The 71,328-nt window shown below is 50.8% G+C and overlaps 1 protein-coding gene across 3 annotated transcripts; it reads left to right on the top strand.

Annotated features, from left to right (window-relative positions):
* The first annotated feature begins 13,287 nt into the window (after positions 1–13,287).
* LOC138303502 (uncharacterized) lies at positions 13,288–70,526 on the top strand. 3 transcript variants are annotated; one of them, XM_069242684.1, is made up of 7 exons: positions 13,288–13,757; positions 16,664–16,774; positions 22,278–22,382; positions 33,405–33,515; positions 34,666–34,776; positions 41,447–41,554; positions 69,171–70,526. In XM_069242684.1, the coding sequence occupies exons 1-7, from the start codon at positions 13,709–13,711 to the stop codon at positions 69,791–69,793; spliced, it is 1,218 nt and encodes a 405-aa protein (XP_069098785.1). In that variant the 5' UTR covers positions 13,288–13,708; the 3' UTR covers positions 69,794–70,526. The 3 variants fall into 3 exon arrangements, with proteins under 3 accessions (XP_069098785.1, XP_069098784.1, XP_069098786.1); XM_069242683.1 differs by having other exon boundaries at positions 41,444–41,554; XM_069242685.1 differs by lacking the exon at positions 16,664–16,774 and having other exon boundaries at positions 41,444–41,554.
* The last annotated feature ends 802 nt before the right edge of the window (positions 70,527–71,328 follow it).

Genomic DNA, 71,328 nt, shown 5'->3' with positions numbered 1-71,328 from the left:
CTATCTGTGTAAACTGTAGGATGTATGCGCTATAGCCTGCTGCCAAGAGCTATAACGGTTGTTAAAGGCCCTTTGCCTGAGTTACAGGCTTGAGCCTCTCCACTGTCTCCTCCTGAGCTCCGAATGATCCATTGTTCTAATATTAATTAAGCACGTTATGGAATTTAGAACAAAGTCATACAAAAAATGTTGTCAGGCAAGTGTTCCCATAGAGACCTACGAAGCAAACTGTGTAAAAATGATTGTCTGCGACCCTGGAATCTCAGGAGCCAGGCACACCTGCGAGCTCACTGGAATGTCAGGAGAAGTGTCTTGGCCTTTGCTTTCAGATGTAGCAAGTGGGCGAGTTGGAGGGCAGTCTAGGCCTGGTGTCACATATGTATACAATAGGGCTGTAATTCAATGTGTAGAAAGCTGAAGCATTGTGTTAAGCTAACGAAAAAGATACAACTTCTATTCACTGCATGATCCAGTCAACAAGGGAAGCTCTCGCTCTGCCAGTTTACAGGGAAGCTCTCGCTCTGCCTGTTTATGGGAAAACTCTCGATCTGCCACTTTACATAGAAGCTCTTGCTCTGCCAGTTTACAGGGACGCTCTCGTTCTCAGTTTACACACAAATGCTCACTCTGCCAGTTTATATAGAAGCTCTTATTCTGCCAGTTTCCATAGAAGTTCTTGCTCTGCCAGTTTACAGGGAAGCTCTCGCTCTGCCAGTTTACAAGGATGCTCTCGCTCTACCAGTTCCAGAGGAAGCTCTCACTCTGCCAGTTTCCATGGAAGCTGTCACTCTGCCAGTTTATGGGGAAGCTCTCAATGCAAGTTTACGGGGACGCTCTGCCATTTTACAGGGAAGCTCTTGCTCTGCCAGTTTCCATAGAAGTTCTTGCTCTGCCAGTTTACAGGGAAGCTCTCGCTCTGCCAGTTTACAAGGATGCTCTCGCTCTACCAGTTCCAGAGGAAGCTCTCACTCTGCCAGTTTCCATGGAAGCTGTCACTCTGCCAGTTTATGGGGAAGCTCTCAATGCAAGTTTACGGGGACGCTCTGCCATTTTACAGGGAAGCTCTTGCTCTGCCAGTTTCCATAGAAGTTCTTGCTCTGCCAGTTTACAGGGAAGCTCTCGCTCTGCCAGTTTACAAGGACGCTCTCACTCTGCCAGTTTACAGGGAAGCTCTCGCTGAACCAGTTCCGGAGGAAGCTCTCGCTTTGCCAGTTTCCATGGAAGCGGTCGCTCTGCCAGTTTATGGGGAAGCTCTCAATGCCAGTTTATGGGGACGCTCTGCCAGTTTACGGGGAAGCTCTCGATCTGCCAGTTTACATAGAAGCTCTTGCTCTGCCAGTTTACATAGAAGCTCTTGCTCTGCCAGTTTACAGGGACGCTCTCGTTCTCAGTTTACATACAAACGCTCACTCTGCCAGTTTATATAGAAGCTCTTATTTTGCCAGTTTCCATAGAAGTTCTTGCTCTGCCAGTTTACAGGGAAGCTTTCGCTCTGCCAGTTTACAAGGACGCTCTCGCTCTACCAGTTCCAGAGGAAGCTCTCGCTCTGCCAGTTTCCATAGAAGCTGTCGCTCTGACAGTTTATGGGGAAGCTCTCAGTGCCAGTTCACGGGGACACTGCCAGTTTACGGGGAAGCTCTTGCTCTGCCAGTTTCCATAGAAGTTCTTGCTCTGCCAGTTTCCATAGAAGTTCTTGCTCTGCCAGTTTACAGGGACGCTCTCGCTCTGCCAGTTTACAAGGACGCTCTCGCTCTGCCAGTTTACAGGGAAGCTCTCGCTCTGCCAGTTTTGAGGGAAGCTCTTGCTCAACCAGTTCCGGAGGAAGCTCTCGCTCTGCCAGTTTCCATGGAAGCTGTTGCTCTGCCAGTTTATGGGGAAGCTCTCAATGCCAGTTTACGGGGACGCTCTGCCAGCTTACGGGGAAGCTCTCGCTTAACCAGTTCCGGAGGAAGCTGTTGCTCTGCCAGTTTATGGGGAAGCTCTCAGTGCCAGTTTACGGGAACGCTCTGCCAGTTTACGGGGAAGCTCTTGCTCTGCCAGTTTCCATAGAAGTTCTTGCTCTGCCAGTTTACAGGGAAGCTCTCGCTCTACCAGTTTCCATGGAAGCTGTCGCTCTGCCAGTTTACGAGGATGCTCTCGCTCTGCCAGTTTACAGGGAAGCTCTCGCTCTGCCAGTTTACAGGGAAGCTCTCGCTCTGCCAGTTTACATAGGAGCTCTTGCTCTGCCAGTTTACATAGGAGCTCTTGCTCTGTCGGTTTACGGGAAAGCTCTTGCTCTGTCAGTTTACAGGAAAGCTCTTGCTCTGTCAGTTTACGGGGAAGCTCTCACTCTGCCAGTTTACTGGAACATTCTTGCGCTGTCAGTTTGCAAAGAAACTTTCAATCAACCAACCTCTGTGCGAGGCATTTAGATCACGCCTAGAAGGAAAATTCAGGATAGTGTTGCAACTTGAACAGTAACAGGGTAGAAAACTGAAGAGCAGGTAAACATGATCAAGATCTTGTGTTCTGCATTCAGCACACACAGGTTACATGCATTCATGGACACAGGCATTGTAAAGTTAATACCTAGATAGAATAAGAATATTTTGCAACTAACCTTACTGACGAAAAGACTGTTCAAAAAGTTCATGCAGGTTTTCTTCTGGAGGGTAAATGACAGAGCCCATCACCAGAGACATTGTGGCAGGACTGGCACATATGTGCACACAAATAGTCCTAACCCTGCTCTGTCTGCACTCCACAAGACATCAGGGCAGAAGTGACGTTAGCACCACAGGCAGTAAGCTCGTACTCTTCTTTGGAATTGAGACTTAAACATCCTCGCAGCCTTCAGGCGGTCCTTCATTTCTTGTTAGACGATGGAGCAGTCCATGGCTTGTAATGACTGGTGTAAGTATCCCTGCCTCCTCTCCAGTATCAGTGGATGACATGTGGCACAGTCCAGGGAGCTCTGCTGACAACCCCAAGCGGTCTTGTGTAAAGCATTTGCAGAACACACTCACACCAGTGACACAATAAATAAACCACAAAACAGACTCCATACAGGTTATATATAAAATATAGTGTATAACATAAACCAAAATGACAATATTCATAAGTGCTGTGCACCCTATGCAAATCCTGGGTCAGTACTAATTAACATGGTTAGGCATGAATAAAAACGTTAGACATCACACCAGGCCGTGAGACGCAGCAGGTAGGTAATTGTAACATTCCCCTGGACAGCATGTAGCAGTAGACGTCACAATTAGGGTGCAAGTATCAGCTCGACAGGTGTAAGTACTGCACACAAAAATGCAATTACTGTAATAAGGCTCAGGTTGTAACAAGGCATGAATTACATAATCAGTATAACGGAGGCAAACTCATTTAGAGAAACACCTGAATCATAATACACTGAAATAGGGTCCAGTCTCCTGAACATGCAAGAGTGGAACACAACATATATCCCATCATGAAATGCAGTAGTTCGGTTAGAATGAGTAAACACCTGAGTCATCATAAAATGCTGCGTAGACAGTATGATGCATTAGGGGAACCCATGTTTAATGCCAGGACAACAACATCATACCCCTCCAATTGTCAGTACCACTTGGGCCTTGAAGAGCACCTAGCTATGTGGTCTAAGAGTACGAAAAGTAGCCCATCAATATGGGTAAGATACTCTGGTGCGACAGCACCCAGTTCGCCATATTCAATCGGGGGTGCTGAGAACCTCACACGCCTGTTAGATTACATACGGTAGCTTCCTACAGAAAGACTACCTCCTGAGTACATGCAGTGGTCACTATCCTGCAGAAGAATGCGGTTACAGCCACTCAGCGGCAAGGCGAGGGGCCCCTCACCCGGCTCTAGGTAAGGAGAGGGGGATTGCACCTGCTGAGTGCGGGGACACCCTCCTTTGTTTAATCTGCCTGCAGTTCCTCAGAAAAGAGCTGCTACCCGTGAGCACAAGGCGGGTCAAGTATCGTTCTACCAAGCGGCCGCACGGGATCCAGGCAGTTCTACATCGCTTTCTTCGACGAGCGGGCTGGACGGCTCTGTAGTACGCTCCCCACAGGAGAGAAGGTGGAGACCAGGGACCTCCTTGATGCGCCTCCAAAACACTGCATCTGACACAGGGGTTGGGGTGCTGTTTTGGGGGCGGGGAGAAGTAAACACCAGCAGGGTGCTAGAAGTCGGGTACCATTACTTCTCCAAGCCTGTAGATACAGGAGAGCTTGCAAAAATAATCAAACAAATTGCTCTCCACATGCTCGGCTGAATTGAGGTCAGCGCTCGGCATGCACCACCACAGAGAAAAAGCGCTCACAATGTGTCATGAACTACAAAGGGAATTGCTCTTCACGTGCTAATTCCAGAGTGAAGTGGTGGTAGCAGGTGCCCACCATGCGCTTAGGATTGCAGGGCCAAGGGCTACAGCCAAGGCTCCCCACACACTGGGCCCCTGGGAGAACATTTGGGTGAGGCAGACAACAGCAGGGGGCATGCTAACCAGACATCCCTCCTGGCGGTCTCACTGTGTCTTACAGAACAGAGTCAGGGAGCAGCTGGCAATAAGCGGAAAAGCACTCCAGTGAGTCCCCGCTGCCACCCAGCAAGTAGCAGGGCAACAGCAGTCTCCACCAAAGAGAACATGGTGTAAGTGTGATCTTGCTCTCCGGCCAAGCCTCCCAGGTAGTGGAACAGATTCCTATAGCTTCTGCTGCCTGCTGAAGCCACCAAGACACAGGTAGGCAAGATGTGAAGCCCTCTAGAAAGGTAGCCACCTGAGCCCTGTAGAAGCCCTCAGAAAGGCCCTCGGATGAGAGAATGAAATAGCAAACCTCCTCCCTGTCGCCCCTCCCACTCCCCGCAACACAGAAAACTGTGGAGGAGGTGGGACAGAGCCTCTTTTGGGACCTTGAACCTTATTCTAGAAAGGTGGGCCACCCCACCCTTCCAAGAAGACAGATGTCAATTGGTAGTCCACAGAAAGTCCTCAGGTTGTGTCGTAAACACTGTTGAGGAATCAGTGGACACCCAATTAGATACCACAGATTAATTGCAGTCTTGAATGAGACGACATGAAGAACAATATATAATTACGCAAAGATAGTATTTGGGTCTGGAAAACTGTTCTTATCATAATAACGTATGCATAGGAAGTGTTCCAAAAGAGGTGGGGAATTACTTCAGCTATATGTTCTCAACCATTTTTACATCATGCTAAGGAAACCACAGAAGAAAAGGAGATACTGATGTCCAATACACAACAATGGAGAACACATCTCATTTAAGGGACCACAACTTCAAGTTTTTCAAGACCTGTCTGCAATTACCCTGGCGAAACTGAGTTAAAACCAATCTGCATAACTTGTATCTCAGGAGGAAAGCAACCTAGACTTAGGCTGACTCAATCCACAACACTTGAAACGGCGTGGGGCTGGGACTCCACATTTGCTACACCGCTAACAAGGCTCACAACTTTGGTTTTTAATTGAATGATATCGCGCAGTAACATATAAGTTACGTTGTTTTATTGCTCAAAACCTTTATCCCGGCCTCCTGGGGAAATCTCTTGGGCTCCCAAGACTCAGATAGGTCAAGGGTTGTATGCATCCTCGGGGGCATATTTACAAGAAAGTGGCGCATCGGTCCCGATGCACCACTTTTTGTGCGTTTCCCCTTCCCCACCTGATGACACCATGGTTGCGCCGTATTTACAATACCGCGCACCATGGCTGTCGTTAGGACAATAGGATCAAAATTTTTGATGCTGCTGTGGTGCTTTGCTGCACTGGTGTCAAACATTTTGACGCTAGTGCAGCAAAGCACAGGGAAACCCATTCATTAAAAAGGGTGTGTCACTTTAATGCTTACTCTGAGCAGGTGTTAAAAATGACAGAAAAAATGGAGCACTGCTCTGGACCTCCCTGGTTAACCTCAAAACTATGTCTTTTTAAATCCCTTCCGACGCTGTCAAATTTTCCTGCCAAGTACAATGGGAAAATGATTTGGTGTAGAGTTAGATGAAAACCAGTGGTCCAGCAGCTTCTTAATGGCAACTAATTTCGCCTGACATGCCCAGGGAAGAGAAGGTATACTTACAATCTTCTGTAGATGGCATTCAACCTCAGCTAGGCTGGCTATACGGGTGAGAGCAGAGTAAATCCAGGAACTTTTGGAAAGTATGGGAAACTAGGGCTTTGACACACTTTCTGTGTAGCTTCCCGTAGTTGGAGGGCTTCCAGGAGGAAATTCTGGGGGTGGTGTGGCTGGCAGGGGCATACCAGTAGAGTGCTCTCCTGAGATGGTGATTTTGGGATCATCTACCCAGGGCATTTAACCAATGTATGTGCCTGGATGTAAGACCATTTCACACCTTCTGTTGGAAGGTGAACAGGTTCTTCTGGTTTTATGGACAAGTATTGACCCCCACCATTAGAACTATGGTTCCAGAGACACTGGTCATTTTAAGAGAACGGAAAGCTTGCATATGGGTCTGCCAGCACTCGCTTAGTGGCCTGAAAGAAATGCTTGTCACCCCATTGCCAAGGTTACAACGCCTTTATGAGCTCCTGGAGCTGCCCGGTGAGTTGGATGAAGTTCAACATGAAACAGACGCAGCAGGTGCCTATGCCTAAAAAACATCTTACACCAGTGATGGTAGTCGGTGCTTGTGCCACCTGGATGTCTTGGAACTTGGCTGGGTGAATTTCGACATGAAACGTACGCTGCAGGTGACTATGCCTTAAAAACGTCTTACACCAGTGACGGTATTCAGCGCTGATGCCAACTGGATGTCATGAAACTTGGCTCGGTCAGGGGTGATCTCTTTGGTGCAGAAGTGGTAGCCAAAGAAGCCTTTCTCCCTTTTGAAAAAGTCACATTTCGCTTTGTGTGGAGCGAGCCTGCAGTCCTGGAGGTGTTTGAAAACAGCTCTCAGTCTGTGAAGGTGTTCTTCAGGAGTGGACATCTGGTCCAAGATGTCATCACTGACATTTAGGACTCCCTGAAGTCCATCCAACACCCCATGATGATGTCCTGGAACACTTCCAAGGCACTACAGATGCCGAAGTTGAGGCGCTTGTATCGCCTCAGTCTGAGGTGGGTGGAGAATATTGTCATGACGAGCTTGGGTGCCAGGAAAATCTGGCGATAGCAGGACCTCAGGTCCATTTTCGAGAGCCAACAGAGAGCCTGAGAGTTCTCCTACAATGTAGTAAACTGTTGGGGTTATGTGTCATTTGATAGCAGTGTTTGATAGCCTCGTATGGACACCTATCCTCAGTTCACAAGGCTGTTTTGGCTTTGTGGCTACCACAATGGGTGAAACTCAGGGTATCGGCCCCTCCACTTTTTCAATAATGTCAGCCTCCTCGACCTTTTGTTGTTCGGTCGCCATCCTTGATCTGAGGTAAAAAGCTATTCTTTGGTGGCGCAGGGAGGCAGGTTTCTCAGACTGAGTGATGTGTAGGTGAACAACTTGGTCTTTCACTCAGCCGATCCCTTTGTATCCCTCAAAGAGGGAATTCACTGTGTTAGCATGGATTCCAAATGCAACCTGGACTAACCAAAGGCATTCCGCCATATGGCAACTGATGAGCATGTCTGACCCACCTCAAGTGGCGTACACTTTCGCACTTGTGGAATGGCCTTGCTGCCCAGTTGTGGTTGTGAAAACAACAGTGAGCGTGAGACACATGGTAATGCTAAACGCATACACTCTAGTAGTAGTGGGGCAAAGGGCAGATGCCTCGCTAGAGAAGAATGTTGATTGATGCTCTGTGTCATTGAGTGGCTGCCCTTCCACTGTGACCTGATGGGGGTGGTGGGCTTGTTTCTTGGTTGGTTCAACTGCATGAATGACATGTTCTGTTCCTTCTGAGGCATCGTCGTCATCTGCTAGCATTGATTCCATTTTCACACAGTTTGCTGCTTTCTTCATAGTATCTTTCAGCCAGGGTGCAGAATGACAGACCTTGGCATAAGGGTTCATCTTCCCACATGCCGAGCATTTGTTCCCTTTTGTTGGGCAGTCTCTGGTGTGTGGGGTGGCGCTGCCCATTGAATTGTGATGTTCTCGGGGGTTCTTTCTTGCTATTAGAAGATGTGGCACTGGCAACTTGGTTCACAGGCCCAGTCTTTATGACACACTAAAAGGTTACTTCTATGTGCGCTGCCCGTGACTTTGAAAGTTCTTTCAATCGGCTGCGCATGGGGGTGTACACCATAGTCATCCAGGGGGTCTGAAGTATTTGCTGCTGTAGCTTGGCAGAGAAACAGTCCCACATGAATTGTGCACAAATCTCATCTTGTTTTTTCAGCAAGGTGCAGGTGCTTACGAGGTCCCTGAGCTCAGCGTGGAACTCATCAACTGACTCCTCTGGTGTCTCTCCGGACTGACGAAGTAGGAAACGCTCATAATCCGAGTTGGCCAGGGGCTCGAAATGTGCTGTCAGGGCAGCTTTGATAGTTGAGTAGGTGTAGGATGGGCCAGCTTCACCCACTGTCTAGGAACGTTTGTGAATGGTTGCGCCACCCAGTGGTGGGAGCACTGGCTTGTGTGTCTCACCTCCAGCTCTACTGCTGCAAAGTATGTTTTGGGTCTGTTGACCTAAGTTGCATATTTGTGGCTTGTGATCAGGGGGTGCTGGAGACGATTAAGGGTTCTACAGTTGGACTTGCACCATGTTGCAGCCTGTAGGTGCGTGTGGAGGATGTCAGGCGAGGGCAGCCAATGGCGTGGTCACAACTGGTACAGGCTGTGGAGGTGGGGGAGTGCTGTAGGTAGTGTCCTCTGTGCAAGTGTTCACCTGGAAGCAGGGAGGTGAACCAGCCAGAGCCGCCTGGCACGTCTTTCTGACAATTTCTCGTTCACGTGTGGTCGTGGTAGTGTGGGTGACACAGGTGTGCGGGAGGGAGCCGGGTTCTTCTCTCTGGCTTGGAAGAGAGGCTCCTACCCTTTTGGGTGTGGATCCACTGTAGAAAGCTGGGGTCATTGTAGCGAGACCTGGTATGTAGAGGGCGGTACTCCGAGGAAGCAAAGCTGCTGAATGGAGCAGGCGTAGCACCGGGCTGCCAGAGTGGCTTTGAGTAACCGCATACAGCGTGAGCAGGGATGGCGTCAGGGCAGGCGTGGAGCCGAGGAGCGGTGTATGCAGGCAGGTGAAGAGGGTCCGGGGGTTCCAGGGCGCAGACATCTTGGTAGGCCTCGCTGGCATGAGATGCGCAGGGGCGGAGCACTGCAAGAAACAAACACACACATGCTCTTGTTAGTTACTAGGCGCGGAGCTGCTGATAAACGGTCTCGCCCTTTTGTTTCAGACCTCTGGTGAGGTGACCTGAGGTGGACCGCTCCTGTGCTGATGTCGGGGTACAGACGGGAACACCACACGGCCTGCAAACATTACACACCAGGTCATGCAAACCCCAGGAGACCGCTCAGGGCACAGTAGGAACTCGTGTCTGCTCTCAGAAGTGGAAAGTGGGAGATTTAAAGAAAATAGCAAGGAGAGTGTAATCCTCGTTGCTGCTCAGCCACGTGCGTAGGAAAGAGCGGCACAGATCGCTCAGGCTCCAGTGCGCATGCGCATCAGTGCAGAGGAGGCGAGCCCACACAGGACATGCGCAGCAATGAGATCACAAGGAGCATGCGCAGCAGTGCGGTGACAGCACTGGGAGCATGCGCAGATGTAGGAAAGCGCGGGCACGCTGAGCAAGTTCATGACGGGATGGCCGACAAAGGCCCTGCGCATAAACGCTAAGCTGTCACGTCGTATTGAGCATGCGCACAAGCTGTGCTACAGCTGAGAATAGTATCTGATTTGTGCGCATGCGCCCTTGGCTCACGGTGGCGCGCTCAGAGCATAAACACAGAGAGGAAATCAGGAGAAAGCAGTGTTTCTGCATCACGCCGCGCACCGGACTGCGCACGCGCACATCTACTGACATCGTGACTGCACGCATGCTCTGCTTATCGTTAGTAAAAATGCGCATGCTCAGATGGATAGTATCCGATGTCTGCGCATGCGCCAAGACCCCTTGCTGAAGCTGAACAAAGAGATAGCTGAGACCTGGGAGCCTGTTCAGTGCAACGGGCTGTGTGTCTGTGAACTGCACCGGTCTGAGCTGTGTGTCTGTGCAGTGCACTGGGTTGTATGTCTGTGCAGTGCACCAGGCCGTGTGTCTGTGCAGTGCACCGGGCTGTGTGTCTGTGCAGTGCACCGGGCTGTGTGTCTGTGCAGTGCACCTGGTTGTGTGTCTGTGCAGTGCACCTGGTTGTGTGTCTGTGCAGTGCACCTGGTTGTGTGTCTGCAGTGCAACAGATGCACTGGGCTGTGTGTCTGTTCAGTGCAACGGGCTGTGTGTCTGTGAACTGCACCGGTCTGAGCTGTGTGTCTGTGCAGTGCACTGGGTTGTGTGACTGTGCAGTGCACCAGGCCATGTGTCTGTGCAGTGCACCGGGCTGTGTGTCTGTGCAGTGCACCTGTTTGTGTGTCTGTGCAGTGCACCTGGTTGTGTGTCTGTGCAGTGCACCTGTTTGTGTGTCTGTGCAGTGCACCTGGTTGTGTGTCTGTGCAGTGCACCTGTTTGTGTGCCTGTGCAGTGCACTAGGTTGTGTGTCTGTGCACTGCACCAGTCTGAGCTGTGTGTCTGTGCAGTGCACTGGGTTGCGTGTCTGTGCACTGCACCAGTCTGAGCGGTGTGTCTGTGCAGTGCACTAGGTTGCGTGTCTGTGCACTGCACCAGTCTGAGCCGTGTGTCTGTGCAGTGCACTAGGTTGTGTGTCTGTGCAGTGCACCAGATGCACTAGGCTGTGTGTCTGCGGTGCACCTAGTTGTGTGTCTGTGCAGTGCACCAGGCTGTGTGTCTGTGCAGTGCACCAGGCTGTGTCGCTGTGCAGTGCACCGGGCTATATACGGACAGGGAACAAGCATGTCCAGGCAGGGAGCCAGTCAGGTGAGTCGCATGCCCTGAGGAAGCTGCTGTGAGCATGATAACTGTTGATTTATTTGGATCATGAAATAACCACAGCAAAGCACTAGCCAAGTGGTCGACTTCTCCTGAATGTGGATGTTCTTGACAAGCAGGAAACGTAGAAATGCTGGGTGAGGAGGACTTTTTCTCTGATTCTACCATCTACCCTCTATTGCTGTGTGAAAATACAAACTCCATTCGAGGAAACTGAAGCAACTCTGCGCAGAGTGTTAATGCACAGATGTGTCTTGTGCACCACTTCTGAGATGTTCATACCTGCCCTGAGAGTGTAAGGGCACACAGCTGTGTCTGCGGAGTATTAATGCACAGAGGTGTGTCGTGCAATGATTCTGAGATGTTCACACCTGACCTGTGAGTGTAAGAGCACACAGCTCTGCGTGCAGTGTTAATGCACTGAGGTGGGTCGTGCACTGCTTCTGAGGTGTTCACACCTGGCCTGAGAGTGTAAGGGCACACAGCTCTGTGTGCAGTGTGGTAATGTAAAGCTGTGTCTTGTGCACTGCTTCTGAGGTGTTCATACTTGCCCTGAGAGTGTAAGGGCACACATCTGTGTATGCAGAGTATTAATGCACAGAGGTGTGTCGTGCACTGCTCCTGAGGTGTTCATACCTGCTCTGAGAGCGTAAGGGCAAACATCTGTGTATGCAGAGTATTAATGCACAGAGGTGTGTCGTGCACTGCTTCTGACGTGTTCATACCTGGCCTGAGAGTGTAAGAACACAGTTCTGTGTGCAGAGTATTAATGCACAGAGGTGTGTTGTGCACTGCTTCTGAGGTGTTCATAAGTGGCCTGAGAGTGTAAGGGCACGCAGCTCTGTGTGCAGAGTGTTATTGCACAGATGTGCCTTGTGCACTGCTCCTGAGGTGTTCAGACCTGCCCTGAGAGTATAAGGGCACACAGCTCTGTGTGCAGTGTGTTAATGCGCAGAGGTGTGTCGTGCACTGCATCTTAGGTGCTCACACGTGGCCTGAGAGTGTAAGGGCACGCAGCTCTGTGTACAGAGTGTGAGAGTACAGAGGTGTGTTGCACATTGTATTGTGCACCGCTTCTGAGGTGTTCATACCTTGTCTGAGAGTGTAAGGGCACACAGCTCTGTGTGCAGTGTGTTAATGCACAGAGGTGTGTCGTGCACTGCATCTGAAGTGCTCACACGTGGCCTGAGAGTGTAAGGGCATGCAGCTCTGTGTGCAGAGTGTGAGAGCACAGAGGTGTGTTGTGCACTACTTCTGAGATGTTCATTCCTGCCCTGAGAGTGTAAGGGCACACAGCTGTGTATGCAGTGTGGTAATGCACAGATGTGTCTTGTGCACTGCTTCTGAGGTGTTCATGCCTGGCCTGAGAGTGTAAGGGCACACAGCTCTGTGTGCAGTGTGTTAATGCACAGAGGTGTGTCGTGCACTGCATCTTAGGTGCTCACACGTGGCCTGAGAGTGTAAGGGCACACAGCTGTGTATGCAGAGTGTTAATGCACAGAGGTGTGTTGTGCATTGCTCCTGAGGTGTTCATGCCTGGCCTGAGAGTGTAAGGGCACACAGCTCTGTGTGCAGTGTGTTAATGCACAGAGGTGTGTCGTGCACTGCATCTTAGGTGCTCACACGTGGCCTGAGAGTGTAAGGGCATTCAGCTCTGTGTGCAGAGTGTGAGAGCACAGAGGTGTGTTGTGCACTGCTCCTGAGGTGTTCATACCTGCCCTGAGAGTGTAAGGGCACACATCTGTGTATGCAGAGTATTAATGCACAGAGGTGTGTCGTGCACTGCTCCTGAGGTGTTCATACCTTGTCCGAGAGTGTAAGCGCACACAGCTCTGTGTGCAGAGTGTTAATGCACAGAGGTGTGTCGTGCACTGCTTCTTAGGTGTTCATACCTTGTCCGAGAGTGTAAGGGCACACAGCTCTGTGCGGAGAGTGTGAGAGTACAGAGGTGTGTTGTGCACTGCTCCTGAGGTGTTCATGCCTGGCCTGAGAGTGTAAGGGCACACAACTCTGGGTGCAGTGTGTTAATGCACAGAGGTGTGTTGTGCACTGCTCCTGAGGTGCTCACACGTGGCCTGAGAGTGTAAGGGCACACAGCTCCGTGTGCAGAGTGTTAATGCACAGAGGTGTGTTGTGCACTGCTCCTGAGGTGTTCATGCCTGGCCTGAGAGTGTAAGGGCACGCAGCTCTGTGTGCAGACTGTGAGAGCACAGAGGTGTATTGTGCACTGCTCCTGAGGTGTTGACGCCTGGCCTGAGAGTGTAAGGGCACACAGTTCTGTGTGCAGAGTGTGAGAGTACAGAGGTGTGTCATGCACTGCTCCTGAGGTGTTCATACCTTGTCTGAGAGTGTAAGGGCACACAGCTCTGTATACAGAGTGTTACTGCACAGATGTGTGCCGTGCACTGCATCTTAGGTGCTCACACGTGGCCTGAGAGTGTAAGGGCATGCAGCTCTGTGTGCAGAGTGTGGGAGTACAGAGGTGTGTTGCACACTGTATTGTGCACCGCTTGTGAGATGTTCAGAATTGACCCAGCCGTGAGGGCACACTGCTCTATTACCCACAGAACATCAGTTCTGTTTCTGGTGCACGTGAATCTCCTCGCTCTCTGTAGAACCTGTACTTCACTTGTCGCCTTTGATAAATCTGATATTCATCTTGCAGTTGCAGGGTCCGCGCGCATTCAGTGATGTTGCTGCCTGTTTCTCTGACGAAGAGTGGAAGCTTTTGTACCTCTGGCAGGAGGAAATGTACAAGATTGTGATGAAGGGGATCCAAGAGGCCGTCTACTCCCTGGGTGAAGTGTCTCCCTTTGTAATGTTTGAATAGCTGTTGCCGATCCCTGTGCGAAAATCATGAAAAGTGACACCTGGTTTCTGTCATGTGTGAAGTCTGTTGTACCAAGGTGCCTGTCACTCTAGAGTCTGTCAGAGAGAGAGATACTAGATCTTACTGTCATTTTATCGACGTAGGAAGGATGAGAGGCTGCACAGCAGGAGTAGAACTGAGGAAGTTCAGGGTAGGCCTAGATTTCTGCAGCAGATACAGTAATCTCCTCAGTGTTATGAATTACAGAGTTTGTTCTTTTGCTCTGTGTAAGGTTTAAATGAAACACTGAATTTCAGGCCAGAAATGAGAAGAATAACTCCTGTTGCACACCCATGAGAGGCATGACAGGGCAGAGGGCACTGGACAGAACACGAGGGGCGGTGTGTCCCACACTTCCAGCTGCAGACAGTAGCCTTGCCACGCTATCAATAAAAGCTCTCAGTATTCCCCGGTTTAGTGAAGATAGAAGTGACAAGGGCTTTTACCTCTATTTGTAGTGAATGCTGTAAGCAGAGAAATAGTTTATTTTCCAGGACTCCTTATAATTTATCCTAAATTACTCAGTATCTGGGCGAAAATATAAAATATCACCAGTCCATAACTTTGTCTCTGAATTAGCAAACTCTTTGTTTTAGGATGTATGTGTTTTAGTTGTAAACGTGGCCTTTGTACTGCCTGGATTTCTTCAGATAAATGCTTCAGGGGCAGGTTCCCTCCTTTTTTGTTTGTGGTGGCTAAGATATTATTTCGAAGATTAACAACTGTTGTTCTCTCACAAATTCATATGAAAGTGTTGTCTACCATAGTGTGAATATGTGCATTGTGTGTGCAGGCCGGTGAGAAGGACACACATGCAGAGTTTATGCAGAGTTTTCTAAAGTGCACAGTGAGAAGGAACTTTCCTATCTTGCTCAGGAGCCAGAGGCCACAAAATGCTGGAAATTGTATTTGGTGCCAGAGGTGTGGAGTCTTTTCTTGTTGTTCACCTCAGTGTTGTTTTCCTGCTTCTTTAAATGACCCCAGTGCTCTGTGGGTGGTGAGCAGTTGTCCTTTCCCAGGACAGGTCTAGGTTTCAGTTGAATGCTTTTATGTATGTTGTATTTCTATAGCGCTTCCCTCGCAAGAGGCAGCACGAGCACTGTACGTGGTCAGAGACGGGTATAAAGAGAGGTTGTGGTGCACCAGCCTGAGCAAGACCTCGGAGCTGGGGAACCAGGTTCGGCTGAACATCCTGTGACTCTGGGCAAATCACTTACTATCCCCGTGACTACAATTCAGCGCCTTGAGACCCTCACAGGTGATTTGCAGTGCTTTACAAATCTTGGATTTGTTTGAAGTCATTGATTACTAGAAGAGGAGAATGGGCTGTAGACTGTTAATGCAGTGTGACGTAGTGTTCTTTAAAGCAGGGAGTTTTCAACTCTTTCGTAAAGTGGAGCAGCTTAAGAGCAGTCCGGATGGACATGGGGGTGTTGTTCCAGATTCTGAGTGTATAAATGGAAAATGCCTGCTTCCGGTTTTTTCTTAATGCCCTCGTTAGTCTGCAGTCTAGTGTTGTCCCGGCTGGGGGTGTGCCAGGAGCCACCAGTGATAGTGGCCTGCAGGATCGGTGGGTGCTGGCCGCGGTGTCTTTGTACATGATGCAGCTGGCCTCGTAAGAGGATGTGCACTGGGAAGGGCAGCCAGTGGAGTTCCCTCAGGATCGGGAGTAATGTGATCATATTCCTTCCGGCCCTGGATGAGGCGTCTCCAGCGCGTTGGGGGCCCTTGGGGGGCGCCAGAGTGAAGGTCGGGGGTAGGGCATTGTCCACATCCAGATGCAAGAGCACAAGGGCCCGAACAGTGGTTCTGAACTGAACTCACTTTCTGGAGAAACTGTTCCACTTTCTCCAGAAGGGAGAGTTGGCATCAGGCCGTCTTTGTTTTTTGGCATTGTGTTCCCTGAGGGAGAGGTTGGTGGCCGGGGTGAATCCAAGTAACTTGGCATTCAGTGAAAGCTGTGATTCAAAGCCATCAAGGTTCTTCTCATTCAGCCATGTTTGTACTATTTCTTGTTTGCTGTTCTTGGCAAATAATAGGAATTCTGCCTTGTTTGTGCCGAGCTTCAGGTAGTCGCGGGATATCCAGGTCTGGGTGATGTGGAGGCAGTGCTTGAGGCTTTGGATGTCTGAGGCAGAGGAGACTTTCATGCAAAGTCGTGTGACATCGGCATATTGGTGAATCTTGGTGCACTTATCTGTGACTAAAGCAGCGAACGGCTCAATGTATCTGCTGAACATAACAGGACAGAGTTTGGAGCCCTGGAGTACTCTACAGACGATAGGGACCTTTTGTGACCTCGATGTGCCCAAGTGTACAAACTGTGTTGGTCGGAAAGGGAGGAGGTGAACCAGTGAAGGACATTCGAGACTCCAGGGTGTGTGTACGCTTAGGATGGCGGACTGTATCGAAGGCAGCTGAGCAGTATCAGGAGCCAGAGAGCATCTTCATCTGTGGTCAGGAGGTCATCATCTACGATGTGTAAGGTAGTCGTCTCTAGGAAGTGTTATGACCTACAGCGTGGCTGGCAGTCATGCAGGAGAGGTTAGCATTGATCTGATCTTGGAATTGAACATGAACTGCTTTTTCAGTGCTCTTGCCATTGAATGGTCGATGTGTGATGGGCCGGTGGTCGACAAGAACATCAGAGTCTAGTGTAGAATTCTTTAAGGGCGAATAAATATGACGTCACTGCGCAGCTAACGAAGATTGCCAGTTCCATATCAGTAGCAGGTGTTTCTGAGCCAGAACAGAGTCAGCCGCTGTGGTACCATTTGCTCCATTTTACAACAGTTGCTGGTTTTTCTCCTTTTACAGTGTCTTTTCTCATAACAGGCCCTGTGATTGCCACAGCAATCTTTTCATTGAGACCTAAAGAAGAGGCAGCCCTCTGCTCTGGGGGCTTCCAGGGCTCGGAGGTGGAGGACAGAATGCACACAGCTGCAGGTGAGACCTCCAGGAAGGATCTCTGTGAATGCGACACAGGGAGTTACTGCGACTAGTCTGGGCCCCAGGGCTCTGTGCACAAGAACTGTCCGAAGGTGCAGGTCTGCTGTCATCGTGTATGGGCACAGCTCTCTATGCACGCTTCTTTATGTGTAAATCTTGTGTATTCGACATCGGGCACGTTAAGGCCCCTCCTCAGGGTAAAAGGCTCAGTCCCTGAATGGAAGGACATCTACATCCTTCGGCTCCCTGGGATGTCATTGTCTGACTCTAGGGAACTGAAGAGAGCACCTCCTGTCCATGCTCATGAAGGTGCCAGGTTGCATCGTAAGGGAGATTGAAAGAGCGAGGAACACGTCTGGAAACATGGCATGCCTGCAGTGTCCCCTGATCCCACCCTTCTGGGCTCTCATTCTCCAAGGGGACAATCAAGGCTCACATCCTCCCCAGCAGGCCTGTGCTGAGCAGGCGTTTCATATAAAGACTGATGAGGGTAGCAAGGAGTTCTCCTGGAGCACTCAGTCCCTTCATGCTAGAGCCGCTTCTGGCCTTCTCCCCCAGCCTCACTCATTGCCTTGGAACTCACTCACCTCAAGCTCTCATTCACAGCAGGCTACCTCCCACTGAGAACAGCTAGCGCCTGATCTCTAAATACAGCTCACGCTGGACCTCAGTCTGATGCCGAGCAGCTTCTGGGGGCTGTAGAGGTGTGAGGGAGACATCTCACCATGGGGGAACTCGAATAAAACCGCTTTATTTGATGAGAGCAGCTGGGTACTGTAACGGGGTTTTGGTACTGACGCCACCTGCCTTGTACTGTTACTTCATGTGATGTCATTGAATGTGATAATCAGTTCTCCCAGGTGTTTCAGAGCCTGAGCCCTCTTCCATCCATGCATAGCATAGAGCCCTGCGAGGTCCACCTGGTGTGTGCTGTGGGCTCTGCTGGTTACTTCTTGGTGACTACTAACCCGCCCCGGTGACTGGAACCGCAGAGCGGCTGAAACAAGGGACCCAGAGGCAGCCCGGCTCGCGGGTGGTAGGGTTGGCCAACCCTATATCTCATCACTGGGGGTCTGCTGGAGCCCCCCAGCCCTCTGATTCTTGTTGGCCCGTCTGGACTGCGGAAGGGATTGTGGGGGAGCCCTTCGCAGTCTGGGGGGGCCCCGTGGGAGTCCTCAGAGGTGGGGTGAAGCAGACCCCACCACCAATCCATCACTCAGAGAAGCAGGACTTGCGGCGGGTACAGGTCAGCAGGGGATTTCAGCTCCTTCTCCCAGAGGCGAGAAGAAGTCAGAGATGCAGGACAGATGCTTACATCTCCATCTGGAATGCTTCCTCCGTCAGAGGGTGAACCTGAACCAGGAGAGCTCCTAGTGTGGACTGATACTTGCAGTGCAGCTCACTGCAGCTCCTGGAATGAACTCTCTGCTAGTTGTAATCATTGAACTATTCACACTTACCAAGTCACTGCAGAAACAGATGTCTAGAGGTCCCAGGGGTGCCCCCTCTGTCCTGCAGACCTCTGCAGTGGTGATGGTTCCACAGCCAGAGGGCATCGGGGGCACAGGGTCTCCAGGCTCTCTTGTGTGTACCCCTGTGGTATCTGGGTCCCCGGGGGTGCAGTTCCCAGGGGTACAGACACTTCTCCCTGGTGTGTTGTCCAACCTTCCTCACCAGAGCCTGATTCCGCTGCTTCCGGACGACCTTACAGTGAGATCTCCTTCTCCTTTAGCTGAGCTCCTCCTTCTGCTGCCAGTTGCAAGTCCTTGAGCTGCTTGTGTGAAAATGATTTTGGAAACTCAATCAACTGCTCGGCCGCAGTCTGATGTCTGGTCTCTTTGAAGATCATGTACAGATGGATTCAGGGTTACCTCAGAATGATGCAGGAATACCAGTGATTCTCGTATTGTTTCTGCATTTGTGTCCCAGTCTGTGAACCCCCAGCCTGTGAACCCCCAGCCTGTGAACCCCAGCCTGTGAACCCCCAGCTTGTGAACCCCAGCCTTTGAATCCCCAGCCTGTGAACCTCCAACCTGTGAACCCCCAGCCTCTGAACCCCCAGCTTCTGAACCTCCCGCCTGTGAACCCCAGCCTTTGAACCCCCAGCCTTTGAACCCCCAGCCTGTGAACCTCCAACCTGTGAACCCCCAGCCTCTGAACCCCCAGCTTCTGAACCTCCAGCCTGTGAACCCCCAGCCTTTGAACCCCCAGCCTTTGAACCCCCAGCTTGTGAACCCCATCCTTTGAACCCCCAGCCTGTGAACCTCATCCATTGAACCCCCAGCCTGTGAACCCCCAGTCTTTGAAACCCCAGCGTGTGAACCCCCAGCCTCTGAACTCCCAGCTTCTGAACCTCCAGTCTCTGAACCCCCAGCCTTTGAACCCCCAGCTTGTGAACCCCATCGTTTGAACCCTCCCAGCCTGTGAACCCCATCCTTTGAACCCCCAGCCTGTGAACCTACAGCCTGTCTTTTCTCAAGAGTTTCTCTGCCCCGCCCTTTGTTTATAGCTATTCTTGTTCTGAGGAGCCCTGTGCGCTGTAGCGTGACATCAGTTCCGCTGCGTGCTGTAGCGTGACATCAGTTCCGCTGCGTGCTGTAGCGTGACATCAGTTCCGCTGCGTGCTGTAGCGTGACATCAGTTCCGCTGCGTGCTGTAGCGTGACATCAGTTCCGCTGCGTGCTGTAGCTTGACATCAGTTCCGCTGCGTGCTGTAGCTTGACATCAGTTCCGCTGCGTGCTGTAGGGTGACATCAGTTCCATTACACGCTGTAGCTTGACATCAGTTCCACTGCGCACTGTAGCGTGACATCAGTTCTGCTGCGTGCTGTAGCTTGACATCAGTTCCATTACATGCTGTAGCTTGACATCAGTTCCGCTGCGCTTTAGCTTGACATCAGTTCCGCTGCGTGCTGTAGCGTGACATCAGTTCCATTACACACTGTAGCTTGACATCAGTTCCACTGCGCACTGTAGCGTGACATCAGTTCTGCTGCGTGCTGTAGCTTGACATCAGTTCCATTACATGCTGTAGCTTGACATCAGTTCTGCTGCGTGCTGTAGCTTGACATCAGTTCCATTACATGCTGTAGCGTGACATCAGTTCCGCTGCGCGCTGTAGCTTGACATCAGTTCTGCTGCGTGCTGTAGTGTGACATCAGTTCCGCTGCGCTTTAGCTTGACATCAGTTCCGCTGCGTGCTTCAGCTTGACATCAGTTCCGCTGCGCGCTGTAGCGTGACATCAGTTCCGCTGCGTGCTGTAGCGTGACATCAGTTCCACTGCGTGCTGTAGCGTGACATCAGTTCCATTACACGCTGTAGCTTGACATCAGTTCCACTGCGCACTGTAGCGTGACATCAGTTCCATTACACGCTGTAGCTTGACATCAGTTCCATTACATGCTGTAGCTTGACATCAGTTCTGCTGCGTGCTGTAGCTTGACATCAGTTCCATTACATGCTGTAGCTTGACATCAGTTCCGCTGCGTGCTGTAGCGTGACATCGGTTCCGCTGCGTGCTGTAGCGTGACATCAGTTCCATTACATGCTGTAGCGTGACATCAGTTCCGCTGCGCGCTGTAGCTTGACATCAGTTCTGCTGCGTGCTGTAGTGTGACATCAGTTCCGCTGTGCTTTAGCTTGACATCAGTTCCGCTGCGCGCTGTAGCGTGACATCAGTTCCACTGCGTGCTGTAGCGTGACATCAGTTCCGCTGCGTGCTTCAGCTTGACATCAGTTCCGCTGCGCGCTGTAGCGTGACATCAGTTCCGCTGCGTGCTGTAGCGTGACATCAGTTCCACTGCGTGCTGTAGCGTGACATCAGTTCCATTACACGCTGTAGCTTGACATCAGTTCCACTGTGCACTGTAGCGTGACATCAGTTCTGCTGCGTGCTGTAGCGTGACATCAGTTCCATTACACGCTGTAGCTTGACATCAGTTCCGCTGTGTGCTGTAGCTTGACATCAGTTCCGCTGCACGCTGTAGCGTGACATCAGTTCCATTACATGCTGTAGCTTGACATCAGTTCTGCTGCGTGCTGTAGCGTGACATCAGTTCCACTGCGTGCTGTAGCTTGACATCAGTTCCATTACATGCTGTAGCGTGACATCAGTTCCGCTGTGCTGTAGCGTGACATCAGTTCCGCTGCATGCTGTAGCGTGACATCAGTTCCGCTGTGCTGTAGCGTGACATCAGTTCCGCTGCATGCTGTAGCGTGACATCAGTTCCATTACATGCTGTAGCGTGACATCAGTTCTGCTGCGTGCTGTAGCGTGACATCAGTTCCACTGCGTGCTGTAGCTTGACATCAGTTCCATTACATGCTGTAGCGTGACATCAGTTCCGCTGTGCTGTAGCGTGACATCAGTTCCGCTGCATGCTGTAGCGTGACATCAGTTCCGCTGTGCTGTAGCGTGACATCAGTTCCGCTGCATGCTGTAGCGTGACATCAGTTCCGCTGCGTGCTGTAGCGTGACATCAGTTCCGCTGTGCTGTAGCGTGACATCAGTTCCGCTGTGCTGTAGCGTGACATCAGTTCCGCTGTGCTGTAGCGTGACATCAGTTCCGCTGCATGCTGTAGCGTGACATCAGTTCCGCTGCGCGCTGTAGCGTGACATCAGTTCCGCTGTGCTGTAGCGTGACATCAGTTCCGCTGCGCGCTGTAGCGTGACATCAGTTCCGCTGTGCTGTAGCGTGACATCAGTTCCGCTGCATGCTGTAGCGTGACATCAGTTCCGCTGTGCTGTAGCGTGACATCAGTTCCGCTGCATGCTGTAGCGTGACATCAGTTCCGCTGCGTGCTGTAGCGTGACATCAGTTCCGCTGTGCTGTAGCGTGACATCAGTTCCGCTGTGCTGTAGCGTGACATCAGTTCCGCTGTGCTGTAGCGTGACATCAGTTCCGCTGCATGCTGTAGCGTGACATCAGTTCCGCTGCATGCTGTAGCGTGACATCAGTTCCGCTGCGCGCTGTAGCGTGACATCAGTTCCGCTGTGCTGTAGCGTGACATCAGTTCCGCTGCGTGCTGTAGCGTGACATCAGTTCACATAGCGAGTAGAGTCGCCACTTAAAGTTCTCTACAAAGGGCAAGTGCATCTCTTGCCAGGGTCATCGCTGTTGGCCCAGGACAGTGTTGACTCACCAGAACCATCAGGTACCCTTGTTTCTAGAAGCCCTGCCTCCAGAAAGGGAAACCCCTCGTGGGTTTCTAAGGGGCCCCTCACCAAGCATTGGTTTGTGGCATGATCCCTCACTGGGCCCTCACAGTGGTGGTTCCTCTGAGTGGGCTCAGCCTAGTCCAGGGGGCTCTTCCACACCGGAGGGATCAGGGCTCATAACATGTCATGTTCTTTGTTACATGTTTCATAACTTTGTCTGTGTTTTCATGGCTCCCCCTGGTTCCAGAAGCATATTTTGCTGTGCATGCATACTCAAAAAGATTCCTCCCTGTAAATACTAAAACTTTTGAAGCATAAAACATTGTTTTTTATTTTTTTAGCAGCATTTGCGAGCACTGAGCATGAAGCGGTCTTCAGTGGGCGCCAGGACTGGAGGGATGACGTGGGCACCGCGGAGAGTGAAGCACACAATGGTCCTGGCTCAGGTCAGCAAACATTAAAGCGCAATCCCTGGAAAGCGCAAAGCAAAAATGACACTGAAAACCGTTATATGTTTTTAAGAACCAGCAGGAAAGGTATTTAAGAAAAGCCTGGATTATGAGCGCCTCGTTGAATCCCATCTCTCACTGCACCCTTTGTTAGCGCAGCTGACTGATGTAGGCCTCTGTTAGTGAAACCCAACAATCAGATGTTTCATCAATAAACTTCAGCTGGTCCAACCTGCTGCCACCCGCCGGGTGTAACACGCAGGCAACACCAGGTGCCTGGACTTGCTGCTGTGACCTGCCTGCCGGTACTCAGTCACCCGGGGACCTGCTCGCCGGCATTGGTTGTTGCCTGATGACTGTCGATCATCGGGATTCATTATGTACCGGTGGCAGTCAGTCATCAACTACCTAAGAGGTCTAGCGCTGTGAAGCTCTCCTTCTTCACAGATGGGAATCATACATCCTAATAACTGATGGATTACAAAACAATAACATGTTGAGCGTCAGAGAAGGCAGCACTTCGTGCGTTTAATATACACACATGCAGGACGCAGACACAAAAGTCCTTATAGGAAAATGTAGAATCTGGCAGACGGGTTACTTCATCACAAAGGTCACAGATATCTCATCCGCCAAAACAGAAATCTACGATGTCCTCTGGGATTTATATGTCAATGGATGGGATATCTGTCACCGTTGTGAGGAGTAACCCGTCTGCTTAAATCTAAATCCATGATGTCCTATGGGATTTATGTTTCAATGGATGGGATATCTCACCGTTGTGAGGAGTAACCCGTCTGCTTAAATCTAAATCCATGATGTCATCTGGGATTTATATGTCAATGGATGGGATATCTCTCACCGTTGTGAGGAGTAACCCGTCTGCTTAAATCTAAATCCATGATGTCATCTGGGATTTATATGTCAATGGATGGGATATCTCTCATCGTTGTGAGGAGTAACCCGTCTGCTTAAATCTAAATCCATGATGTCCTATGGGATTTATATGTCAATGGATGGGATATCTCTCATCGTTGTGAGGAGTAACCCGTCTGCTTAAATCTAAATCCATGATGTCCTATGGGATTTATGTTTCAATGGATGGGATATCTCACCGTTGTGAGGAGTAACCCGTCTGCTTAAATCTAAATCCATGATGTCCTATGGGATTTATGTTTCAATGGATGGGATATCTCACCGTTGTGAGGAGTAACCCGTCTGCTTAAATCTAAATCCATGATGTCATCTGGGATTTATATGTCAATGGATGGGATATCTCTCACCGTTGTGAGGAGTAACCCGTCTGCTTAAATCTAAATCCATGATGTCCTATGGGATTTATGTTTCAATGGATGGGATATCTCACCGTTGTGAGGAGTAACCCGTCTGCTTAAATCTAAATCCATGATGTCATCTGGGATTTATATGTCAATGGATGGGATATCTCTCACCGTTGTGAGGAGTAACCCGTCTGCTTAAATCTAAATCCATGATGTCATCTGTGATTTATATGTCAATGGATGGGATATCTCTCACCGTTGTAACGGAGTAACCCGTCCGCCGAGTTCTGAATCCGGCCTCAAGTCTTAAAGTGGGTTTTATAATCCATCATTTATTGTGCTTATGACGTGTTAAAAAAAGCAGCTCCGGCCAACACGTTTCGGTGTGACGCCTTCAACTGACCCTACCTTGCTATCAGTGGCCACCTGTCGAACGAACAATAGTCCCAGCACCATCTCTATAACATTTGCAACACTAGACCGTATACCCTACAATACATGAGGTAAAACCACCACCATTTCACATTGTAACGTAACCGTTCGTTAGCTCCTACACGTGTAAAAGTGAAATGAAGGCACTTGCAGCTCCGAAACACGGACGGCGTGAACCAGCATCAACACCGGAGCAGTTTTATCCGTGGATAGTATGATGTTTCCAACGCGTAGCAGTTCCACTTTCAATGTTACTAAAGTTTAACATGTTTTTTTACATGTATGGTACAAAAGTGATACCAATACATTGTCAAGGAAAGTAAAATCATCTAACACTTGGTTGGGCCTCACAATTAAATGTCTCCAAAATAAGTGTATTTTCACATATTATGGCACCACCAAGTTATATATCCCCTCGGTTCACCAGGAAATCTCCTAAAGTGAGCAGACCAGATATAAATGTAGAAAAGCGTAACCGTATAATTATATCGTAGACTTTACCACACACACAGGGTTCCTCAAGAGAACATATGTCCAGTGACAAAACACTTGAACATAAAATCTGGCCTATAACACGATGTCTAATCACAGACCTAAGTGCATCACACTCCCCCGCGATCACCAGGGCCTAAGATGCATCAGTATCACCCTCTCTCCAGCTGGTCTTCCCTTGGCACGTTCCCTTCTCAACAACTCTTCGACCTTTGGCCAGGTGGCTCCACTCCAACTCTTGCCTCGTCAGTTCTGAGACCACAGACTCCTTTTCAGCTCCTCCCATGAGCTTCTTTTCATTGCAGCAACATGTCGTCTGCCGCAGGTCTGTCGGTTACTGTGCCACACAGCTGCCTCGCTCCTTCTTCGTCAAGCAAGGATCAGAACATCATGAAATATCTTCCCCAGCCCTTGCATCTCAGTCTTTACTCAGCCGGGAGCTTTGACCTGTTCCCTTCGAACCATCAGCCGTACTCGTCTTTCCTCCAAGGGTGCCCTCTCCTCCATGCTCCAGTGCTCCAGCCTTGGGTTCCAAGGTCTGCTGTGGTTTTCCCAGTTCTTAACTGAAAGGAAATGCCTCCTTGGCATGGTTACCCCCTGACCTTTTGCCTTTGCTGATGCTATGTTTTGAATTGAAAGTGTGCTGAGGCCTGCTAACCAGGCCCCAGCACCAGTGTTCTTTCCCTAGCCTGTACCTTTGTTTCCACAATTGGCACAACTCTGGGACCCAGGTAAGTCCCTTGTAAGGGCCCTGATGCCAGGGAAGGTCTCTAAGGGCTGCAGCATGTCTTATGCCACCCTAGGGACTCCTCACTCAGCACAGACACACTCCTTGCCAGCTTGTGTGTGCTGGTGGGGAGAAAATGACTAAGTCGACATGGCACTCCCCTCAGAGTGCCATGCCAACCTCACACTGCCTACAGGTATAGATAAGTCACCCCTCTAGCAGGCCTTACAGCCCTAAGGCAGGGTGCACTATACCACAGGTGAGGGCATATGTGCATGAGCACTATGCCCCTACAGTGTCTAAGCAAAACCTTAGACATTGTAAGTGCAGGGTAGCCATAAGAGTATATGGTCTGCGAGTTTGTCAAACACAAACTCCACAGCACCATAATGGCTACACTGAAAACTGGGAAGTTTGGTATCAAACTTCTCAGCACAATAAATGCACACTGATGCCAGTGTGCAATTTATTGTAAAATACATCCAGACGGCATCTTAGAGATGCCCCCTGAAAACATACCCGACTTCCAGTGTGGGCTGACTAGTTTTTGCCAGCCTGCCACACACCAGACATGTTGCTGGCCACATGGGGAGAGTGCCTTTGTCACTCTGTGGCCAGGAACAAAGCCTGCTCTGGGTGGAGGTGCTTCTCACCTCCCCCTGCAGGAACTGTAACACCTGGCGGTGAGCCTCAAAGGCTCATGCTTGTTGTTACAGCGCCCTAGGGCATCGCAGCTAGTGGAGATGCCCGCCCCTCCGGCCACTGCCCCCACTTCTGGCGGCAAGGCCGGAGGAGATAATGAGAAAAACAATGAGGAGTCACCCTCCAGTCAGGACGGCCCCTAAGCTGTCCCGAGCCTAGGTGACCCTTACTTTTAGAAATCCTCCATCATGTGGATGGAGGATTCCCCCAATGGGATTAGGGATGTGCCCCCTCCCCACAGGGAGGAGGCACAAAGAGGGTGTAGCCACCCTCAAGGACAGTAGCCATTGTCTACTGCCCTCCCAGACCTAAACACACCCCTAAATTCAGTATTTAGGGGCTCCCCAGAACCTAGGAAACTAGATTCCTGCCACCTGAAGAAAGAAGGACTGCTGACCTACAAGCCTGCAGAGAAGGAGGAAGACGACAACTGATTTGGCCCCAGCCCTACCGGCCTGTCTCCAACTTCGAAAACCTGCTCCAGCGACGCATCCGACAGGGAGCAGCGACCTCTGAAGCCTCAGAGGACTGCCCTGGACTACAGGACCAAGAAACTCCGATGAACAGCGGCCCTGTTCAAAACCTGCAACTTCTTTGTAACAAAGAAGCAACTTTCAAAGACTACACGTTTCCCGCCGGAAGCGTGAGACTTCACACTCTGCACCTGACGCCCCCTGCGGAAAACCAACACCTCAGGTAGGACTCCCCGGCGACTGCGAGCCCGTGAGTAGCCAGAGATGACCCCCCCTGAGCCCCCACAGCGACGCCTGCAGAGGAAATCCAGAGGCTCCCCCTGACCGTGACTGCCTGTAACAAGGGACCCGACGCCTGGAACCAACACTGCACCCGCAGCCCCCAGGACCTGAAGGAACCGAACTCCAGTGCAGGGGCGACCCCCAGGCAACCCTCTGTCTAGCCCATGTGGTGGCTACCCTGAGGAGCCCCCCCAGTGCCTGCCTGCATCGTTGAAGGGACCCCCGGTCTCCCCATTACTTCCTATCTAAAACCTAATGCCTGTTTGCACTCTGCACCCGACCGCCCCTGAGCCGCTGAGGGTGTACTTTCTGTGCCTGCTTTTGTCCCTCCCGGTGCCCTACAAAACTCCCCTAGTCTGCCCCCGAGGACTCGGGTACTTACCTGCTGCAGACTGGAACCGGGGCACCCCTGTTCTCCATTGAAGTCTATGGGGGTCATTCCGACGGGCCGGGGACCGCGGATGCACCGCCAACAGGCTGGCGGTGCATCCCTGGGCATTCTGACCGCGGCGGTACAGCCGCGGTCAGAAAGGGGAAACCAGCGGTGTACCGCCGGTTTCCCGCTGCCCTGGGGAATCCAAGCTGCGCCGCCATGGGGATTCCGACCCCCTTACGCCATCCTGTTCCTGGCGGTTTTGGCCGCCAGGAACAGGATGGCGGTAAGGGGTGTCGTGGGGCCCCCGTAACAGGGCCCCACCAAGATTTTCAGTGTCTGCCATGCAGACACTGAAAATCGCGACAGGTGCAACTGCACCCGTCGCACCCTTTCCACTCCGCCGGCTCCATTCGGAGCCGGCATCCTCGTGGAAGGGGGTTTCCCGCTGGGCGGGCGGGCGGCCTTCTGGCGGTCGCCCGCCCAGCGGGAAACTCAGAATAACCGCGGCGGTCTTCTGACCGCGCAGCGGTATTCTGGCGGCTCCCGCCGGCCCTGCGGTTACCGCGGCCGGCGGGAGTCAGAATGACCCCCTATGTGTTTTGGGCACCACTTTGACCTCTGCACCTGACCGGCCCTGAGCTGCTGGTGTGGTAACTTTGGGGTTGCCTTGAACCCCCAACGGTGGGCTACCTTGGACCCAACTTTGAGACTTGTAAGTATTTTACTTATCTGCAAACTTAACCTTTACTTACCTCCCCCAGGAACTGTTAATCTTTGCACTGTGTCCACTTTTAAAATAGCTTATTGCCATTTTTACCAAGACTGTACATGATATTGTGATTATTCAAAGTTCCTGGAGTACCTAAGTGAAATACCTTTCATTTGAAGTATTACTTGTAAATCTTGAACATGTGGTTCTTAAAATAAACTGAGAAAATATATTTTTCTATATAAAAACCTATTGGCCTGGAATTGTCTTTGAGTGTGTGTTCCTCATTTATTGCCTGTGTGTGTACAACAAATGCTTAACACTACCCTCTGATAAGCCTACTGCTCGATCACACTACCACAAAATAGAGCATTAGAATTATCTATTTTTGCCACTATCTTACCTCCAAGGGGAACCCTTGGACTCTGTGCACACTATCTCTCACTTTGAAATAGTATATACAGAGCCCACTTCCTACATTAACCAAATTAGGAACAGTGTGGCCCCGCAGGTCCTCCTGATAATGTACGGGGAATGACCATTAGCAGGATTCCTAGTAGCAGCCACAAAAGACCTCTGGCACTACCCTCTCATATGCTTTCTCCATCCTCCCACCGCCATGTGGACCATCCGTGATCCTCCGATCAATCCTCTCCGCTTGACCACTTTATTGTGCACTGCAGAAAGAAATCCTAGGATATTTAATCCCAATTTTATGCAAGAAACCTCACTTTCCTTAGGAGGCCAAGTGCGGTTCACCAAGACATTAGGACAGCCTTCCAAAATGACCCCCCCTGCAGCAAACAGCATGCAGTAATGTCTATCACAAAAACCACGCAGACATCTAGATGAGAGCTCCACCGCGAGAACAGCGAATCTTTCCTTCTCGTTCAACTAGTGCTGATGAAAATCACCCTCACCTTCTCCCACGCTCTGCTCCACGTAGCCTTTGCTCCTCGCATCTACTGACGAACATCTTGTGGGGCTTCTTACAGTCAGGTCACCTCTCGAGCCCAGCAAAACCGCACTGTCCAGCGCTGCCCGCAGAAACACCCACAGTTTACCTTTGGTCATGTTTGGCCATTCATGGCCATCTGGGTCAGATTCTGCTCACACCGTTCAGTGATACGCATTGTTCCCATCCTACCAACACGCCACTGACAATTCCTTAGCATCTAAAAACAACCGAACCAAATTATTTAACAAAGCCTGCCTTGTGTGTGTACTTCCACCGTGCAGGCAACCTCTAACACAGCCCCATGCTGCGTACTTACCTCCTGGCCCTCTTTTTCATCTACTGCCCTGTGAGGGAAGGACACCTGGTTGCCCACACTGCAGCTCCACACTTCCTCTCACACCCAATGTCCGCTCTTTCAGTGGTGGCAGCATAATCCTTTCACCTTTTTCGATCTTACACCCAGGAGCACACAGGTACTCTTGCTCTCGAGCAGTCAAAATCGGCAGATCCCTTCGCAGCCACACTTCCTGCTTTTAACACTCTAAATCATAGTTTGTAATCAATCAATAAAATAAAAAGATCACCCTCACACATAGGTCCTAAAATCAGTGCTTAATTTGAGCCAGTGGTTTCCGGTGCTCGGCACTGATGACAGTCTGCCACATGGTGGCGCTGTTTGTCTAATTTAGAGATGAACACGACCACAGTTGTTTATTAATTCAATATAAATAAAAAATGACTAACTTGGCGCCCACAACATAATTATAGCGTTGGGGGCCTGGAATAATTGTCCCCTTGTAGGAGTGTCATGGTCAGTCGTTGTGTTGGCCCTGCCGTTGGCAGTGCATCCAGGGGCAATAGCTGGTGCAAGCTGCGGTGACCTCCTGACGAGGGCCTGGCACTTATTTACCACAAATTAAGCACTGCCTAAAATACTCAGTGTCAGAGGCGAAATCTGCACAGAGCTCATTAGATTCATGCTTCGGAGACAGAGGCGCGCCGCGCCCATAATCACTTGCATCCACAGTGAAGTACATCTCTGTCCAGTGAACTGGAAAATGAGTCCCTTGCTTATAACAGGAGTCCATGTCTGTGACCCCGGATACATCTGATTGGGTGATGTGCAGATGTCCATCGAAAAATAATTTACCACATTGAGGAGCAAAGTCATCCCTTTGATATAGGACATGAGAAGGCCGCGCGGCGCCACATCATCTTTAGATTTGTTAAATCCACAACAGACCACTCACCTGTCACCTGCTTTCCATCAGTGACCACTCTGAGGATTTAATAACCACTCTGAGGATTCAGCAGCCACTCTTGATTCAGCAACCACTCTGAGGATTCAGCAACCACTCTGAGGATTTAACAACCACTCTGAGGATTCAGCAGCCACTCTTGATTCAGCAGCCACTCTGAGGATTCAGCAGCCACTCTGAGGATTTAACAACCACTCTGAGGATTCAGCACCATTCTGAGGATTCAGCAGCCACTGTGAGGATTTAACAACCACTCTGAGGATTCTGCACCATTCTGAGGATTCAGCAGCCACTCTGAGGATTCAGCAGCCACTCTTGATTCAGCAGCCACTCTGAGGATTTAACAACCACTCTGAGGATTCAGCAGCCACTCTGAGGATTCAGCAACCACTCTGAGGATTCAACAACCACTCTGAGGATTCAGCAGCCACTCTGAGGAGTCAGCAACCACTCTTTGGATTCAGCAACCACTCTGAGGATTTAATAACCACTCTGAGGATTCAGCAGCCACTCCGTTTACCGTATAACCACTTTTAGTTCTCATCTTGAAACCACCTGAAGTTGCCAAGCCTCCTGCAGCCTTTTGAAATTCCAAACTCAGTGTCACCCGTTTGCCTTCTCATAACAATAGTCACAATTTTAAGAAAATGTGTCACCAGTCTGTTTAACTTTTCCCGAGGCACATCTGAGATGACTACCCTTCAGACGTGACCAGCTGTTGCTAATCTTTAAAACGTGTCGTCTTTCCGACCCCAAGACATTCAAAGCTGCATTTGTATCCCAGGGGACCGAAGAGTGGGCCATCCACATCCTCTTGTCTTCTTGAAAAGCACAAAAAACTCTTCCCAAGGCGAAGGCAGCTCCCCCGGCTCTGCCGGAAAGTGCAGTCGGGGCGCCCCTGGCAGAACGATGAATAAATAGTGGAAAAGGACCCCGAGCCTTTGAGTAGCCTGAGTTCAGCCAGTGCCCCACCAATCCTCTGCACGTGGCCTTCCGCAGTCACCTGCGGCCCCAGTCACAGGACATGGGGGCAAACTTAAGAAAAGGTGCACTTAACAGAGTGGAGCGCCCCTCTAACGCCATCTTGTGTGCGCCACATTTAAAATACGGTGCCCCATGGCTCAGGGGAGGGGGCAATAGCGTCAACATTTTTGACATTACTGATGGCACTAACCCTGAACAGTACAAAGGGGCCCATTGTAAACAATGGTGTGCCCCCTTTAAACGCCTGTGCTGAGCAGGTGTTAAAAATGCCACAAAAAATGGCGCAAAGAAATCTATTAGATTTCTTTGTGCCATTTTTTCACCCCTCCTAATGGAGGAACACCCTCTTGCATACATAATGCCTGGCGCAGGCATAATGTGGCGAAAGGGGTCACAAAGTGGCGCATTGCATGCATTGTGCCACTTTGTACATATGGCGTGGCGTATTTGCCATAATATCATCACATTAGTGTAAAAAAATGACGCTCATGTGGCGATGTATGGCACAAGGGGGTCTTATACCTGCTCCATGGTCTTTAACCACATCTGCTGTTCTTATGTTCTCAACCGATGGAGCATTTGGGGTGGGAGGGCTGTAATTGGTGTCGGGCATGAGCATTATCCGAAGCCGACTTCGAATCCTTCGTGCTTCCAAAGACACTTTGGGGGTCATTTCAACCCTGGACCGCCAGGGCTGAAATGACGGAAGCACAGCCAACAGGCTGGCGCTGCTCCCCTGGTCATTACGACCACGGCGGAAGCGCTACGGTTGCACCGCCGAGGCCGGCGGTTTCCCGCCACAATGGCCCCAGCGGTAGTAATCCGCCAGGGCAGCGCTGCTAGCAATGCTGCCCAGGGGATTACAAGTCTCCCTACCGCCAGCCTTTTCCTGGCGGTTTGAACCGCCAGGAAAAGGCTGGCGGTACGGGGAGTCACGGGCCCCTGGGGGCCCCTGCACTGCCCATGCCATGGGCATGGGCAGTGCAGGGGCCCCCTGAAAGGGCCCCATGTGGCTTTTCACTGTCTGCTCTGCAGACAATGAAAAGCGCGACGGGTGCAATTGCACCCGTCGCACGGCCGGAACACCGCCGGCTCCATTTGGAGCCGGCTCCCATCTTGCGGCCCAGTAGGGATGTCATAATGGGCACCGCGGGAGTGCGGCCGCATTGGCGGCCGCACGGCGGTTACAACTCCGCCAATGTTTTAATGAGGGCCTTTGTCTGGCCTTCCGCCATGCACCGCGGCCAGTGTGAGTAAGGTGTGGTCGCTCCTCACGTCCCACAGCGTACAGTAAGCAGCCTTGACCCAGTGCAGGGGTCACTTGGCCCAGGCTGGCATTCACCCCATGTTTGCATGAACCCACTGCTTCCAGTTTCCGGTTGTGCACAGCGAGCACTGGGTACAAGGTCTGACCCTCAGACACCTCAGTCCTTGTTTCCACAAACCCCCTGTCTAGGATATTTGACTGAGCCCAGTGCCCGGTCCACAAACACCTTAACTACATTTGAGTTTCCACCCACTTTGTCCATTGTCATAGCTCCTTCATTCCCCTAAGCACTGGGTATGGCCTTTGCCCGCGAGTGCCCTGGTGCTGCAGTAGGACCCGGTGTGCGGCATCCAACCATGTTCAGCAGGCTCGAGCAGTGAGCATCCGGGGGGGGCCCTGGAGGGGTCCATCTTCGGCTCCGGTCCTAGACATGTGCTCCAGATTATTTAAGGTCATAATTGTTGTCATCAAACTGCAGTGATGTTACCGTGATCAGTCACCTTGACGTGTCTGCAGTTCGCGCACCTGTCATCCAGATTGGATTCCAGGGTTCACCCAGCACAGTGGCACCAAGGCTTGTTCCAAAGTAAGATTTTATGTCGATAATCCTGCACTCATTGAATAATTGTGAATCCGTCAGAAAGGCGGGATCTCGAGCAGTAGATGGAACAGCTCTAATATGACAGAGCAGTTTGAGTGGGAGGTTCCTTTTGAGAATATTCATGTTCACTGCAAAGACACCTGACTTCAACTGGAATCAAACCACAGAAAGCGCCTGGAAGGTGGGTGGTAAGAGGCTAAGAAGCGCTGGACCCCGTAAGTTTCTGATATTCTACGTCGGCTTCAAACGACGAATGAAAACACTGATGTCACGCATTTCATCTTTGTTTATAAATATCTCAAGAACAGATGGATAACATGCTGGGTTGGTACTTTTTACTACATTTTATATCCCTTTCCTTGTGTCTGTATTTTATCTTTTTTCATTATCTTTTCAAAATGATCTTTGCGTGTAATAGACAATTTCTCAGAACTGGCTTTGCAGAAGACATGACCATCTGTTTGGATGTTTTGACAGGACATGCGGAGTGCGGCTCACTGGGGCCATCCAGCATTAAACATGAAGGCGCGTCGCGTTCAGGACCCGACACCACCCCCAGGAGAAGAGACGGACTCACCGCTTCTGCAGGTGAGTAAAGAGCTTTATCTGAACAAACCTCATCCACCCTCTACACCGGCAGAGTCTTCTTGGAGGGACATCTGGTCGCGAGTCCTCAGTGGTTCCTCTCATACGCATCCAGGTTCCTTCGTCATTGCACATCTTGTTCTCTGGTGATGAGCTTTCATCTCTTGGGTGGCCTTGTACGCCTCCGTCGCTTCAGCTACAATACTTCTTGCCAGTTCTGCTGTGGAGGTTTCTTTGCTGAGGTGTTTATACATTCTTTACTTCCACAGAATGTATTTCATTTCTCTCTCTACTTCATTGCTACGTCTCCGATGTCTGCAAGCATTTACTCGCACCCCAGCCAAAGTTTCACCTTCTTACGTCAAACTTCTCGCCAGTGTCTCTGCTGTCTAGGAAGGACCTCCACCAGGATCACCGGCCAATCTTATGTTTATGTTGGTAAAAACTCTAGCAAACAAGGGCCTTCCCAGATTTACATGTAATGTCCATGATCTTAAGGCAGCAAATCAACATATATTTAAGTACAGTTCAGCACTTTATCGAGGTGTGTCGCAGCTGAAATATTTGACAATGATTTCCCAAGTTGCGGAGCGACTGTCAGGTGCACATCAGATATGGATATTGTGAATCACTTTGGGAAAGTCAGGATCTTGAAAAGCAAACAATACTAATCTACAAAGATCAAATAATTTGAGATGCATATTAATTTTGAAAATATTGATGTTGAAATATCTGATATTATGTTTACTGTTTTTAAGAAGCTGAAACCAAAACAGGTTTAGCACTGATTTGCACCTTAAAAAACACATTGCCGGAACTGGTATTCAGTGGTTCAGTCATTGAACACAGTCCCTGAGGACTCTGACCATAAATACATCATTTGAACTCACTCAGCTGGTACTCTCTTCTGTGGTAGGGTTGTCCCCTTCTGAGATGATCCAGCAGGGAGTGTCCCGGGGTCCATGCGGCGGGTGCTGTGAGGCCCTGGCTGGTGTAGCTCCTAGAGGCCATTGAACATATTTCTACTTTCACTCTGGTGTGCTGCACATTTTACAGTCAGTAGCTTGTTTTAAATGATACAGTGGAGTAATCCACACATGACCGGAGGGTACCATCAAGCAGAGCCTTGAATCCCCTGTCATTGTTTTCACAGGACCTGCCGACACTGCCCCCGTGGTATTGGTCAAAATTAAGAATGAAGGAGAGACGTGTTCTGTTGCCGACATCACTTCAGGGGGAAGAAAAACCATCGCGCCTTCGAGAGGTGAGTGCCTTCAAGACGTGAGTGCCTTCCACAGGTGTGTGTGTTCGACAGAAGCGCCTTCGACAGCTGAGCGCCTTCGAGAGGTGAGCACCTTTGACAGGTGAGTGCCTTTGACAGGTGAGTGCCTTTGACAGGTGAGTGCCTTTGACAGGTGAGTGCCTTTGACAGGTGAGCTCCTTCGACAGGTGAGTGCCTTCGACAGGTGAGTGCCTTCGACAGGTGAGCGCCTTCGAGAGGTGAGTGCCTTCGACACGTGAGCGCCTTCGACAGATGAGCGCCTTCGACAGGTGTGTGCGTTCAACAGAAGTGCCTTCGACAGGTGTGTGCGTTCGACAGGAGCGCCTTCGACAGGATCGCCTTCGACAGGAGCGCCTTCGACAGGTGAGCGCCTTCGACAGGTGAGCGCCTTCGACAGGAGCGCCTTCGACAGGTGGGTGTGTTCGACAGGAGCGCCTTCGACAGGTCAGCGCCTTCGACAGGTCAGCACCTTCGACAGGTGAGTGCCTTTGACAGGTGAGCGCCTTCGAAAGGTGAGCGCCTTCCACAGGTGAGCGCCTTTAAAAGGTGAGCGCCTTTGACAGGTGAGCGCCTTCCACAGGTGAGCGCCTTCCACAGGTGAGCGCCTTCCACAGGTGAGTGCCTTCGACACGTGAGCGCCTTCCACAGGTGAGTGCCTTCGACAGGTGAGCGCCTTCCAGAGGTGAGTGCCTTCGACAGGAGAGCACCTTCGACAGGTGAACGCCTTTGACAGGTGAGCGCCTTTGACAGGTGAGCGCCTTTGACAGGTGAGAGCCTTGGATAGGTGAGTGCCTTCGAAAGGTGAGCGCCTTCGACAGGTGAGCGCCTTCCAGAGGTGAGTGCCTTCGACAGGAGAGCACCTTCGACAGGTGAACGCCTTCGATAGGTGAGCGCCTTTGACAGGTGAGAGCCTTGGATAGGTGAGTGCCTTCGAAAAGTGAGCGCCTTCGAAAGGTGAGCGCCTTCGACAGGTGAGTGCCTTCGACAGGTGAGCGCTTTCGACAGGTGAGCGCTTTCGACAGGTGAGTGCCTTCGACACGTGAGCGCCCTCGACACGTGAGCGCCCTCGACACGTGAGCGCCCTCGACACGTGAGCGCCTTCGACAGGTGAGCGCCTTCGACAGGTGAGCGCCTTCGACAGGTGAGTGCCTTCGACAGGTGAGCACCTTCGACAGGTGAGCGCCTTTGACTGGTGAGTGCCTTCGACAGGTGAGCGCCTTCCAGAGGTGAGTGCTTTTGACAGGTGTGTGCCTTCCAGAGGTGAGCACCTTCGACAGGTAAGTGCCTTTGACAGGTGAGTTCCTTCAACAGGTGAGTTCCTTCAACAGGTGAGCGCCTTCGAGAGGTGAGTGCCTTCGACAGGTGAGCGCTTTCGACAGATGAGCGCCTTCGACAGGTGAGTGCCTTCGACAGGTGAGTGCCTTCGACAGGGGAGTGCCTTCGACAGGTGTGTGCCTATGACAGGTGTGTGTGTTCGACAGGAGCGCCTTCGACAGGTGAGTGCCTTCGACAGGTGAACGCCTTCGATAGGTGAGCGCCTTTGACAGGTGAGCGCCTTTGACAGGTGAGTGCCTTCGAAAGGTGAGCGCCTTCGACAGGTGAGTGCCTTCGACAGGTGAGCGCTTTCGACAGGTGAGCGCTTTCGACAGGTGAGCGCTTTCGACAGGTGAGTGCCTTCGACAGGTGAGCGCCTTCAACACGTGAGCGCCTTTGACTGGTGAGTGCCTTCGACAGGTGAGCGCCTTCCAGAGGTGAGTGCTTTTGATAGGTGTGCGCCTTCCAGAGGTGAGCACCTTCGACAGGTTAGTGCCTTTGACAGGTGAGCTCCTTCAACAGGTGAGCACCTTCGAGAGGTGAGCGCCTTCGACAGGTGAGCGCCTTCGACAGGTGAGCGCCTTCCAGAGGTGAGTGCCTTCGACAGGAGAGCACCTTCGACAGGTGAACGCCTTTGACAGGTGAGCGCCTTTGACAGGTGAGCGCCTTTGACAGGTGAGAGCCTTGGATAGGTGAGTGCCTTCGAAAGGTGAGCGCCTTCGACAGGTGAGCGCCTTCCAGAGGTGAGTGCCTTCGACAGGAGAGCACCTTCGACAGGTGAACGCCTTCGATAGGTGAGCGCCTTTGACAGGTGAGAGCCTTGGATAGGTGAGTGCCTTCGAAAAGTGAGCGCCTTCGAAAGGTGAGCGCCTTCGACAGGTGAGTGCCTTCGACAGGTGAGCGCTTTCGACAGGTGAGCACTTTCGACAGGTGAGTGCCTTCGACACGTGAGCGCCCTCGACACGTGAGCGCCCTCGACACGTGAGCGCCTTCGACAGGTGAGCACCTTCGACAGGTGAGCGCCTTCGACAGGTGAGTGCCTTCGACAGGTGAGTGCCTTCGACAGGTGAGCACCTTTGACAGGTGAGCGCCTTTGACTGGTGAGTGCCTTCGACAGGTGAGCGCCTTCCAGAGGTGAGTGCTTTTGACAGGTGTGCGCCTTCCAGAGGTGAGCACCTTCGACAGGTAAGTGCCTTTGACAGGTGAGTTCCTTCAACAGGTGAGTTCCTTCAACAGGTGAGCGCCTTCGAGAGGTGAGTGCCTTCGACAGGTGAGCGCTTTCGACAGATGAGCGCCTTCGACAGGTGAGTGCCTTCGACAGGTGAGTGCCTTCGACAGGGGAGTGCCTTCGACAGGTGTGTGCCTATGACAGGTGTGTGTGTTCGACAGGAGCGCCTTCGACAGGTGAGTGCCTTCGACAGGTGAACGCCTTCGATAGGTGAGCGCCTTTGACAGGTGAGCGCCTTTGACAGGTGAGTGCCTTCGAAAGGTGAGCGCCTTCGACAGGTGAGTGCCTTCGACAGGTGAGCGCTTTCGACAGGTGAGCGCTTTCGACAGGTGAGTGCCTTCGACAGGTGAGCGCCTTCAACACGTGAGCGCCTTTGACTGGTGAGTGCCTTCGACAGGTGAGCGCCTTCCAGAGGTGAGTGCTTTTGATAGGTGTGCGCCTTCCAGAGGTGAGCACCTTCGACAGGTTAGTGCCTTTGACAGGTGAGCTCCTTCAACAGGTGAGCACCTTCGAGAGGTGAGCGCCTTCGACAGGTGAGCGCCTTCGACAGGTGAGCACCTTCGTCAGGTGAGTGCCTTCGACAGGTGTGCGCCTATGACAGGTGTGTGTGTTCGACGGGAGCGCCTTCGACAGGTGAGTGCCTTCGACAGGTGAGTGCCTTCGAGAGGTGAGCACCTTCGACAGGTGAGTGCCTTTGACAGGAGAGCTCCTTCAACAGGTGGGTGCCTTCGAGAGGTGAGTGCCTTCGACAAGTGAGCGCCTTCGACAGGTGAGCGCCTTCGACAGGTGTGCGCCTTTGACAGGTGAGCGCCTTCGACAGGTGAGCGCCTTCGACAGGTGAGTGCCTTCGACACGTGAGCGCCTTCGACAGGTGAGCGCCTTCGACAGGTGAGCGCCTTCGACAGGTGAGCGCCTTTTACAGGTGAGTGCCTTCCAGAGGTGAGTGCCTTTGACAGGTGAGCGCCTTCCAGAGGTGAGCGCCTTCCAGAGGTGAGCGCCTTTGACAGGTTAGTGCCTTTGACAGGTGAGCTCCTTCAACAGGTGAGTGCCTTCGAGAGGTGAGTGCCTTCGACACGTGAGCGCCTTCGACAGGTGAGTGCCTTCGACAGGTGTGCGTCTATGACAGGTGAGCGCCTTCGACACGTGAGCGCCTTCGACAGGTGAGCGCCTTTGACAGGTGAGCGCTTTCGAGAGGTGAGTGCCTTCAACAGGTGAGCTCCTTCGAGAGGTGAGCATCTTCGACAGGTGAGCACCTTCGAGAGGTGAGTGCCTTCAACAGGTTGACATTAACCTGCCATGACAAGCATACCACTGAAAGGAAAGCCAGGACACATCGCCAAAACAGGTGCTAAACAATTCAATGGCATGATGTAGAGCCTCTTGGCTTGGTTACCCCCACTTTTGGCTTGTTTGTCTGTGTGCTTGGCTGTGTTCACTGAGATCCTTCTAACCAGGGCCCCAGTGTGCTCTCTCCTTGTAAACTTGGTTGCTCAAACCTTTTTCACCCCACATATGGCATATTGGTGCCCTCATGTAAGCCCCTAGTATATGGTACCCAGGTACCCAGTGCATTGGGCTACCAGGGGATCCCTATGGGCTGCAGCAGTTATTCTGCCACCCATAGGGAGCCCAAGCTAAGGGTTCTGCAGACCTGGCATTGCAGTCTGCGTGAAAGGGTTCACGCACCTGTTTTCACTACAGGTCACTGCACCAGGTCACTGTAAGTCACCCCTATGGTAAGCCCCCCAGCCCTGAGGGCAGGGTACAGAGTACCTGTGTCTGAGGACACCCCTGCACTAGCAGAGGTGCCCCCACAAACTTCAGTTCCTTATTCTTGGACTTTGTGAGTGCGGGGACGCCGTTTTATGTGTGTACTGGACACAGGTCAATAACCATATCAAGCTACAGAATGGTAACTCCGAAGCTTGGCCTGTTTGGTAACAAACATTTCAGAATCATATCCCCCAGTATTGGAAGTATGATTCCAGGCACTCTGGGGCTCCTTAGAGGACCCCCAGCATTGCTACCACTCTTCTTACAGGGTTTTCCAGGGAGCCCAAGCTGCTGCCACCTCTCAGACAGGTTTCTGCCCTCCTGCTGCTTGATCAGCTCAATGCCAGGAAGGCAGAACAAAGGATTTCCTTTGGGAGAGGGAGGTAACACCCTCTCCCTTTGGAAATAGGTGTTACATGGCTTGGGAGGGGTAGCCACCCCAAGCCACTGGTTTGCTTTGAAGGGCACAGTTGATGCCCTTCGTGCATAAACCAGTCCACACCCGTTCAGGTATCCCCAGTCCCTGCTCTGGCTTGAAACTGGACAATGGAAAGGGGAGTGACCAGAGGTGGTGCTCAGAGCTCCTCCAGAGGGTCCCTGGGTTCTGCCATCTTGTTTCCAAGGTTGGCAGGGTACTCTGGGAGCATCTGAGTGGCCAGGCCAGGCAGGTGACGTCATAGGCACTTTTTGATAGGTGGTCACCTGGCTACATAAAACATGAAGAAATGCATGCAATCAAGCCCACCGTTAGGGCTATTTAGGGTCTCTCTCTTGGGTGGGTCCTCATATTCGGCTTGCAAGATTCCAGCAGGATTACTCTACAACCTCCAATTCTGCCCACTGCAACTGCAAATGGACCCTCCAGGAAGACAGCAACTCTTAGGCCTGCACAAGAACAAGAAGCATCTGCTGCAACGACGACTGGCTGTGTGGATCTCCACTCATCTTGAGCTGAGTGGATCCTGCGTCACAGGTGGTGGTTCAGAGTAGTCTTCTTGGTCCTCTCTGCCAGCTGCCCACATTTGGTTGAGGTAAGCCCTTGCCTTCCCATCCAGGACAGTACCCCTGTGCAACACGTCTCTTGCAGCTGCCAAGGCTTGTTTGCATCTCCTCCAAGGGATCTTCAGGCAACGTGTAGCTCCACTCCTCAGCTCTCCTTGCTGCGACGCACAGCCTCTGAGTAGTTGTCCTGCGGCGTGGGATACTATTCTGCAGTGCTGCGTGGACTCCTTCTGCAACTTCTGTCTCCCCATCCTGTGGGACTCCTGCGGGTGCTGCCGCCGCTCATGTGGGCTCTTTGTGTCGCTGAGGGTCCCATGTGACTTCCCCTCCTGGGTTGAGTCCTCCTGGGGCTTGCTGGTCCCCAGCCGCACCACTTTTGTACTAATCATGAGTTTGCCTTTGCCAAGGCTTGTTGGTGGAATTCCTGCACTGACACCCACCTGCAATCTTCAGTGCAGTGTGGGACATCTTCTGCATCCATCAGGAACTCTTCTCCGGCTCCAGGGCTGCAGTGCTGACCTGTTCTTCCTCACCTGCGACCAATTCCTGCAAGTACAGCTGGGTGGGTCGTAGCCTCTACTCCTCCGGGACTCCACTGTGACTCTTGGACTTGGTCCCCTCTCTCCATAGGTCTTCCTGTACAGGAACCCACCGCTGTTTTTCTTGCAGTCTTGTCTGGGTGTCTTCTTTGCTTCATTTTCATCCTTTTAGGTGATTTTGGGAAAATGTCAGTGATTTACTCCTGCTTTCCTGGTCTCTGGGGGGTAGTGTGTTACTTACCTCTGTTGTTTTCTAGTACTCCCAGCTCCCCTCTACACATTCCACTGACCTTGGTGGGGCTCCTTTGTTCACATTCCATTTTTTTAGTATATGGTTTGGGCTCCCCCTAGGGTCACTATTGTGTATTTACATTTTCTAACCTTTCCTGTGCCTATTACTGGTTACTAGTGATTATAATTAGTGTATTACTTACCTCCTATTAGAGAGTTGCCTCTAGTATTTTGTGTTATTGTGTTCCAAAAATAAAGCACCTTTATTTTTGTAACACTGAATATTATCTTTCATGTGTGTCAGTGCTGTGTGACTACAGTGGTACTGCATGAGCTTTGCGTGTCTCCTAGATAAGCCTTGGCTGCTCATCCACAGCTACCTCTAGAGAGCCATGGCTTCTAGACACTGACTACACTACACTAATAAGGGATAACTGGACCCGGTATAAGGTGTAAGTACCTTAGGTACCCACCACAGAAAACCAGTAAACTGAGAGACCGCTCTTGAAGGTGCCACATTAGTTTCGTAAACCTCTGTGTATTAATACCTATGTTTCCACAGCAGGGCCTGAAGATAAAACCTTGCGAACATCTGTTGGCATCAATGAGGCGGGCGAGACCTTGGCCAGTGACATCCTGCAGTGTCCAGGACGAGCCGGTGCAAATGCTGCTGGTGAGTAACCACCTCACCCTTCGTGGAAGTGCGGAGTAGTAAAGGCCTCGATTTGTCGAGTGTGGAGTAGGTGGATCCTTTCAGCCGGCCCTTTGCTGTCATTCATCGCATAGGTTTGAGGCAGGCACTTCTCCTGCCCAGGTGGCTCCCCCTTTCTGATTGGACCCCAAGGGAGGCCTTGTTTAGGTGAAGGCCTAGGGTTATGACAGCTCACACAGGTATGATTTACACTGTGAGGGGACACTGAACTCAAACAAGAGCTTTTATGAAACTTTTATCTGAAGTTGGATAAAGACTTATTGAAGCTCTGGCTTCTCCGACCAGAAAAGTAATGCATTAGATGTGCGGACATTTTAAAAGGGAACCTATATTTAATACTGGATGAAATTATCCATATAGGGCCGGAATTAGATGTTGGCGGATGGTACTCCGTCACAAACGAGACGGATATCCCGTCCGCCGTATTAGAATCTCCATAGGATATAATGAGATCGTAATACGGCGGATGGGCTACCCGTTATGTGTCAAGACCACCAAGATCTAAATCAGGCCCATAGGCCTGCTGTGCCAGTAAAATCAAAACAGCGCAATCCCTGGCGGGCACTTCCAAAAACAAAAATGCAGAAGATCCTCAGGTCAGCATTTATGTGTGGTAGGCAGCAGTGTACTATAGACAAGAGCCGGAGAGCAGACAAAGTCCTGGGGCCGACCGGGCGGTCCGGGTAGAGTGGACATGCGCCATTCCAGAGGCGTCAAGCAGGTGTGAGATACTGTCTGCGGAGGAGTCTCAGATGACGTGGGGTGGGCGACTGCTGGTTCTATACTGGGTGTTCTTTCAGGTAGTACTCTACTCAACAAGGCTACCCTGTACTATATTGTAAACAATATTTATTCCTGACTCCACACATCTCTCCAGCTGCCTTTCCTGTTTGTCATGTAGTAACGTGTTTCGGCCTAGACCTTATATCCAGAGCCAGAGGCAGGATGGGTAGCTCGAAGGCGTCCTGAGCACGTACAAAGCTCTGCAGCGGTGCTTGTTTAATACAAATATATTGCATGCATTTCTTCATGTTTTATTGTATAAGAACGAGATCCTCCGTGTTAGGAAGTCGTTGTGTCAGCAGAGAGTACTTCCCCTCCTACCACACTACAAGGAAGGCTTCTAAGTATCACTACACTGGCCCGCCCAAATGGTTTCTCCATGTGTTCCAACCTGAGTACTAATGTTACCATCTACGACTGGCACCGACTGCGGTCCAGTGTTACCAGAGTACCTAGGCCGGGCGAGTACTAGAAAGGACGCTGCCTTGTTGGGCGCCACCAGCCATATGGAAGCCACAAGCCCAGGGCAAGCCCTGCAGGTCTCTCTCTACTAACTTTGGGGAGCGACCAGTGTTTACAGGTGGGTCACGGTTACAAGCCCCGCAGGTCACTTTACTAACTATGGGGCGCGCCCATTGTTTACAGGTGGGTCACGGTTACAAGCCCTGCAGGTCACTCTCTACTAACTTTGGGGAGCGCCCGTTGTTTACAGGTGGGTCACGGTTACAAGCCCCCCAGGTCACTCTACTAACTTTGGGGAGCGCCCAGTGTTTACAGGTGGGTCACGGTTACAAGCCCTGCAGGTCACTCTACTAACTTTGGGGCGCGCCCATTGTTTACAGGTGGGTCACGGTTACAAGCCCCGCAGGTCACATATGTGTCCAGAGATGCACAGCAAAGGCTGCACCTATTTAGAGGTGAAATATTTAAAAGTAACAGAGTTCGTTTTTTGAGGAAACTACATTTACCATGATGCAATGGGGCTGATTACTTGCTGGGATGTTAGGCAGGTGTGCTCCAAACTGTTTGTGACTTTAAAAAGGCTCCCTTGAGCCACTGGGCTGACGAGCTCTGGAGCAGGCACCAGCATGCCAGTGAAGAGGTATTGAAACCAGATGATTAATGGCAGCATTTCCAGCACCCCGCAAATGTGCTTTATTTGTTCTCTGCTGAAGAAGGGATTAACCCAGAAACACATATGTGTCCAGAGATGCACAGCAAAGGCTGCACCTATTTAGAGGTGAAATATTTAAAAGTAACAGAGTTCGTTTTTTGAGGAAACTACATTTACCATGATGCAATGGGGCTGATTACTTGCTGGGATGTTAGGCAGGTGTGCTCCAAACTGTTTGTGACTTTAAAAAGGCTCCCTTGAGCCACTGGGCTGACGAGCTCTGGAGCAGGCACCAGCATGCCAGTGAAGAGGTATTGAAACCAGATGATTAATGGCAGCATTTCCAGCACCCCGCAAATGTGCTTTATTTGTTCTCTGCTGAAGAAGGGATTAACCCAGAAACACATATGTGTCCAGAGATGCACAGCAAAGGCTGCACCTATTTAGAGGTGAAATATTTAAAAGTAACAGAGTTTGTTTTTTGAGGAAACTACATTTACCATGATGCAATGGGGCTGATTACTTGCTGGGATGTTAGGCAGGTGTGCTCCAAACTGTTTGTGGGTCACGGTTACAAGCCCTGCAGGTCACTCTACTAACTTAAGGGGAGCGGTGAGCGCCCAGTGTTTACAGGTGGGTCACGGTTAGAACCCCTGCAGGTCATTCTCTACTAACTTTGGGGAGCGACCATTGTTTACAGGTGGGTCACGGTTACAAGCCCCGCAGGTCACTCTACCAACTTTGGGGCGCGACCAGTGTTTACAGGTGGGTCACGGTTACAAGCCCCGCAGGTCACTCTACCAACTTTGGGGCGCGACCAGTGTTTACAGGTGGGTCACGGTTACAAGCCCTGCAGGTCACTCTACTAACTTTGGGGCGCGACCGTTGTTTACAGGTGGGTCACGGTTACAAGCCCCGCAGGTCACTCTACTAACTTTGGGGCGCGACCGTTGTTTACAGGTGGGTCACGGTTACAAGCCCCGCAGGTCACTCTACTAACTTTGGGGCGCGACCGTTGTTTACAGGTGGGTCACGGTTACAAGCCCTGCAGGTCACTCTCTACTAACTTTGGGGAGCGCCCATTGTTTACAGGTGGGTCACGGTTACAAGCCCCGCAGGTCACTCTCTACTAACTTCGGTTATAAGCCCTGCAGGTCACTCTACTAACTTTGGGGCGCGACCATTGTTTACAGGTGGGTCACGGTTTTGGGGAGCGCCCATTGTTTACAGGTGGGTCACGGTTACAAGCCCCCTAGGTCACTCTCTACTAACTTTGGGGAGCGACCAGTGTTTACAGGTGGGTCACGTTTACAAGCCCCGCAGGTCACTCTCTACTAACTTTAGGGAGCGCCCATTGTTTACAGATGGGTCACGGTTACAAGCCCCGCAGGTCACTCTCTACTAACTTTGGGGAGCGCCCATTGTTTACAGGTGGGTCACGGTCACTCTACTAACTTTGGGGAGCACCCATTGTTTACAGGTGGGTCACGGTTACAAGCCCCGCAGGTCACTCTACTAACTTTGGGGAGCGCCCGTTGTTTACAGGTGGGTCACGGTCACTCTACTAACTTTGGGGAGCGCCCGTTGTTTACAGGTGGGTCACGGTCACTCTACTAACTTTGGGGAGCGCCCGTTGTTTACAGGTGGGTCACGGTCACTCTACTAACTTTGGGGCGCGACCATTGTTTACAGGTGGGTCACGGTTTTGGGGTGCGCCCATTGTTTACAGGTGGGTCACGGTCATAGCTGCGTCGCTCAGCCCGGGCCTAGCTGGGCAGGGTCTTGTTAACAACTACTGTTTAGTGTTTTAGCATTCGGCTATTACTGCCAAGTACCGCAGCATCCATGCTCTCAGGTGCCCCGGGCACGTACATGCCACAGCAACATGCTTAATGGCATGTGCTGCACCACAGCGCACCCGAGCCGCCTGTGCCACGGTGGCTCCACATGTGAGACTTCATGTGACCCAAAGCAAGGCAGCACATCAATCCAAAGATGGAGAGTAGATGCCAGGCTGGGCACGAAGATGCAATCCAACCACTCACAGGAATATCCCATCATCTTATGTGCAGAAGGGCTTCGTGTTGAAGTGGTAACACGCGTGTTGTTGTGGGGTGCGCTCTGTGCATGTTGAACACACGGTAAAGGGCACAAGATGCGAGAATAACTCCTTGTTGCATGGCTTGGCTTCATTGGTCCCTTGTTTACTCCAGAGCATCATCGGTACCATGAAGTGATGATCACGTGACGCTGATGAGGCGAGGATGTCCCGGGCGTGGGGGGTGCGAGGGACGCCCCACGGGGGCATGAAGTCCTCGGGGTACCCACGGGAATATCCCGCTCATTGGGACCAATCACCGCCAGCGGATCCTCTAATGCAAGAAACCACCAAGCACGACTTGTGTCTGAACTAGGAGAAGATGGGCCGGGAGGTACCCAACGGGAGGGGCCCAAGAAGGCTGGGGGCACAAAGAGGGCATTAAAGGGGGCGTCGCGGCACATCCAAGAGAAGGGGACCCACATCGCACTGCTTGAGGCCGCCAGGGACCAGGGGATGCGCACGGAAGACGCACCGTCCACACCTCACCTGTACCTCACCTGTACCTCACCTGCACCTCACCTGTACCTCACCTGCACCTCACCTGTATCTCACCTGCACCTCACCTGCACCTCACCTGCACCTCACCTGCACCTCACCTGTACCTCACCTGCACCTCACCTGCACCTCACCTGCACCTCACCTGCACCTCACCTGCACCTCACTTGCACCTCACCTGTACCTCACCTGTACCTCACCTGTACCTCACCTGTACCTCACCAGCACCTCACCTGTACCTCACCAGCACCTCACCTGTACCTCACCTGTACCTCACCTGCACCTCACGTGCACCTCACCTGTACCTCACCTGTACCTCACCTGCACCTCACCTGTACCTCACCTGTACCTCACCTGTACCTCACTTGCACCTCACTTGCACCTCACCTGTATCTCACCTGTACCTCACCAGCACCTCACCTGTACCTCACCTGTACCTCACCTCACCTGTACCTCACCTCACCTGTACCTCACCTCACCTGTACCTCACCTGCACCTCACCTGTACCTCACCTGCACCTCACCTGCACCTCACGTGCACCTCACCTGCACCTCACCTGCACCTCACCTGCACCTCACCTGCACCTCACCTGTACCTCACCTGTACCTCACCAGCACCTCACCTGTACCTCACCTGTACCTCACCTGCACCTCACCTGCACCTCACGTGCACCTCACCTGTACCTCACGTGCACCTCACCTGTACCTCACCTCACCTGTACCTCACCAGCACCTCACCTGTACCTCACCTCACCTGTACCTCACCAGCACCTCACCTGTACCTCACCAGCACCTCACCTGCACCTCACCTGTACCTCACCTGTACCTCACCTGTACCTCACCTGCACCTCACCTGCACCTCACCTGCACCTCACCTGCACCTCACTTGCACCTCACCTGCACCTCACTTGCACCTCACCTGCACCTCACCTGCACCTCACTTGCACCTCACTTGCACCTCACTTGCACCTCATCTGCACCTCACATGCACCTCACCTGTCCCTGGATCAGGTGAGCCAGCACCTCACCTGTACCTCACCAGCACCTCACCTGTACCTCACCTGTACCTCACCTGCACCTCACGTGCACCTCACCTGTACCTCACCTGTACCTCACCTGCACCTCACCTGTACCTCACCTGTACCTCACCTGTACCTCACTTGCACCTCACTTGCACCTCACCTGTATCTCACCTGTACCTCACCAGCACCTCACCTGTACCTCACCTGTACCTCACCTCACCTGTACCTCACCTCACCTGTACCTCACCTCACCTGTACCTCACCTGCACCTCACCTGTACCTCACCTGCACCTCACCTGCACCTCACGTGCACCTCACCTGCACCTCACCTGCACCTCACCTGCACCTCACCTGCACCTCACCTGTACCTCACCAGCACCTCACCTGTACCTCACCTGTACCTCACCTGCACCTCACCTGCACCTCACGTGCACCTCACCTGTACCTCACGTGCACCTCACCTGTACCTCACCTGTACCTCACCAGCACCTCACCTGTACCTCACCTCACCTGTACCTCACCAGCACCTCACCTGTACCTCACCAGCACCTCACCTGCACCTCACCTGTACCTCACCTGTACCTCACCTGTACCTCACCTGCACCTCACCTGCACCTCACCTGCACCTCACCTGCACCTCACTTGCACCTCACCTGCACCTCACTTGCACCTCACCTGCACCTCACCTGCACCTCACTTGCACCTCACTTGCACCTCACTTGCACCTCATCTGCACCTCACATGCACCTCACCTGTCCCTGGATCAGGTGAGCCACACATCGGTGAGTACCGGGCACACGAAGCCAGGCGCCTGCCACGGTGATGGGGACTGATTTTCATACTCAGTGGGAGGAGGGGAACTCATCCAACACCAGCTCACGAAATGGTGAATCACGTACAATGGAAGGAAGGCGTTTAAAAGCCGCAACTGAAGCCCTCTAAAGACTGTTTACAGCACAATCTAGTTCCCTGTGTGATTCCACACGAGGCTTCCTGAGCTGAGCGAGGGAACTCTTTTTACTTTAAGATCATGCACTAAATTTAGTGGTAATTCCTTTTCCTTCCAGCCCTTTCGAGAGCGCTGTACCACCCTTCCCAGGTGTTTGCCACAAATGAACAGGCTTCTTACCTTTGGTGACGCTCTTCCTGGTGAGTACTCGGACAGACGTCAGTTCCTCGTCTTTTCCCTCAGTCTCACTTGGACTCAGCTGTCAATGTCAGTCCCTGGGCGGCCAGTGTTCTCTGAGAGTAGAGTCCAGGCCTTCAGAGGCCGCAGAAGCGTGGATGAATGAGCTGTGAGAGTAAACATGAGCTCAGTCCTGGTGAGGCGGCAGGGGTGGGACCAGTGTCCTGGTGGGAGTGTGGACTGATCCTGTGGCATGGCTGGTGGGTCCTACCAGAGGCGGGGGTGACTGTAATGGCAAAGGACCGCCCCCGCAGGGGGCATCAGGGGCCGGCACATTAACCGCTGCCGGGGACCCGGAAATGATATTTCAAAGCCGCCTCAGCGGCCAAACAAACAAAAGACATCCGGCATTCCCCCTCAAGGGAGAGGAAGGAGCCCCTCTCCTTTGAGGAGCAAGAACAAGGAAAAATAAAAACCCCCAATGGGATGGGGAGACACCGCCCCCCCTCATTTTGGAGGGCAGACTAAAAGGACTCTGCGGCCCAGGCAGAAATCACTTTGTGGGCCACGAGGGACAGCTCGCGGGATCGCGAAACCCACCCACCCACACCGGAATAACAGCATTGTCGCAGGGCTGAGAGGACAAGCGGACGGCGGTAAAAGGGGCACCTTGGTCGGTAAAGGAGGCACACTGGTGGGCGGTGTGGCGGAGAAAGGCTACTTACCTTGGGATGCCTTACGGCAGGGTAAGGAGGCCGATGGGGGAGTAAGCGGAACACGGCACTCGCGGCCCAGACCCGCCGGTTGGCAGGGCACAAAATGGACAGACAAGGTAGCGAGTTGAGCCTAACAGCACTAAGAGGCTACCCCCCTCACGATCAGAGAAAAGAACCAACAAAAATGGATGACCCCAAAAAGTAGCATGAAGGACCTCAACAACAATAGGTGTCAGAATTATGACAAGCAAATTACAAGGACTTGATTGATTTATAGCAGAGGTGATGTCATGCAGCAAAGTTATGATCCTGGAGAAATGATTTATGTATGGCATATCAACTGTGATTTATGACCTGTCTCCAAATTACGATTTACAATCATAACGAAAGCAATGTGTGCACTCAAAATGATTTATGACATTATAATAATTTATGGCCTTGTCATTGTGATTGATGGCTGAACCCAATGAGTGATGAGGTCAAAGATTGTCGCAAGAGGCTGTGCTTGTAATAAAACTGCGGCCCAGTATTCCCACAAGAGATTACAAAAACACTTGTTGTGAATTTGTCTTAAATGTATATGGGGAACTACATTAATTGGAGTGGGCCAAGTGCGGGGGTTAATGGTTCCAAGGGGTGGCACATCCCAGGCCTGCAAAGCCACCATTAAAAGCTGATGGAGTAGACATCCGCTCGGTGGCGTGGCCGTGGCCCAGGGTGGTCCGTGGCCCCAGGGTGGTCCGTGGCCCCAGGGTGGTCCGTGGCCCAGGGTGGTCCGTGGCACCAGGGTGGTCCGTGGCACCAGGGAGGTCCGTGGCCCCAGGGAGGTCCGTGGCCCCAGGGTGGTCCGTGGCCCCAGGGTGGTCCGTGGCACCAGGGTGGTCCGTGGCCCCAGGGTGGTCCGTGGCCCCAGGGTGGTCCGTGGCACCAGAGTGGTCCGTGGCCCCAGGGTGGTCCGTGGCCCCAGGGTGGTCCGTGGCACCAGTGGCCGCCGCCCAATGCACACTGGAAGTCAAAGGTCTTTAAAAACACCGCAATCGTTACAGTCATAGAGACCAGGGGAGGTCGGACCTGGGGGGCAGAGTGCACAATTACTGCTCCTGCAGACTGAGGGAAGGGAAGGACTCTCAGTGAATGAGTGCCTGCCCTTGTGAGGGTTTATCAGGAGGAAGATCACATCGGCCTGTTATGTTCTGGTTTGTGGGGGGATGTGGAGTAATATCAGGCCCCGGTCAGGGGGCTGCGGGGGGAGCGGTGCCACCTGCCACAAACAGGGGGGCCCGGGCAGTGTGCCCGCAAGCCTTGCCAAGTACAACCCCCCCCTCCTGACCCCCAGTAGCGAGGCCTTAACACCCAGCAGCGAACAACACAACACAGGGCCCTCTAGGCGCTGCTTCATCTTCAGAAACAAAGCGCTTTGTCACAGAGCGGAGGAGGACTCAGGACGTCCTGTTTAGGTTTAAGCCTAAAATAGCCAATAAAACCCCAAGAGGGGACCCGCCCTCCTCAGAGTAAACACGTAAACACTGATACAAACCTGCACAACCACCACTAAAATGCCATTCAGAGAAGAAAGTGAGAGCGAATGTGTGATTTTTATTTATTTCCGAAAGGCAACGAATGAAACTTTATAAACAAGGAGCAGCGACCGGCCTGGGCTTGGGTTACTCTACTTGGGGTTTCCTGTGCAGCGCGGCCACGGAACTGTTGTTCTTCATCGTGTTTCCTCTAGGTTTCGGTGCCTGGGTTGAAGGTGCAGGGGTTATAAGCATCTTGTAGACCACATCCCCCTATTTCATACACTCTGGAGAATCCGGGGATGTTAAAATCATATTTTCACAATGTTAACAGCAAACTCTAAATGTCAAGCACATAATAGAGTGAGATTTCTGTTAAAAGGTCAATGTGAGACATTCCCACGGGGACACCTGGCAGGTGTGAATGTCCACACGCCAGCAGCGCCCCCTGAAGTATTCAGGCAGACATTGCAGACAGGCAGTGGCACGCATGCGTAAAGCATCACCTCTCAGGGGGCTTAGGATGCAGAGCCACAGATGAGACTGGGGTAGTTCACACTGTTAAAGGGTTCAGGGTGTTCTATGACGATGGACGGGTTGACCACCCCTGCAATGCCATAGTATTCAGTAAGTTGTAGGTGATTGTCCCCCCTGACTGTACAGAAATGTGTTTAATAAAACACTTGAATTTAGCACTCTTACTTTTTAAATCCATGTGAAGTCCCGTGAGCCAGAGTCCAGACAGTGAGTGACGAGACGTGAGTGACTGCAATACGTAGCGGCTCTGTGTTTAAAACAGCGTAATATACGTCCTTTGGGCACACTGGAAGACACAGTTTTTGTGTATTTTAAGGAATATGAATAAGCACTGAAAGGGTTCGGAAAACACTGAGAAAACGCCACTGAAGTTCACAAAAAATAAACACTGAAAACAGCACATCCTAGCAATACTACACACCACCAGCAGCTGAAACATCTTACTGTCTCTAGGCACTTTCCTGGCACGTGCTGTGCCCACCTTGCAGCCTTAATGTCCACACGGTACCCAGGCTCCCTCCCTGGCACTAGGTGGGTCCTTCTATTTCTAGAGGAAAACACGAGAAGAGTGAATCTGGCCCAGGTGCAGTTTATCTCACACACAAACAGTCCGTGCTGTAACGCAGCACACTCCGATGAGGGGTGGCGTGCTGGCAGGCAGCCCATGATTATCGTCCTCCTCGGGCACTGAGCTGTGTGTGGTGGTGTACCACCTCTGGCTCTTCTTGCTTGTGCGAGGCGGCACTCCTGACAAGGGTTTGGTGTCTCTCGGCCTGGTGGTGGCCCCACTGGGACTTCATGGTCCCCAGACAAAGCTTCAGACAGGGCTTTGCAACAGTTAGCAGTTCCGGCCCCCACATGGGCTGATCACGGATTCTTCTGATGCTGCCTGCTCAAGCCACTTACACCTTCCTCTGTGCATTCCCACATGGACCGTCACAGCTTCAGCAGTAACAGTCCTGTACTGACGGGTCACCTCTTCATCGGTTGTTGCCCTTCAGGGGTTAGGCAGCAACAAGCTCTTGCAGTCCTGGCTGGGCTTCAGCGGTTGCATTATTACTGATTGTTTGTTCCTGTCTGGAGAGTCTGGGAGCTCTGATCCTCCTGGATCGCTGTCTAGCAGTCAGCCCACTGGGTGCCTCAGTCACCAGCGACACCTGCACCTCACTCCTTCCTGCCACTTCCTCCCGCTGCAGGCTAGAGAGGCACCTCACCTCGCTCAGCAAACAGGCTGGCTGGAACGCGTTCAAGACAGACAAACAACTTCCCCAGCAAGGCTTCCGGGTTTCCTGTGTTGTTCCCTCATTTCTGGGAGACCAGCTGTCATGCAGACACCAACCGTGGTTGCACAGCGATCCTTTGAGTACTCTGTAGAGCGCTCCCTTGGCCATAGGTGGCTTGGAACTATAGCAACAATTGAGGTTGCTGGTCTCACTTTTATGCAACATTTGCAGACAGGAGAACTGCCTCAAACTGTAGAACCGGTCTGCGTTAGTTCTTCTTTCAAGTGTCCTTTCCAGGCTGTTCTCCAGACACATCCTCTTTGTGTCGTCACGCTTCTCTCAGCAGGTTGCACCGGGGACCCTGGCTGACATCAGCCCAACTGAAGGGGTCATCAGGGACAGGTACAAGGGCAGGCCTCACCTAAAGGTTTTCATACTTCCCACCATGGTCTGCTGCCCCCTTCTCCACCCCCACCATCCACCAAGTTGCAGTGCTGAGTAGGTAATTGTATTGTATTGTATTGTAATCATATTTATATAGCGCTTACTACCCCTGACGAGGCGTCGAAGCGCTTTTCGATGAGTAGCACGCTACTCCGGTACCCAAAAAGAATTAGTGATGGATTAGTATAATTTAATAAGGAGTACAGTTTTAGTATTATTATGAGTTAATTTGAGTTGTGGATATGAGAGTTTGTTAGTTAGATTGACTGGAGTAATGGAGGGGTGGAGGAGGAAAGAAATCCAGAAGTGTTAATTGGGAGTATATCCTTCATTTACTCAACCCAAAGGCTTGGGATGAGTAAAGGGGGCGGAGGAGGAAGAGTATGTGGAAGGGTTAGGGAGAGCATAGTAGCAGGGTGAGATGAATGCAGGAGAATTTAGTAGGGTTGTGTGGGAGGTCACAGAGGTAGAGTGAGGTTTGGTGAGTTAGATGTGGAGGTGGAGGGAAGAGCTTAGGCAGAGATATTTAGGAGAAGAAAGTGGTCGAAGGGATTTGGGATGAGTCCGAATGAGAATGGAGGATAGTTTGATAGAGACATGACATAAGAGTGATGAGTAGATAAGTGTGATAAAAAGAGAGCAGACATTCATAGATATCTAGTATAACAACCCAAAAAACCAGGAGCCATGCAATGATCCACGAACATGCCAGGCACAGAAACAACATATACACATACATACACATATATATATATTTATACACACACACACATGAATACACACACATATGCACATACAATACATAATTAGAATCATGGGTAAAAAATACTTAGTCAGGCAGGTTTAAAAGAGTGTGTGTGTATTTTATTGTTATGACAGTAGCAATACATATTTTCCAAAGAAACTATAAATAAATAGAAATATACATATAATCTGAAAAAAATAATTATCCACATAGGCATATGCAGTTCATAGTTGTTTGAAAAAGGTGGTTATGAAGGAAAGAGCCAACTCTTGAGTAGTTTTCTGAAGACAAGAAAGTTATCTGTGGCTCTTCTAGTTGGGGGTAATGAATTCCATAGTTTGGCTGCTTGGATGGAGAAGGGTGTACAACCTATAGTCTTTTTCTTGTATGGTGGTGTTCTAAGGCGGGGTGCCAATCTTGAGCGGAGGGTTCTTTGTTGGATGTATTTGGTAATTTTCTTTCTGATAAAAAGCGGTCCTGTTCCATGTATAGCTTTGTGGGTGATACAAAGCAGCTTGAAAGTGCATCTTCTGGCAACGGGTAACCAGTGTAGTGCTCTCAAGGCAGGGGAGATGTGTGCTTGCGGCTTTATATGTAGTAGTAGCCTGGCTGTGGAATTCTGAATACGTTGTAGTTTTATCATAACAGATAGAGATGATCCATGGTAGAGGCTATTGGCATAATCCAGTTTGGATAATACAAGCGAGATAGTAGCCTGCACCTTGTGTGGAAATCCGAGGTGGGGGAAAATGCGTCGTAAAGTCTTTAAGGTGATGAAGCTTGTGCGTGCTAATTTGTCCACTTGGGCATTCATAGTTAACTTGGAATCCATGGTGATTTCAAGGTGTTTAACTTCCTTGGATAATTGAGGAGGGGGTCCGAGATCGTCAGGCCAGACGCACAGAGGGTCATAATTTTCCCAGTCACCACATATGAGTATTTCTGTTTTGGAGGTATTTAGTTTGAGATGGCTCCAGGTCATCCACTGATCAACGGCTCTGGGGCAACTGAAGATTTGTGAGTTTTCAATGTTTTTGGGGCCTTCTAATTTAAGTAGTATTTGTGTGTCATCTGCGTAGTTGTAGCATGTGAGATGGAAATCATTGATCAGTTCTGGTAAAGATATCATGTAGATGTTGAAAAGCAAAGGTGAGACGATTGACCCTTGGGGGACCCCTGCTTTTGTGAAGTAGGGTTCGGACGAGAAGGGGGGTGAGTGGATGATATTTGCTCTTTTTTGGAGATAGGAAGTAATCCAGTCGAGAGCAATCCCTCGTATGCCGGCTTTGTGGAGTCTTTGAGTTAGGGTGCCATGGTCAACCGTATCAAAGGCAGCTGCGAGGTCCAAGAGAAGTAGTGCAGCAACTCCATTTTGGTCGACTGTGTTTTTAAGATCGTCCTAGATTGCCATGAGTGCCGATTCAGTGCTTCTTCCTGGGCGGAATCCAGTTTGGAAGTCTGAAAGTATAGAATTGTCTTCAATGAATTGTGACATCTGGGCGAATGCTGCTCTTTCTATCAATTTGCCCAGGAAAGGTCCATTTGTGATAGGTCTGTAGTTGTTGGGGTCTTGCGGGTCTAGATTTGTTTTCTTTAATAATGGTCGTATGTATGCCTTTTTCAGGTCTGTAGGAAAAGTTCCTGAAGTTAAAGAGTTGTTGATGATTCTTCTTACAGGTGTGGCAGCAGAAGTAGATAGCAGGATGTTCTTGAAGATCTGTGGTGGGCAAGGGTCAGAAGGGCAACCAGAAGGTCTGCTTGCTTTGACCAAATCCATAAATTCATCCTGGGATATTTGTTTGAAGGACTGTAGAGGTTGGGATGGTTTATTCTTAAAGGGTATTTTAGTGAAGGGGTTGGTGCTGATGGTTTTCTTCTGTTTTAAATAGGAGTCCAATGTGTCTGCCTTGGTTGTGTAGTGAGTTGCCAATTTGTTTGTGAAATCTTGAGTGGTGGGATGACTTCTTTCCATGCATGTGGGTTTTCGAAATTCATTGAGAATTTTGTAAAATTCCTTGGTTGTAGATTGAGCATTTAGAATTCTGTCTGAGTAGTATCTTTTTTTAGCTTTTTTGATTGATGATTTGTATATCCTGTTAAGTTTGTGTAGCTGCAGTTTGTCTTGACTGTTGTTTGTTTTGAGCCAGGTCCGCTGCAACTTTCTGATTTGTTGCTTTATCTTTTTAAGTTCTGTGTTTCTCCAAGGTGTTGGTTTTCTTTTGTTGTGTTTAGTTTTTCTGAGTGGTATTAGGACATCAAAAGCTTCCTGTAGCCACTCATAAAGTTTAGGTACAGAATTGATTGTATCTAGATCTGTGTTTGCTGTTAGTTGTGTTTCTAAGTGATCCAAATTGAGTTTTCTCCATGGTCGATAGGTGTATGTATGTAAGTGGTTGTGGGGTGTGTTGATTTGTGGAGTTGTATGTCGGAAAGTTATCATTTGGTGGTCTGACCAGGTGGTTGGTGTGATGCTATGAATAGTAACAAGTTCAGGCTTAGCAAAAATGACATCTAGGATGTGACCAGCGATGTGTGTGGGATTGTGTACAATCTGATGTAGGTTCAATGCGAGTAGGCCAGTGGTGATAGCTTTTGGATGGGGCATATTGGGTTTGTCAAACCAAATGTTTAGATCCCCAAGAATGCATAGATTGGAGTATAGTGTAATAAGGTTTGAGACTATGTCAAGAAAGGCATCTGGGAAAGTGGAGTTGTTAGGTGGAGGTCTGTAAAGGAGGAGAAAGTTACAGGTGGAAGTTGGAGTAAGGTGGCATCTGGTAAGGAGGGCTTCACAACCTTGTATGGAGATGTTGTCTGTTTTACTGAGGTTTATTGCCTGTTTGAATATAATAGCTAGTCCACCTCCTCTCTTGCCTATACGGTTTTGTGTGATGGTTTGATAGCCCGGAGGAAGGGCTTCGTGCAATACTGGTGCCATGTCATCTCCCAACCAGGATTCCGTAATGAATAGTAAGTCAGGTTGTGTGTCTGTGAGAAGGTCGTAGATGTGGTGCTTGTTTTTTGAGAGTGATCGAGCATTTATGAGCTGGCAGTTTAGATAGGGTGTGTTAGTGGTAGTGTTGTTTTGTTTAGTAGAAGGGTAAGTAGTATAATGTGAGCTTGAAGCAGGAGTGTTGCTAGTTGTGTTAACTGTTTGAGGCTCACAATAGTCTTGCTTTTCAACATAGTGTTCCTCGTCCAGCAGGTTAAGGAGGCATTTTGTTGGGTCTGTGTGTGTGGGTGGTGGACTTGGTGGCTGAGAGAGCCATGAGGAGTGTAGTGTTTTTTGTAGGGTAGTTTTATTATGAAACAAACAAGGGGATGCGAGGTTGCTATGAGTGGCATGTTTTTTATTTTGTTTGCGTTTGTTTAGTGTGGATGGAGTATGGGTTAGGGGTGGTGGAGGAGCATGTGGATCATGATGTAAGGCTCTAAATTGTGCAATGGAGGAGAGGCGACTGAAAGAAGGTTGCTGGGATGGGGTGATTGTGGTAGGTGTTTGTGAAGAGTGGGGGGGTAGGGGTGGAGATAGGGTGGAATTTGTATCCTTTGTGTAGTCTTGGGGGTGAGAGTGGGTATGATGATGAGTGTAATGTAAGTTTGTGTTGCTTTGATGTGCTGATGTTTGTGGTTGGTATTGTTTTTGTGGAATAATGAGAGGGGCTATTGGTGTAGTTGTTTTTGGTGAGGGACTTGTATGTGAGTTAGTGCTGTTAAGTGGAATTTGAGTGTTAGATGGGGTGTTGATGTGTTTTGGAGATGAATGTATGAGGTGTGTAAGAGGTGATGGGTGTGTGTCAGGGAGATAAGTATTAGTTGAGATGACTGGAAGAGGTAATATGTGTGGTGGAGTGAAATGTGGGGATTGTATGGTTGTGTGTAATTGGTGAGCAGAGGGGAAGAGTGTGTGTAGATGAAGTGTTTGAAGGCAGGGTTTTGGCATTGTTATGAGTTCAGGCGGCCTGTGTGAAGCGAACAGCGGATAGTGTTTTTGGTTAGTATGTGTAGAGAGTGTGTATCTGGGAGACTGAAACTGAGAGAGTTGTATGTTGTAGTTTTGTATTGTGTGGGCGGTGGCAGGTAGTGTTAGTGGGAGGGGACAGAGTAGTGTTTGCTGTGAGTATGAAGGTGTTTGACTGTAGTAGTTATGGGGTGTATGTGTATATGTGTTGTATGTAGGGTTTTGTGTTGGGTGGTGGGGCAATGCAATATGTCTGTGGTCAGTTTGTGATGCATGAGTTGGATATCTTTGCAGATAATGTGTTTGCATATTGAGGGATGTGTTGGGGTAGAAACCATTCCTGGTGGAATGAGAATTGGGCAGCATTTCTGGCCCTAGTCCCTAGTCCCTACCTGTCCCAAACAGGCCCAAACAGGCAACTGCCCTTGTCCTCTCCGCCCTTTGCCTCGACGCCCGGGCTCAGACGCCCTGAATCCTAGCCTTTTATAGCCCTACTGGCCAATAAGAAGCTGGTCCTAACCCTAGCCAATCCGATTTTAAACCCTGATTTAGCCAACTAATGGGAGACCCAGCCCTAATCACTAGTCACAGCCCTATTTCCTGACCCCCAATCACAGCCCCAGCCCTAAAACCAACAGCCAATCAGAATCCCAGCCCTATCCACCAATCACAGCCCTAGAACCAACAGCCAATCAGAATCCTAGCCCTATCCACCAATCACAGCCCTAGAACCAACAGCCAATCAGAATCCTAGCCCTATCCACCAATCACAGCCCTAGAACCAACAGCCAATCAGAATCCTAGCCCTATCCACCAATCACAGCCCTAGAACCAACAGCCAATCAGAATCCCAGCCCTATCCACCAATCATAAATGCATCCCTGGAGCTAGCAACCAATGAAACACCATCTCCCAAAAACCAATCACAACAGCATATGCAACAACCACGAGGAACCTATATAAGGAGCAAGTTAACTAAAGTCCAGTCCCTGTGGCCTGGGGGGAGGCTACTGCTGCTCTATTCAGTATCTCCTTGGATACAGACAGGCTGAATCCACACTTCCAAGCTAGCAGAGTCTACTTTCCAGGTAAGGGGGAGATTGTTTAAGAGACAAACACTGCAATAGTTCTGGGCGCACACTCTAAAATCGGGCTTTTTTAAGGCAAAAATACAGTGGGCGGTATCAGGACACAGGACAAATCAACCGGCCCTGCTGGAGGTGGAGATGGTGTGGGGACAAGATAGTCATCCCATTCGCTAGCCACTGACTCCCTTATCTCACCCTCTTGTCGTCCGTCGAGGGATGATCTTCCTGTGTTTGGCTACTCAATGGTATGCCAGTGTGCGGCATCCCCGGGAGATTGGCCCTTGGTGTTTAACGAGGTGTCTGGTGGCTGTCAGGCCTGGGTGGCGTTATGGGTGTTGAAGGTGGAAATCTCCTGTAATAGTCATTCAGCATACACTGAAGATCTGCGACTAATGTGCTAGGCATGGGGAGGAATAATTGTTGCCCCCTAAGTGGGTATGAAGTTGAAGCATAGTTGGGCTGGTATTGCCCTTCATCCTCCTCATCAAAGTCCTGGTATTTTACATGCAGCTGAGATGGACTACTAGCTGGCCCAAACATCCCGTCATCTTGGGAATACATGTCATCGTCGTCATCCAAGAGATTTTACGGGGGATATGGCAATACCTTGCTCGGGGAGGTATGTATTGGAAGAATGTGTGATGAAATCTCCCCCATGGTGATGAGTCAAAGAGGTAGGAATCTTGTTGAATCCTGATCTTCAGAATATGGCATAATTGTCGACGATTGCTCTGACGAAATCCCCAGGAGAGTCTACAGTTTATCAGTTGCCATTGTCGTCGCCGGCATGTTCGTCGATGGTGTCTTCGTCAACGAGTCCCCTGTCGGCATTTGTCTCGCCGGCGGTGCTGTCGTCGCCGTTGTGCTGGACGACTGTCTTTTTAAGCCTGATCAGCAGGTGTTTCGTCGACGGTAAAGCCTTTGTCGATTGATGGACCCACGATGCCTCCGCTGTCGACGATGCCTTCGTCGACAAAGCTTTTTAAAATATTTTTGAGGTAATGATCATCGTCAATGATAACGGTGACGATGTCATGATCATTGGTGAGACCGCCATTGTTAACGTCGAGGACACGGTTGTTGATGTCACTGTTGACACCGCCGTCGACGGGGTGGTCGTCAATAGGTGTTTTTTGTCTGAGGAGAGCCTTACCGGATCTTTTTTTGGTGACGGAAACAGGGATGCACTTTTAGTGGTAACCTTTTTCGGCAACCTTGTGTGGGTCTCTGATTCAGAAGTCACCTTCTCATGTCTCTTTTGTCTCTCAGTAGAGACATGTTTCATCTTTTTGGCCATCTTCCTCTGTGGCTCGTCAGGCAGTCTTCCCTTCTCACCTGTTCTTTTTAAGGAGTGAAAAGCATGAGATGACGGTTCGCTCTCATCTGAAGAAGGATGTTCCATGGCTTTCTGTCTCTGTAGCCACAACAGAAGCCTACCCTCACGGTCCTTGAGGGTTTTTTGACTGAAGGTGCGACAGATCTTGCAGTCCCTCACCTTGTGGTCTGGATGGAGACAGTAGATGCATATTTAGTGGGGGTCATCAACATGTAGTCTCTTCTTCCCACAACTGCTACAATCTCTGAACAGACCCTTTTTTGTCTTTTGGAGACATCATATAACTGCAAAGCTGGGTTCTCTGAGAGAAAAATTTCCTGTCAGAAAAGGTAAACTGAGCAGAGCTCAGGGAGATTCCCTTCACACGACGTGCGGTAGAAAATCTGAGGGAAAACAGCCTCTGATGGGAGTATTCTAGAGGGTGTCGAAGCCTGATTGGATGGGACTCAAGTTTGGGTCTTTTTCACAAAACATATAGGCTATAAAATAGCCTGTGGGGCCTACTTAGGCCTAGTGGTTTTAAACCTGCTGCTTTGTGTATTTGAGGTTACCGTGAGGCTCCCACCTCGACGACGGGGATGATTCAAGCATGAGAATCTATGAAAGATTCAATACTGGAGAATAAACGGTTTCCTTAAGGAATCCCTTTCATGGTCTTCCATCGAAGCACGGGTAGCCTCAGATAGGTAGTCTGGCAATTGAAGGTCTCCGCTAATGGTATTTGTCTTAGTGCTTAGACTAAAATGTTGTGAATTGCTTTAGAGTATAACATGCTTACACATCCTATGCCACTGTTATTGATCATCTCCATAGCTCTGGCTGTCTTTCTATGGTTCAACAGTTGAGCAAGGGTTTTGCATTGACTAATCCCCTTCACGCTTGGAATTCCGCTACAGCGGAGAACAACTGTTGCCAATCGTCACATCATGAGTTGTAATATTCAGTTTCTAATTTCTTAAGCTCCCTCTCCAAAGTAGACTGCACACTGTGGATCTTAAGACTCCAGTCTGCTTAAACATAAAAAGGCACCCAATTTAAGCCTTAAATGCCTCCAAAGCAGAGAAGTATTGTGAAACTGAGCCTACATTAGAAGGGAAATATCCACAAAACCCCTTATTTAATTTCATTTTTAAATAATCTACAAGTGTGCAGGAGAGAAAAATCTGTGGGCCACTGGTAATAGTTACTCCTGGCAACCACAGACACAAGCACCGAGGAGTGATTAGATGAAGTCTGTGCAAGTGTTAGAAATGGAGTTCCTGGTTGGCTAAGGTAGGCATCTCAGCCAGGAAGGGACCAGTACTCTAGTAAGGGCGAGGGAACTACCCCCAAGATAACCCCTGCTCAACCCCACACCTCCTTGTTAGACTGGCACAAGCAGTCAGGTTCATCCCAAAGGCAATGTGTAAAGCATCTGTACAACACACACACACACAGTAGTGACACAAACACCACAAAAGAAACGCCACAACTAGCTCTATAAAAATAAACTGAGGTACAAAACAACATTAGCCCAAAACACGACATTTATCAGTAATACCCTGGTACACAAGCAGTTGTCAAAACATCACACAGGTTACTAGTACTATGCAAAACAAGTAGTCAGGTTAACCCAGGTTACCGGGATTCTGCAACACATCAACATTATCACCAAGAAGGGCCCTTCTTATACATTATCATGAATGCCCATAGCATGAAAACATTACCTTCTGCATATATCATGGATTCGGAGATTGATGACCACCCCCGCCGCCCCAATACGGTAGGCACAACATACATCCTTACACCAGGGCACACTGAGAATAAGACAGAAATGAGTGCAGTAAATCCTGTAGTGAAATCGCCCTATTGGCAAGAATCACCACAAATCCCCTTTTAACACAAAGGTAACAGCGCATTGGTGCGTCTGTCACCAGGTATCTGGTAGGCACAATCGTGCCACATGAGGCACAGAGCCTCCTGTGCTCACTTGATGACTGGATGCAAAACACCCCCACCCTAGTACAGGAGCTCACGTACTTTTAACTGGGTAAATGCAGACACCAGAATGATCCTGGCAGGACCGGAGACCGCACTAAGGGGTTGTCTCCCCAGCCGACTCCATGTCTCATCCAAGAAGAAAAGGCCAAGAGGGTCTCACCCTCAATGACCAACTAACCAGTCCCCGTACTCCTGCTGCATGGGCGGTCGGGGAGAGAAGGCTAGTAAATCAGATCACCTCTCTGGGGAAGACATTTTGCGGCCTCTTCTCATTTGTAGATGGGTGCAACTGCCCATGACCAAGCGATACAGTTGCACTAGCGGTTCAGGGAACACTACAAGCCCTAGGGGATCACGTCTAAAGCCCTCCAGGGCTTGCCAGTTGGATGCCTTGCTCCTCAGGAGCTTCTCTATAGTTGCTGCAGAGCGAACCGGCTCTTCCGATCTCACTTGGGTCGCGGCAGTGAAGGGACCCAAAAGTGGATCCCTGCTGATGCCCCTGGGGCACCACAAAAAGAGTCTGCAAAAGACTGCAGGCAGGCTCCTCGTCACACCTCGGGGGAGGGGGGGGGGATGGGGGGACTCAGCCCAAACAGGTCAGGTGAGCTCCACTCGCACCGAAGGAAGTCCAAACTAGCGATTGTCAAGCTGTTTTAGAATGCAGCAATTAAAGCACCCTTCACGGGCTTAAAACACTGAGCGCCATCCCCTCTCACTAAAATAATATTGATCCCACGCACTGGGGTCAATAAAGCGCTCTTCACATAGTCAGCAAGGGACAGGGGGCACTCCACTTGTGCTCAAAGGAGAGTGGCACCAAAGTCACAGGAATGCAGAAGAGACAGGGGGCACACCACCCATCCCCTGGAGACAGCTGCGGGGGGCACAAAGCTGAAGGGCCCAAACAAGCAGGCCAGCACAAGGTCCTGATGTAGCAGTAGCAGGTCTCCTACTGACCTATCGGGTCACAGGTCAGCACAACAGGAAAGCAGTCCCAAGGTGGTTCCTGGTGAGTCGTTCAGGCATCTATTGCCCAGTCCTTATGGGGTCCATCAGTGTGTGTGGGGGGGACAATCCCCTTTACATATACTCATTAACTTCCACAAAAGTAAGGAGGGTAGGTGTAAAGAAATGGCTCCCTCTTGCAGCCCCCCCCCACTTTTTGCCTGATACTGATGCTGACTTGACTGAGAAGTGTGCTGGGACCCTGCTAACCAGGCCCCAGCACCAGTGTTCTTTCACCTAAAATGTACCATTGTATCCACAATTGGCACACCCTGGCATTCAGATAAATCCCTTGTAACTGGTACTTCTAGTACCAAGGGCTCTGATGCCAGGGAAGGTCTCTAAGGGCTGCAGCATGTCTTATGCCACCCTGGGGACCCCTCACCCAGCACATGCACACTGCCTCACAGCTTGTGTGTGCTGGTGGGGAGAAAATGACTAAGTCGACATGGCACTCCCCTCAGGGTGCCATGCCAACCTCGCACTGCCTGTGGCATAGGTAAGTCACCCCTCTAGCAGGCCTTACAGCCCTAAGGCAGGGTGCACTATACCACAGGTGAGGGCATATGAGCACTATGCCCCTACAGTGTCTAAGCAAAACCTTAGACATTGTAAGTGCAGGGTAGCCATAAGAGTATATGGGCTGGGAGTCTGTCAAAAACGAACTCCACAGCTACATAATGGCTACACTGAATACTGGGAAGTTTAGTATCAAACTTTTCAGAATAATAAACCCACACTGATGCCAGTGTTGGATTTATTAAAAAATGCACACAGAGGGCATCTTAGAGATACCCCCTGTATTTTACCCTATTGTTCAGTGCAGGACTGACTGGTCTGTGCCAGCCTGCTGCTGAGAGACGAGTTTCTGACCCCATGCGGTGAGAGCCTTTGTGCTCTCTGAGGACAGAAACAAAAGCCTGCTCTGGGTGGAGATGCTTAACGCCTCCCCCCTGCAGGAACTGTAACACCTAGCAGTGAGCCTCAAAGGCTCAGGCTTCGTGTTACAATGCCCCAGGGCACTCCAGCTAGTGGAGATGCCCGCCCCCTGGACCCAGCCCCCACTATTGGCGGCAAGTCCAGGAGAGATAATGAGAAAAACAAGGAGTCGTCACTGGCCAGTCAGGACAGCCCCTAAGGTGTCCTGAGCTGAGGTGACTCTGACTTTTAGAAATCCTCCAACTTGTAGAAGGAGGATTCCCCCAATAGAAATAGGGATGTGACCTCCTCCCCTTGGGAGGAGGCACAAAGAGGGTGTACCCACCCTCAGGGCTAGTAGCCATTAGCTACTAAATCCCCCCAGACCTAAACACGCCCTTAAATTTAGTATTTAAGGGCTCCCCTGAACCTAAGAATTTAGATTCCTGAAACTACAAGAAGAAGAGGACTGCTGAGCTGAAAAACCCCTGCAGAGGAAGAACAGAAGACACCAACTGCTTTGGCCCCAGACTTACCGGCCTGTCTCCTGCCTTCCAAAGAAACCTGCTCCAGCGATGCTTTCCAAGGGACCAGCGACCTCTGAATCCTCTGAGGACTGCCCTGCTTCAAGAAAGACAAGAAACTCCCGAGGACAGCAGCACTGCTCCAAAAGAACTGCAACTTTGTTACAGAGGAGCAGATTTAAAGACCCCTGCAAATCCCCGCAAGAAGCGTGAGACTTGCAACACTGCACCCGGCGACCCCGACTCGACTGGTGGAGAACCAACACCTCAGGGAGGACCCTCCGGCGACTCCGAGACCGTGAGTAACCAAAGTTGTCCCCCCTGAGCCCCCACAGCGACGCCTGCAGAGGGAATCCCGAGGCTCCCCCTGACCGCGACTGCCTGAACTCCATTTCCCGACGGCTGGAAAAGGCCCTGCACCCGCAGCCCCCAGGACCTAAAGGAACGGAACTTCTGTGCAGGAGCGACCCCCAGGAGGCCCTCTCCCTTGCCCAGGTGGTGGCTACCCCGAGGAGCCCCCCCTTGCCTGCCTGCATCGCTGAAGAGACCCCTTGGTCTCCCATAGGAAACTATTGGAAACCCGACACGTGTTCCCACACTGTACCCGGCCGCCCCCGCGCTGCTGAGGGTGTACTTTTTGTGCTGACTCGTGTCCCCCCCGGTGCCCTACAAAACCCCCCTGGTCTGCCCTCCGAAGACTCGGGTACTTAACTGCTGGCAGACTGGAACCGGGGCACCCCCTTCTCTCCATTGAAGCCTATTTGTTTTGGGCACCTCTTTGACCTCTGGCACCTGACCGGCCCTGAGCTGCTGGTGTGGTAGCTTTGGGGTTGCTCTGAACCCCCAACGGTGGGCTACCTTGGACCAAAAACTGAAACCTGTAAGTGACTTACCTGTGAAAACTAACATTACTTTACCTCCCCCAGGAACTGTGAAAATTGCACTAAGTGTCCACTTTTAAAACAGCTATTTGTGTTTTTTGTAAAAAGTATACATGCTAATGTAATGATTCAAAGTTCCTAAAGTACTTACCTGCAATACCTTTCAAATGAGATATTACATGTAGAATTTGAACCTGTGGTTCTTAAAATAAACTAAGAAAATATATTTTTCTGTAACAAACCTATTGTCTGGATTTGTCTCTGAGTGTGTGTTCCTCATTTATTGCCTGTGTGTATGTACAACAAACGCTTAACACTACTCCTTTGATAAGCCTACTGCTCGACCACACTACCACAAAATAGAGCATTGGTATTATCTTTTTTTGCCACTATCTTACCTCTAAGGGGAACCCTTGGAGTCTGTGCATACTATTCCTCACTTTGAAATAGTGCATACAGAGCCAACTTCCTACAGTAGGGGTCTGTTCCAACCAGCCCCAACTGGTTCCAGGAATGTCCTCTTCGCTTCCACCCCTCGCTCCAGACATCAGGGTGTAAACAAGCCCTTTGTGTGATGCCAGGGCACAGCCTTTACAGATGCATGTGTGCCCAGCCTCTACCTCTCTCAGCCCAGGAAGAGCCATTCAGTATGCAGATGTAACTCCCTGCTACACCTCCACCCTCCCTGTGTACTGGCTGTCTGGAAAGTATGAACACAGCCCAGCTGTCACTGTACCCCAGACATGGATCGCAGTCAAGCTGCAAAAGCACCAGAGTTATAAACACAGAGAAATGCCCACTTTCTAAAAGTGGCATTTCTACAATGGTAATAAAAAAAATCCACCTACCAAAGCAAGCAGCCTTTCTCACTACCATTCAATCCATTTCAAATATGCCCAGGCCACCCCTCATCGATCAGACAATAACACCAATCCATATGAAAGGGCACTTACAATGCAATCCTACGAGAGAGGCCGCACTCACAATAGTGAGAAACCAAATAGGCTGTTGGTCACTACTAGGACATGCCCCCAAAACAAGACATAGGTCCTACCTCTTACCTATACAGCACCCTGCCCATAGGGGTGAAATGTGTAGTAAAAGGGGAGTTCCAGGCCTGGCAAGTAAATGTCAGATTCCTGTGACAGTAAACTGCACTGGCATGCCCTCTAGTGGAAGACATGAGCCAGGTCTGAACGGCTAATTCTGTAGGTGGTGCAAGCTGCACTGCAGGCTCACTAGTAGCATTACATTTACAGGCCTGGGGTATAGGAAGTCCACTGTACAAGGGACTTGCAGGTGAATGAAACGTGCCAATCAGGTGTAAGCCAATCATACCAAGTTTCGAAGGTAGAGCACATGCACTTCTAGTATTGATCAGCAGTGATAAAGAGTTCAGAGTTCTAAAGCCAACAAAAAGGTTAGAAAAATTAGGAGGAGGAGGGCAAAATGTTTGGGGATGATCCTGTAAAAAGGGTCCGGTCCAACAGGAAGCAAAATGACATCCAATACATGAATGCATTCATCCCTAGTGGTCAACCAATGTTCAATCGTAGAATGAGCATCATGCACAGAGGAGCAGTAAAAATACTCTATGGTTAGAGCTATTAAGAAGTAAGGATCCATCATTCTCTTAATCAATAGTGAGGTGCAGGAAGAGGGTCCACTAGGGGTTGAGGATCTGTCGAAGTGCATATGCATTATCGCATTGACGTCTGATCCTTATAATACACTATCTGATATTAAAAGCTCGCCCTTCAATATTAGGTGCTTGAACAGTGTTGTCAGTATTCAGCCCGTAAGTATTTACTAGGAACGCCAGTTACACACCTAATTCAACTTGAGGCATCAAGCACCTGCCATCTGCATCCACAAGACCTGCTGTACACTCAAAAGGGTTAGTGAAAAATAAGGATCTTCTATAATGAGTACTTTTCTTTTGACTGAGAAATGCTTTGCAAGCCTCCTGAACGTGGAGATGGGGGTGGAGGTAAATTGAGGAGCCCCCATAGGTCATTTCCCTCTTCTCTTGAGGCACTTTTATGGCAATATTTCAGTTGCAATAACAGAGTAACCTCGCTTTTATTGGTCTAGGAGAGGCCTCAGGCAAGGACGTGGCAATTTTATGTATATAGAGCTTAATACCCCTGACGAGGCGCTGAAGCACTTTTCAGTGGGTGGCACTCTACTCCAGAACCCAAAAGGAATAGTATATGAATATAGTACTAGTACAGGGAAACATGAGTTAATTGCAGCTGTAGACATGCAAGTCAGTTTGTTGGATTGAATAGAATAATAGGGGTGGGGCAAGGGGGGGCACTAGTAAACTGAGGTAGAGAGAGTAGTGCATTGGAGAGTGAATTTGTTTCTCTTGTACAGTAGGACTAAGGTAGTAAATATTTAGATAAACCATTAGCAACTCCTTGCTAACCAAGAGGCCTCGCAGACTACCTAGAGGAGCTGTCTCTCTTCCCCTCGCTTCAGTGTCTGGGGCTCTTCCTTCCAGTGACAGGAGTTTGAGCAGTGCACCTCCACCGTCTGAGCACAATTCTCACCCTCCAGCTTGTGCACAGGCAAGCGAGGCGCATGCAGAATAGATTCCTCTGTCTCAAATACACACTGCAGGCATGTGCCACGCATCACCATGCTTAGCACACAGTATGTTAGCGCTAAGGACTGGGTAAGCGCACAGAAGCAGCACTGTCTCAGGCAGCAGGCCTCCACTGCAGTGACTCCCATAACAATACCTGGTGACCTGTGAGCTTTAAAAACACAGCATGCTGGTAACACGGCGCTACACGCCAAACCCAGACTCAATGGTGCGCTGTCAACAAATGAGGACACACCTGGTGCCCCCTCCAGATCACAGTACAAGCCCACCTTACTCATGTCAAGGGACAGGCCTAGGCCTTCGCACACACTCCAGGCCCAGAGCGATGCTTCCCACAGCAGGTCACCTCCACCCTGGAGCACCCATGAGAGGCAGGAAGAGATGTGAGGATTCTGCACGTGTTTAATCTGAATGAGGCCTCCGGATAAAGCAAGAGGTCAGGCCGTGTCCAAACATCTACCTTGCATCACAGAGTCTGCAGAGGGGCTCCTCGCCCCCACCGCCCACCTAGTGGCAGCATTCAGGTCTCTCGCTAAGCAAGCGATCCCGAGTGCACTACACCCCCTACCCCCCCCCCCCCCACCTTCAGTGTCCACCCCCCCCCCACCCCCCACCTTCAGTGTCCGCCCCCCCCCGCCCTCAGTGTCCGGCTCCCCCCTCTGGCTGCAGGAATGCCAGGTGTGAACTTCCACTGTGTCAGGCACAACCTTCGCTGCCATCCTGGTGCCATCCTGGTGACGGTGGCTGGGCCCAGGGTACCCACGTGGCTTTCACCGGCCTCTTACCGGAGTTCACCCGCTCACCATGAACACATGACAAATACTACACACTGAACATGCGCGCAGGATGTCAGTGCTCGGTCAGTGCTTAGAAGCGGACAGGTTGGGTGGCTGCCCTGAACCCGAGTGACCTAGGTACAAAGATCTGATCACAGTGTTCAGTTTGTAATCACTCTACGCTGCCAAAGGCGATCTGTGCTGAGGGCACATGCGGTGCCGACCTCCAGGGAACAGGACAAATCCAGGACCCCTCATGCTTAGAGGAGCCGCAGACACAAGCAACACCCAAGATATGCAGAGGGGTGCTCGGGTCCGAGGAACCGTACACCCTACAGGGCCCTGCCCCGTCTCCAGAAGTAACAACCATCCCTCGAGCGTGGAGGGAACTCATGAAAGCAACACAACAGCTGGGAGAACATCAGCGGAAGTGTAGGTGTGGCCTCCACCTACCCTTGCAGGGTCTGAACAGAGTAGATTGGAGTATGTGTCATTTTTGTAATAAAAGTGAAATAGTTCTTACAGTGGGTGAAGTGACTTGGACCCTAGTAAAGAATGTCCCTTACAGCTGCTCAGGGGACACTGCTTTTGCATGAAATGAGATGCTGTAATGTTTCAAAGAGATGCAAAGAAATAGTGACGTACTAAGTGTTTATTTCACTTGTATCCTTGCAGGGAATGGAACCAGGAAGAGACTGAAACCGACTGATACATCATCCCTGTGCAAACCAGAACAGCCCATAGCAAGCGTGGGCGACAGCGCTAAACTTTCTGTAGGTCAACTGTGGTCAGCGAGTGACCAGGAGCCGGGAGGTGGGGGACCTGCCCAGTCACGAGAGGAGGGCAGTTGGCAGAAACTTCCCAATGTACTTCTGATGCCACCGGGTGCACAGTTACCAGACACCGGGTGTGAGAGGACTGTGGGACATTACCACACGATGCCACACCAAGAGGGCCTGGTAGAGGGCTTCAGATCCCGGCTCTACCAGAAGAAAAGCCGCGCAGGACCTCAGCAGCAACGAGAAGATGACAAAGGATACAAGTGCACTGCTTGTGGAAAAGTCTTTTCGGCAATGCCAAACCTCATTAGACACATTCGAATCCACACAGGAGAGAGGCCCTACCACTGCGCTACCTGTGGAAAAAGTTTCAATCAAAAAGAAATACTTCTTAGACACCAACAAATTCATACGGGTGAGCGGCCGTATCAGTGCAGCCTTTGTGGGAAGTGCTTCAAGCGAACAGACCACCTTCTGGACCACCAGAGGCTTCACAAGTATCAGGCCACACGATTGTGAAACGGACCTGCTGGACAGTGTGTGTATGTGGGGTTTGTGTGGCGCAAACCGAGCCAGGAGGCAGTGGAGGTATCCAGGGAGAGACGCGAGAGGTACCGGGGTTCTGGGATCAGAGGTGTCCCTCATCCGCTCTAAGGGCCGTATTTATACTCTGGTTGCGCCGAATTTGCGTCGTTTTTTTCGACGCAAATTCGACGCTAAACTAACGCCAACTAACGCCATATTTATACTATGACGTTAGACGCTTCGGGCGCCAAAGTGCCCGGAGTGTGCGTCATTTTTTAGCGTGAACCCCTTCCTTGCGTTACTGATATGCAAGGGAGGCGTTCCCGTCTTAAAAAATGACTCCCAGGCCTTTACGTGGTATTTATACTCCCGGGCAAAAATGACGCCCGGGAGTGGGCGTGGCCAAAAACGGCGCATTTGCGCCGCTTTTTAACGCCTGGGTCAGGCATGGCGTTAAGGGACAAGTGGGCTCAAAATGAGCCCAGAGTGCCCTCCCCTGCCCCCAGGGACCCCCCCTGCCACCCTTGCCCACCCCAGGAGGACACCCAAGGACGGAGGGACCCATCCCATGGACATTAAGGTAAGTTCAGGTAAGTTTTTTTTTTTTTTTTTTTGTGGCATAGGGGGGCCTGATTTGTGCCCCCCTACATGCCACTATGCCCAATGACCATGCCCAGGGGACAGAAGTCCCCTGGGCATGGCCATTGGGCAAGGGGGCATGACTCCTATCTTTACAATGATAGGAGTCATGTTGATGGGGGATGGGCGTCGTTAAAAAATGGGGCAAGTCGGGTTAAGACGATTTTTTCGACGCAACCTGACTTGCCCCATTTTAAGACGCCCATACGCCATTTTCCCCCTACGCCGGCGCTGTCTGGTGTACGTGGTTTTTTTCCACGCACACCAGGCAGCGCCGGTCTGGTAGCGCCGGCTAACGCCATTCCATAAATACGGCGCCCGCATGGCGCTTCAGAATGGCGTTAGACGGCGCTAAATTTTTTGACGCTAAACTGCGTTAGCGCAGTTTAGCGTCAAAAAGTATAAATATGGGCCTAAATGACTTCAGGTCCCATGAAGGACAAAGTCCAAAAACACAACACAACACATGGGATCACAGAGGACATCCCAACATCAGCTGTAACAATGATGACACTGCCAGCAAAGGGGGCCAGCGGGCAGTAACTGACAGTAAACTGAGCACCATAATGTCTTCTGGGGGTGTCACACAGTAGGGTACGGTAGCCGTGTTAGGGACAGGCTCTGGTGTCTGTTTGCTGGAGGCTGAACCTCGCACAGGATTGTTTTGGATCCAGTGTTTCTGCTTCTTCTTGGATACCTCCATTTTCAGTCTTCCAAGAGAAATAAAGTGATAGATAACATTTTAGAAAGATCCACAAAGAGGGTAACAAGCACTGATGAAGCCAATAGGTCTTCATCATCGCGGAATGCCACATGATGTTCGCTAAGCAGCCAGAGCTGAGTTAGGGAGACGCATGTCATAGCCAAGTGCCACCTCCGGGACGCCCTCC

This window comes from Pleurodeles waltl, chromosome 7 (genome assembly GCF_031143425.1).
Source record: "Pleurodeles waltl isolate 20211129_DDA chromosome 7, aPleWal1.hap1.20221129, whole genome shotgun sequence".
Classification (NCBI taxonomy): domain Eukaryota; kingdom Metazoa; phylum Chordata; class Amphibia; order Caudata; family Salamandridae; genus Pleurodeles; species Pleurodeles waltl.
Note: the sequence above shows the minus strand (reverse complement) of the source record. Positions and strands in the feature narration are given on the sequence as shown.

Excerpts from the sequence above, each read along its gene's own strand:
- LOC138303502 (XM_069242683.1), top strand. The coding sequence starts at position 13,709 with ATGTACAAGATTGTGATGAAGGGGATCCAAGAGGCCGTCTACTCCCTG. Across the intron at positions 22,383-33,404 it reads ACACAATGGTCCTGGCTCAG|GACATGCGGAGTGCGGCTCA; the intron begins GTCAGCAAACAT and ends ATGTTTTGACAG. Across the intron at positions 34,777-41,443 it reads AACCATCGCGCCTTCGAGAG|CAGGGCCTGAAGATAAAACC; the intron begins GTGAGTGCCTTC and ends ATGTTTCCACAG.